General features: G+C 40.4%; 4 protein-coding genes across 4 annotated transcripts; all 4 read right to left on the bottom strand.

Moving 5' to 3' along the window:
* Window positions 1-1,180: 1,180 nt before the first annotated feature.
* LOC134608433 (hemoglobin subunit beta-3-like) lies at window positions 1,181-2,544 on the bottom strand. Its single transcript, XM_063451233.1, has 3 exons — window positions 2,416-2,544; window positions 1,727-1,949; window positions 1,181-1,309 (listed from the first exon to the last, which is right to left on the bottom strand). Exons 1-3 carry the CDS (start codon window positions 2,505-2,507, stop codon window positions 1,181-1,183), a joined length of 444 nt encoding a protein of 147 aa, XP_063307303.1. The 5' UTR covers window positions 2,508-2,544.
* A 14,494-nt stretch (window positions 2,545-17,038) lies between these two features.
* LOC134608427 (hemoglobin subunit beta-2-like) lies at window positions 17,039-18,290 on the bottom strand. Its single transcript, XM_063451228.1, has 2 exons — window positions 18,095-18,290; window positions 17,039-17,462 (listed from the first exon to the last, which is right to left on the bottom strand). Exons 1-2 carry the CDS (start codon window positions 18,184-18,186, stop codon window positions 17,054-17,056), a joined length of 501 nt encoding a protein of 166 aa, XP_063307298.1. The 5' UTR covers window positions 18,187-18,290; the 3' UTR covers window positions 17,039-17,053.
* A 20,627-nt stretch (window positions 18,291-38,917) lies between these two features.
* Window positions 38,918-41,806, bottom strand: LOC134608429 (hemoglobin subunit beta-2-like). The gene is made up of 3 exons (XM_063451230.1): window positions 41,646-41,806; window positions 40,143-40,365; window positions 38,918-39,115 (listed from the first exon to the last, which is right to left on the bottom strand). The coding sequence occupies exons 1-3, from the start codon at window positions 41,735-41,737 to the stop codon at window positions 38,984-38,986; spliced, it is 447 nt and encodes a 148-aa protein (XP_063307300.1). The 5' UTR covers window positions 41,738-41,806; the 3' UTR covers window positions 38,918-38,983.
* A 12,659-nt stretch (window positions 41,807-54,465) lies between these two features.
* LOC134607766 (hemoglobin subunit beta-3-like) lies at window positions 54,466-56,668 on the bottom strand. The gene is made up of 3 exons (XM_063450314.1): window positions 56,508-56,668; window positions 55,662-55,884; window positions 54,466-54,663 (listed from the first exon to the last, which is right to left on the bottom strand). The coding sequence occupies exons 1-3, from the start codon at window positions 56,597-56,599 to the stop codon at window positions 54,532-54,534; spliced, it is 447 nt and encodes a 148-aa protein (XP_063306384.1). The 5' UTR covers window positions 56,600-56,668; the 3' UTR covers window positions 54,466-54,531.
* Window positions 56,669-69,403: the final 12,735 nt, after the last annotated feature.

Here is a 69,403-nt window from a genome sequence, read left to right as displayed (position 1 = left end):
TTAACTTTCGTAAATGCTCTTTTATACCTTTTAAAAATTGTGCCGATACTCAAACTGCCATACTATTGTTATACTCTATTGTCAAATAAGCTTGCTTTGGCTGTTGTGGCTAAACAAGCATGATGTTCATGCGTGCACAACAAAAATAAAGAATTAAAAAAAAAAAAAAAAAACACAAGAGAAGCCAATTGTCCAATTAATTTTGGTTTCCTGAAATCCCAACACTGATTACAGTTTGTGAATCTGCTGATTGTCTTCTACATATAGTGTATTCGTTGTCCAAATAGTTATGACTTGCAATACATCTAGAATGTAGATAAGAAATGCTTGTGTATATGGGTGTTTTAATTGGTTTTCTTTAAATGGTTTTCTGGACATAAAAAATAACCTTCTCCTCCCTCCCTACCCCCTCCAAAAAAAAAAAGATTATATTGTACATATTTTGTAAAGCTGTAACTTGCCATAGACCTGTGATAGCCAATAGGCAGCTCTCAAGTAGGGTTTTTTTTTTTTGTTTTTTGTTTTTAAATAAAACTTGAAAGATATGCAGGATAAAACTTACCAAGAAAGGTTAAAGGATCTTAACATGTATAGCTTGGAGGAAAGACGAGACAGGGGGGATATGATAGAACCATTTAAATACATAAAGGGAATCAACACAGTAATGGAGGAGACTATATTTAAAAGGAGAAAAACTACCACAACAAGAGGACATAGTCTTAAATTAGAGGGGCAAAGGTTTAAAAATAATATTCAGAAGTATTACTTTACTGAGAGGGTAGTGGATGCAGGTAAGTGGTAGAGGTTAACACAGTGAGGGAGTTTAAGCATGCGGGGGATAGGCATAAGGTTATCCTAGACTTAAGATAAGGCCAGGGACTAATTAAAAGTATTTTGAAATATTGGGCAGACTAAATGGGCCGAAGGGTTCTTATCTGTCATCACATTCTATGTTTCTATGTTTCTATAATATTTAGCAAGATGAAGCAGAACATAATGAAAGCATTTCTACAAGAGTGAGACTGCTGCCATGTTGTGACCCAAATTGAGTGATCTATTAAATTGTACATAATTTGGAGTTTAAAAAAAATATCTGAGAAATAAGGGTTTTATTTGAAGGCATGTTTTATTAGATACATTTTATTTCTGATATGCAGGATAAGATTTGGCAAAAATCAGTTTAATGATAGCTGTGGCTGACACCATCCACCACAACTGCAAAGAATTTCTCGATGGCGGCTTGGATTGAAGGAGTGAAAGAAGATCCCAGTTTATTAGCCAGGACAATCACGAACACTTCACTGAAACGCTGCAAAAAGTACAATATAAAGAATTAACCGAGGATGGTATAGAGCTTGAATTCCACCATAATAAATATGTTTTTATCAAATAAGTAAACATTTCCATTACCTATGTTTTTCTATTGCAACCTTACAGAAAATATTTTATAACCAGCCATAAACTGATACAAACTTAATTAATAAAAATACCAATAATAATAATAATAATAATAAAAAAGAACAATAATTTGTGTAAGTATAAAAAATGTTAGATAGTCAATTAGTTGGACAAAATTTTAAATTTCTATGCATAACTACCTGAGTATTAAAAGTATTAAATTAAAGAGATAAAATAATTATAATTATACAATACATAAAAAAATGCATAAAAATAATAAATAAATTATAATAAATATGTAAAATACATAAAAATAATAAATACATACCCTGAAATTCTCTGGATCCACATACAGTTTGTTGGCATGGTCATCACTGAGGTCGTGTAGAGTGGCCTTAATGGTATCCAAGTGGTGGGCTGCATTGTTAATTGCTCCCAGGACCTTCTTGCCATGGGCTTGTACTTTGGAATTTCTAGCAATTGTGGATGCGTTGGACAGGTCTCCGAAAGAACTGAAATACCTCTGGGTCCAAGGGTTGACAAGGAGTAGTCTAATGAGAGAGAAAAAACTATTTTCAAATACAATAAATACATTTCTGACTAGGCAATAGATTTAGCATGTTTCTGTAAAGCACTCTTATTGTAATAAAACTGTATAACATATGTTAAAACACTTTAAAAACAAACAAAACACAAATTTCTCTAATGTAAAGTAGAGTACATGTCCAATTCTAAAAAAAACAGTAAAGGACTCATTTTAAGGAATTTTGCTTATTCAGTATCTATAAAAATATAGGATTCATCCAGAAATTAATTTCTTAGGTTAGGTATATTTAAACAATTAATCAAAAGACTAAACTGAAAACTGTAAATATTCAAAAAGCAAAATATTCAAATAATGTAAGTACCACCTCTAGTAATTAAATATAACCAACCTTGTATTTCTATTTTATGTAATATTTTTATACAGATATAAGACAGTGTTTCTTCAGTGAAAATAGTAACTAGCATTCTAACCTTCCAAGGGAATTTCCACCATCATGCTCAAGATCAACTTTGCCAAACACAGAGGCGATGGTGGTCTTCTCTTCGGATGTCCAGTGAACCATGGCGGCTATTAGAGAGATGAGTAGCTCAGGCTTCAGTGAGAAGTAAAAGACTCTGAAAAACAAGTATTTCTTCTCTGGTTTTTAAAGGAAATTGACCCATGTCCCACCAACCAAGGCAGACTTTGCCATCCCTTTTTCTTTTTGGTCCAGCTAACATTATTTGATGCTGATAAGAGGAGGAAGGAGATGACTGAGTTTGCTACTTTGTATCACACCATTTCCAATCCAATAAAGTCCATTGTTATTGCAAAAAAAAAGAAAAAAATATTTAATTCATTCATTTAAAAATAAATAAATAATAATAAAAAAATATATATGTATATATCTTTATCCACACTCACTCCCCATCCATCCCACTCATTCACTCATGATCACATCCCCTTTCATCCACTCATCCGCTATTCAATTGGTTTGGGCTTTCCCCTAATTTTTTTGGTAAAATCTGACAGATTAGTTGTGTATACACCATCTGTACACATTTCTGCATTTCCTCCTTGATCATTTTATTCTTATTTTACTTTGACCGAAATGCATGTTTCATATGCACTTATTTTTTTCAATATCGCGTCACTATGGCAACCAGACGCCTTCCTGAACTCTTAGTCGCGGTATGATGACGACACACACACGCACAGCACAGCGTTCACTTAGGGATCTGGGGTCACACTGAATAAGTGATTATATTATTACCATTTATGTCCTATATATACACAACTTATTCACTTGTACTCACATCTTGAAAAAGACCTCTTGGGTCGAAACGTTGATCATTTTGCATCACATGTAAAACTTGTTAAACAAATCCTCTGGAGTGCTCTCTTCAACATCTTGTGTATATATATATACACACACAGGTAGCGTGAAGATAGCACTCTCAGGACTCAATATATTTAAAGTAAAACCTAACTTTTAATGTCCACAGTTAAGAGATCGACGTTTCACTTTGCAACCCAAACTTTCATCAGGATCTGATCCATCCTGATGAAAGTTTGGGTTGCAAACTGAAACATCGATCTCTCAACTGTGGACATTAAAAGTTAAGTTTTACTTTAAATATATTGAGTCCTGAGAGTGCTATCTTCACGCTACCTGTACATTTTTACTGATAAGTATCGGGCAACGACACCAGTAAGTTGGAGTGCAAAACTATTTTTTCTTTTTATATTCATATACATATGTTCATTCTAATATGTATAAAATCATTGATTTTAATGAAAATACAAACACAACCAAAATAGGGAAAAATGTGAAAAGTGAATAAAAATGTGATAGCTACAATCCGCATACAATAAGGAAAATCATTACTCATTCATCACTACCTTTTCTAAATGCCATCACACTTTATTTTTTGGCATTACTGAATTGCAAAAATAGGAACATTTGTACGAATGAAATGTATAAAAATGTTACTTTGAATAGGTCTGCATCAAAGTGTATTTATATGTACATTGCAGTTGCTTGCACTCCTAGTTGTTTTAGATGATGCCCTGTGCTGGTCTTGGCAGAATGAATAGAAATTTACAGGAAAAAACGCACTGCTGGGACTTGAATATGCTGAATAAAACATAGGTTTAATTTAATCTGTAAAAAATGTCGACGTTTCAGATCCAAATTTGTTGCTTGTCCTGATGAAAGCTTCATGTTGGAGCTGAAACGTCAACATTTTTTATGGATTAAATAAAAGCTACGTTTTATTCAGCATATTTAATTCCCAGGAGTGCGTTTTTTCCCGGTAGATTTATTTATATATATAATGCCAAAATATCAGAGCATTGCAGTATGCAATGATACCTTTTTATTGGACAAACATAATATTTCGGACAAGCTTTCAAGAGTTTTCCCTTCTTCCTTCCTCAGGATAAGTCTTGAAAGGTTGTCTTTGAAATATTATGTTAGCCCAATAAAAAAAATATCATTGCACACTGCATTATTTTGGCATCTTGTCTACTGGACTAATACGGCTAATCCAATCTACAATATATATATATATAGTTACACAAAATCGAAATTATGGAAAAGGGTAAAAAAAAAAAAGAACAAAACAATCTAAACAATGAAAATAGAAAATATTTGAAAAAATATGAAAAAATAGTTTAAAATCTAATGTACAATGTGATAAATGGCAATAACTATATAGATGTATCTTAAGCCAAACTACAACCTAAACAAATCCAAACAAAAGAGATTTAAAAAAAAATGAAATAGGGCAATTTATTGGAAATATCTTCAAATAGTTTTTTGACTATTTTTGGATCAACTGCAGAAACAAATATGTAAAATTGATGGACTTAAGTTTTTTTGTTTTTGCCCAGATTACTGTGTTGTTATATAATCTTTATATGCCAAAGTGAATGCATTTCATTGATTTGCAGCCTCGTCTATACCCCCCACTTTTGCCCCAAAAACCCACTATTATTATTATTGCCATTTATATAGCGCCAACAGATTCCGTAGCGCTTTACAATATTATGAGAGGGGGATTTAACTATAAATAGGACAATTACAAGAAAACTTACGGGAACAATAGGTTGAAGAGGACCCTGCTCAAACGAGCTTACATTCTAAAGCCGCATCCTTCCACTGCAGCCCCTATTCCTCCACTACAGCCCCTATTCCTCCACTACAGCCAGTGGCGGAACTAATGTAACACAAGTGTGGCCATAAGGTAAGTCCTCAACTCCCAAAATGCCTTGACAGCTGGGGATCTACCATTTGCCCATATCTGTAGATTGTGAGCAGTATCTGTGCTTTTGAATGTGTGCTTTCCTGTGTTTGAATGCAGGAATGTATGTGTGTATAGTGTTGGTATTTAAATACAAGGGAGTATTTGTGTGTAGGGCTGGCAGTTGAATTATTATTTATTTATTTATAAAATATTTTACCAGGAAAGATACATTGAGATTTCTCTCGTTTTCAAGTATGTCCTGGGTTCACAAATCATTGCATTGTTACAGTTAGTGTACAATAAAATACAAAAACAATATTAATATACAATATATACAAAATTTAACATAGAACAGGTAGGAAATATATAATCAACCATGACAGGTGCATTGTGTTTTGAGGTATGTAGAGAGGGATCTCTTAAAGGACATTAAGCTTAGGGAAGATTTTAATTTGTGCGGGAGGTCGTTCCACAAATGCGGTGCTCTGTAGGAGAAGGAGGATCGGGCTGCTTTCTTTTTGTATTGAGGTAGACTAAGTAAAGTGTTGATACTGGATCGGAGGTTATAGGAAGTGGGAACAGCCGGGGAAAGCATTGTGTTCAGGTAGGGTGGGAGTTTCCCAGAAAAGCTCTTAAACACAAGGCTGGAAAGATGAAGGGTGCATCTGGATTCCAGCGACAGCCAGTTTAGTTCTTTTAGCATGTCACAATGGTGGGTCCTGTAATTATAGCACAAATCGGCAGAACGAGTTATACAATGTGTTGAGTTTATTAATGTGGGATTGCGATGCAGATGCATACTACGATCGAAACCAGTTTAGCGAATGATCACCAATACCTTTGAGTCTTTGAGTTGTGCAATAGAATGTCGTGGTCTACTGTGTCAAAGGCCTTAGCAAAATCAAGGAAAATAGCTCCAGTTAGGTCTCCTTGTTCCATGCCAGTTTGGATGTCATTGCAAACTTTTAAGAGGGCAGTTGTAGTCGAGTGATTCTGGCGAAAGCCCGATTGATCAGGGGTCAGATAGTTTGATTGTTGGTAATACTCACATAGTTGCGTATAGACACATTTTTCTAAGATTTTTGACAATACCGGGAGCAATGATATAGAGCGATAGTTAGAAACCAAAGTAGTGTCACCACTTTTATGGATAGGCACTACTCTCGCAGTCTTCCAAAGTTTGGGTATGTATCCAGACACCAAGGATTCGTCAATTAGAGTTGCGACGGGTTTAGCAATTGCCGGCGCATTGAGCTTCAACAGCATTGCTGGGATTTGGTCAGGTCCGGACTGGTTTTTCATTTTTAGATTATTAAGATGTTTTTCAATGACACTAACAGGTACAGGTCTAAAAATGAACTTGTCTATATTGGGCCTTTGCAAATTTAGTGAGACCTGATCCACATTTGTAGTTTCAGGATGTGTGCCATTTATTAGCTTAGCAATCAGGGCAGTAGAGCATCCGACAAAATAATTGTTAAAGGCATTTGCTACATCTAACGGAAGTTGCAGGGTTTGGTTATCCACTTTGACAGTGGAGGGTTGGGAGTGGATTGGGGGAGTTTGTAGTTTATTTATGACTTTCCAAAAGTTTCTAGGGTTTGAGATGTTATTGTTCAGATTTTCATAGAAATATTGGGCCTTGGCCAATTTTGTTTGTTTTGTGCATATATTTCGCCATTGTCTATACGCACAGTGATCATTCATAGAGCCAGTACGCTTAAACTTTGACCACAAAGAATCCCGAAACTAGTACATTTGTATGAGGTCAGCTGTGATCCAGTTCATATGTGCTCCTTTTACCCTCACCTTACGCAGCGGGGCATGCAGATTCCAAATTTGTAGGAGTTCAGATTGAAAGAATTCAACAGCACAGTCTAGATCTGGGATAATGTTTAATCTGTGCCATGGGAGGTTCTTGATGTCCTTTAGAAAGGATTCAAGATTAAATTTTTTGAAGGACCTAGTTATTTTAACCTTGGGAGAGGATTTAATAGCCTTTACTTTGCACACACAGTACACTAAACAGTGATCACTGAAAGTGTTTGGGAGAACACCAGCCTCCTGGACTCTATCAGGAGAAGTGGAGAGAATCCAATCTAGCAGGGTATGGTTAAGGCTTTTAATGTTTATGCGAGTTGGAGAGGATATTAATTGCGTTAGCTGCAAAGTCTTAAACAGCGTGCAAGAACTATTATTTTTAGGATTCAGCCAATCAATATGAATGCTGTGTGTTTGTGTGTAGTGGTGGCATCTGAATGCAGAGATGCATACATACACTGCCACATACATATACTGCCAGACACAGTGACACACATAAACACTGGCACACATACCGACACACGCACTGATATACAGATACACATAAACACTGACACAGACACACACTAAAATACAGATACACATAAAAACTGACACAGACACACACTGACATACAGATACACATATACACTGACACAGATATACACATAGTGACATACAGTTACATATAAATATTAACACAAACACACACACAGAGACATACAGATACAGATAAACTGACATACAGATACACTGACAGAGACACACTGGCAAACAGATACTCATAAATTGCAGTGCCCGTTATTCTCCCCCCAGTACTAACTCTGGCTTAATCCACTCGCTCCAACCACACTTTAGTAATGAATAATAACCCCGCACCAGTGGTGACAGCCAGCATAATTGTGCCCTATACAGCACTACTTTCCCAGGTAGGCTTCAGCTCCTCTTGCCTCCAGGGATTCAAGACTGCATCTTCAAGAGAATGATCCAGTGACTTGTAAGCTCTGCCTCCAAATAGTCTCCTTGTTTGTGGCCCGGCCGCGATCTTTCTGTGCAGCTGTGGGAGCAGGGTCTTCTACTGATGTCTGAAGAGCCCTCCGCATTGGCAGCACAGTCAGAGAAGCGGAACTACAATCCCTCTCACTCCAAAGATCAGCTGCAGTTCCCCCAAACTTTATTAGGCCTTGGTGCGGTCGCACTGGCTGCATCACTACTAGTTCCACTACTGACTGCAGCCCCGAACCCCCACTAGAGGCTCTGTCCCCCACTACAGCTCCTAACCCCCCCCAGTACAGCCCCTATCCCGCCTACATTGTAGACACTATCAGTGAGCTTCTTAGTAGTGTAATGTTTGTCAGTAAGATTGTCAGTGAAATTGTGTTAGCTAAATTTCACATCCATTTGAGTATGCACACTATATCACAATATAATTTTTTATTTTTTTTTACCAATCTGGTGGTAGGGGGGAGGGGCCTGTGATGTGATTGTGTCACTGGCTCCAGTCAAAAAGTGGCTGGCCCCGTCCAGAATGGATGCCCACATTACTGACAGGTCAGCCTGGTGTGAATACATGACAGGCTGCCTGCCAATCATCTTAGCAGGCCTACTGTTTCAGTGCTCCCTGCAGTGTCCTGGTGCCCTGTACATAGCACAAGCTCGTCTTATGATGTGCTTGATCTATGATTGAAGTGAATAACATTGATTGTTATTTTACAGCGCTACGGAATGTGATGGCGCTATATAAATAATAAAATAATAATAATAATAATAATGGTATGGTTACAATGGCACCTGTCAATTGAGTGGGATATATTAGGAAACAAGAATACAGTCAGTTCTTGAATTTCATGTGTTGGAAGCAGGAAAAATGGGCAAGTGAAAAGATCTGAGTGACTATGACAAGGGCCAAATATCAATGGCTAGATGATTTGGTGAGAGTATCTCCAAAACAGCAAGTCTTGTGGGGTGTTCCTGGTATGCAGTGGTTAGTGCCTACCAAACGTGGTGCAAGGAAGGATGTCAGTGACACGGGCACTCAAGTCAAGCCACAGTAGCTGGAAGGGAAGCTCTCAAAGGATAAAAGAAGCTGCTATACCTCGGTTGCTGCTAACACTGCAACAACCTATTACAAATAACAATAAACACTGTAAAGAGATAGACTCCAGTGTCTGCAAATAACAACAGGGCAAGTGGAATCTCAAAAGGTGAGTACCTCAGTTGCTGCAAGTGGAGCTACAACCTCCTACCATCCTATATTGGGCTACACGTCATCACCCTACCACTAGACTAACAACATGGTGCAGAATGTGCAAAATAGAAAAATTAGGAGACCAGCCCCTCACAAATTTTAAATGCTCTGTGACTTACTTACCAGTTGGTTCCCTACCATTCCTTATTTCTTTTTTCTATTGTTACCTATGGGATTATGCCTAATATAGTCTGGTCGTATCTACACTGACACCTTATTTTGCTTTCATTTAGTGTTTAGCAAAAGAATCTGTCTTCATGTCCAGTTTAGATTAGGTGAATGGGCTGGTGAACGTGCGCGTTTTTTACCTGGGGAAGAGATGCCAGCAGGATGCATTATGGGCAGAAGGAAGGCTGGCAGAGGCAGTATTATGCTCTGGGTATTGTTCTGCTAGGAGACCTTGGGTCCTGGCATTCATGTGTGATGATACTTTGACATGTACCATCTACCAAAAGATGGTTGCAGACAGGGGCGGACTGACCGGTCGGGCACTTCGGACATGGTCCAAGGGCCCGGCCGGGAGGGGGGCCCGCCATCAGGCGGCCGGGTGGCACACTCTGAGGGGGCTGGCCGCGTTCAGGGCCGGTCCTTTCAATGCTGCAGCCGCCTGAGCACTCTGTTAAGAGCCTCAGGCGGCTGCAGCTTCTTCTTATCCAATCCCCTGTAGCGTGGCCGAGCTGCTCTCCGGTCCGCAGTGCCCGCCCAGAGTGATGGGAAGGTACACACTCAGTGTGCACTTCCTGTCAGTCCGACCGGGTACAGGAAACAGAAACTCTGCGCGGAACAGGAGTTTCTGTTCCCTGTACCCGGCCGGAATGACAGGAAGTGCACACTGAGTGTGCACCTTCCTATCACTCTGGCCGGGCACCGTGGACCGGAGAGCAGCTCGGCCACGCTACAGGGGAGGGGGTAAGAAGAAGGGGAGGGGGTAAGAAGAAGGGGGGTAAGAAGAGGGGGGGTAAGAAGAGGGGGGGAGTAAAAAGAGGGGGCGGCTAAGAAGTAAGGGGGTAAGAAGAGGGGGAGGGGGGAGTAAGAAGAGGGGGAGGGGGGAGTAAGAAGAGGGGGTAAGAAGAGGGGGAGGGGGAGTAAGAAGAGAGGGAGGGGGGAGTAAGAAGGGGGTAAGAAGAGGGGGGAGTAAGAAGGGGAGGGGGAAGTAAAAAGAGGAAGGGGGAGTAAGAAGAGGCGGGAGGGGGGAGTAAGAAGAGGGGGGAGTAAAAAGAGGAAGGGGGAGTAAGAAGAGGGGGTTAAGAAGAGAAGAGGGGGGAGTAAGAAGAGGGGGGTAAGAAGAGGGGGGAGTAAGAAGAGGGGAGGGGGAGTAAAAAGAGGAAGGCGGAGTAAGAAGAGGGGGGAGTAAGAAGAGGGGGAGGGAGAGTAAGAAGAGGGGGAGGGGGGAGTAAGAAGAGGGGGGGAGTAAGAAGGGGGTAAGAAGAGGGGGGAGTAAGAAGAGGGGGGTAAGAAGAGGGGGAGGGGGGTAAGAAGGGGGGGAGGGGTGAGTAAGGGGGGGTTGAGAGGACCCGGGAGCTCAGCCTGCAGCTCCTCTGGGTCCTTCTTGAGCGAGCACAGAGCGTTGCCGCGGTTACCACGGCAACGTTATGGCTCTTGCAAGAGTAAACTCTAGCCCTGGAGCTACGGGCTAGAGTTCACTCTCAACACTGTGACCACCAGGGACAAATGTGTAGAACTTAGGTCATTTTTGAAATCTGAGAGAACCTCAGACATTCTCAGTGTGCCTCTTGTAGTGATTTTTGAAGCACTACATTTAATCTCCAGCAGGGAGTCTGAATTGAACGCCCAGTGTGTGCTTGTTCAAAAGTCTTAAAACCCCATTGAAAACTCTTATTTACAAGTTAACCTAGAGGTTGTGCATTGAGCTTATAATGCAAAGGTTGAGTGTTCAGCTCCTGCATGGCAAAATACATTCTGCTCATTCTGTGCACATTAGATTCAGGACTTGTGATTTCAATCTCTGCAATGTTAGTTTTTGTTCTGTTGATTGTGTTTCCATGAGCGTAAAATAGTTACCAAATTTAGATTATCTTAATATAATAAGTGAATATCCTTATTGAAACTTGGACAAACTACATTCATTTCACTTACTGAGTTTCTGTGGAGTGAGCATATAAGTTATTGTACGTGTTGGTTCATGTAATATTAAATAATAAAATATTCACTGCTTGTAATATCTCAAACATGATTTGAAGCCAGGTCAGCAGCATAAAATACCTTACAGTGGCTCTGCTAAGCCCCCCCCCCCCCTTTTTTTCCCCCTCCCAAAAAAAATAAATAAAAACATTTTATAAATATAAAATCTATATAAAATGCTCCTAAAGACTGTGTTAGAATTCCATTGAAATTCCAAAGTGGTCAAAAGATAGCAAACGTAATCGAGTTTTGTCAATTGCCATAGTCATCGTCAGCTTTAAGGTCTTTTATACTGCCGACCTTGGTTCAAATCATGTTATGGTTAAATAAAAACTTGTCTTTTTTTATTATGATAAAAAAAAACACAGTTTAAGATATGAAATGCAGTGAATATATATATATTTTTGACATGGCCTAACACATAAAATAGTAAACATTTTCACACTTATACACTTGGTGACACATTCTTCAAGTTCGAATATTGGCAAAAAGAGAAAATGAAGAAGGGAATTACACTGGTCAAAAAAATAAAGGGAACACAAAAATAACACATTCTAGATCTGAATGCATTAAATATTCTTCTGAAATACTTTCTTCTTTACATAGTTGAATGTGCTGACAACAAAATCACACAAAAATGTAGAAATGGAAATCAAATTTTTCAACCCATGGAGGTCTGGATTTGGAGTCACACTCAAAATTAAAGTGGAAAAACACACTACAGGCTGATCCAACTTTGATGTAATGTCCTTAAAACAAGTCAAAATGAGGCTCAGTAGTGTGTGTGGCCTCCACGTGCCTGTATGACCTCCCTACAATGCCTGTACATGCTCCTGATTAGGTGGCGGATGGTCTCCTGAGGGATCTCCTCCCAGACCTGGACTAAAACATCTGCCAACTCCTGGACAGTCTGTGGTGCAACGTGACGTTGGTGGATGGAACGAGACATGATGTCCCAGATGTGCTCAATTGAATTCAGGTATGAGGAACGGGCGGGCCAGTCCATAGCATCAATGCCTTCGTCTTGCAGGAACTGCTGCCACACTCCAGCCACATGAGGTCTAGCATTGTCTTGCATTAGGAGGAACCAAGGGCCAACCGCACCAGCATATGGTCTCACAAGGGGTCTGAGGATCTCATCTCGGTACCTAATAGCAGTCAGGCTACCTCTGGCGAGCACATGGAGGGCTGTGCGGCCCCCCAAAGAAATGCCACCCCACACCATTACTGACCCACTGCAAAACTGGTCATGCTGGAGGATGTTGAAGGCAGCAGAATGTTCTCCATGGCATCTCCAGACTCTGTCACGTCTGTCACATGTGCTCAGTGTGAACCTGCTTTCATCTGTGAAGAGCACAGGGCGCCAGTGGCGAATTTGCCAATCTTGGTGTTCTCTGGCAAATGCCTGTGGGCGTTGGGCCCTCATACCACCCTCATGGAGTCTGTTTCTGACCGTTTGAGCAGACACATGCACATTTGTGGCCTGCTTGAAGTCATTTTGCAGGGCTCAGGCAGTGCTCCTCCTGTTCCTCCTTGCACAAAGGTAGAAGTAGCGGTCCTTCTGCTGGGTTGTTGCCCTCCTACGGCCTCCTCCACATCTCCTGATGTACTGGCCTGTCTCCTGGTAGCGCCTCCATGCTCTGGACACTACACTGACAGACACAGCAAACCTTCTTACCACAGCTCGCAATGATGTGCCATCCTGGATGAGCTGCACTACCTGAGCCCCTTGTGTGAATTGTAGACTCCGTCTCATGCTACCACTAGAGTGAAAGCACCGCCAGCATTCAAAAGTGACCAAAACATCAGTCAGGAAGCATAGGAACTGAGAAGTGGTCTGTGGTCACCACCTGCAGAACCACTCCTTTATTGGGGGTGCCTTGCTAATTGCCTATAATTTCTACCTGTTGTCTATCCCATTTGCACAACAGCATGTGGAATTGATTGTCACTCAGTGTTGCTTCCTAAGTGGACAGTTTGATTTCACAGAAGTGTGATTGACTTGGAGTTACATTGTGTTGTTTAAGTGTTCCCTTTATTTTTTTGAGCAGTGTATAATGAGGAAAATGGATTTTGTGAAAAGAAGAAATGTGACTGACCAACACCAAAACTACAAGGGGAACATAATGTATGTCATAGAATAAGTAGTAAGCGACAGAGCAATGGAGGAAGGGCAGAAAAGGGACAGTAAAAAGATCTCCAAGTCTCCAAGACCTATGTAGTTAAACCTGATAATCGTCTGTGCATGAAACTTTTCAATGTTTCACCAATACTTACAGTACTTGTAATTATTAATCATTTGCCAGATTGCAGTTGACTGTCAAACCTTTCAATTTTAACAACAAACGCTTGCTTTATCCTCCCTCTTGCTTGGTCCATTCCCTACCCCCCCACTACCAGTAAATATACTCACTTATCTGTGTTTTTCTCTTTAGTCCTGCTCAGAGTCCTACAATCCAACAGACCACTGAACAGAAAAAAGATACACTTCATTTCAATAAGCATGAAAAAGTCCCATAAATGAAACTCAAAAGTATCTAGCATTGCGCATAATCTAGCATAATCACTATTTAATACATTGCTATCTCCTGCCAATGAAAATCACAGGACAAATACAAAACACACTATCATAGCAATGACAACTTCCCAGACATTTTTTACTGGAACGTTATGGTTGCTCTTACAGAAATCTAGATTGTGTGCTTTACCAGCGAGTGTGTTTTCTGTGTATGGTAGGAATCTTTGCAAGCAGACGTTATTAGGGGCTAGCAGGTGAAAAAAAATAATGACAAGGTTGAAAATACTAGTCAAAACTAAATACTGCCTGTTGTTGATGGCTACAGCTTGCCACTGCTATTTACCAACAAGGGCATCTATTTAATATTTTTGGAGAAGCATTTTAAATGATTGAATTTGTTGTGATATATTTTTTAAATGATTTAATATTTTGAAAAAATAAATAATATTTTGATAGTTTTTTTTATATAATAACATCTCTTTTTACGAATGACATATTTTTTTTGAGAATGTAATATTTTGGGGGAAAAAAACTAATTTTATAAGTATGTATAAAATTATTAAATAATTCAAAAAAAAATATTAAATTGAATCTAAGGTTGAAAACAAGCCCAATGTATGGTAAATCCAAGGTGATTATGTAATTGAATTTTCACTTTTCACAAAGATTATCTATCCTTTACCCTTTAAACTCTCAAAATTATATAAAATAACAAAATAATCTTGCCTATGTTTTTAAATCACCATTTTTCTGGCTGTCAGTATTATTTTCATTAGGATCAGAGCAGCATATTATTTAGATTTATAATTGTCTCGTAATGTATGGATTGTTTTTATAATAATATTTTCATTTTCTTTCCCCTTTCTTTTTTTCTGTACCATTTTCTCTAGTTTATTTCCCCCAGGAGATTTATTTCATTATAGTTTGAAAAATGTTCAATAAAAATAATTTGAGAAGAAATGAAATTATGTTGCTGATAACATACATTTATGAATGAAATTACTATTTAGAAGGGACCTATAATAACATAACTTTTCCCAAATCCTACTAATCACCTTCTAATTGAATAATTTCCTCTGTGTGAGATTAATTGGTGCATTTATCCCATAAACCTATAGCTTTTCTGACTGAATATATATGGTGCTAGTAACACACATAATCACAGATACACTCATAATCACATACATACACACACACACACACACAATCACAGACACACATAATTACAAACATACACACACAGTCATAGACACATTCATGTACAAACAATGTTTGATTTATTAAGAGGTCTACCCAGCTTCTCTACATCTGCCTTGGAGAGCTGGAGTGGATCCTCTCTCTGGTGGCCAGAGGGGCTGCTGGGGTCACTGCATTCTTCCTATACAGCTCTCATGTGCTCCCTGCAGGGGTGCTACATTACAGGCAGTGCAAGGGAGCTGAGCAGGAAGAGCCCAGTAAGTTCCTTCGCTGCTCGTACTCTCTCCCTACCTCCCTCCCAAGACCAGACATTAATATATTGGGGCATACTAGGCACCTGTCGTGTAGGTAGGCAGGTACCTATTCTGCCTAGTGAGAGTGGCTGCCTGTATAGTAAAGCCACAAGCAGCGGTCACGCCGTGAGCTCTTGCCACATAAGTGACCGAATGGAAGCACCGGCCTTAAATCTACCTGCCACTCTGTTAGTAATCCAAAACCCATATAGGAACACCTCTATAAAACGTATTTCACCTGCTATTTAGCTACCCTGGTCAGACAATTCATCCTTTCCTTCTATTAGTTCCAGAATAAAATGTATGGCCTTAACCCAAACATGCAACGGCCATAACTTATAATTTCTTTATTTCTGCTTCAATTAACTCCTAAATATGACAACCAAACAGTCCCAAAATTGATACATATTATATCATACACTTTTACTTAAGATGGTAATATTACATGATTTAGAGCAGGAATAGTTAACAGTTAGCGTCTGAGCTGAGCTATGTCTCCTGGGAACTTTACCAATGATATATCTAAACAGTTTCTGGCTGAACATTATGGGAGTGGAATTTCAATAGAAAGCCAAAGAGCCATTTGTTAGTTATCCCTTATTTAGATGTTTTCATAGAGAGTAAACATAGCTTTGACTTTACAAGAGTTAATCCCGAGAAACGTTTTACTTGAAATCACATTTTATTAGTTGTTTCATTGTGAACATGCAGGTTTAAGTGCGAGTACATTTAGTTGTGATATTCGTGGCTCAGACCATCCACAACAACTGCAAAGAATTTCTCAACAGCAGCCTGGACTGATGGACTGAAGGAGGATCCTAATTTTCCAGCCAGAACAATCACGAACACTTCACCAAAACGCTGCAAAAGAAAGAAAATTCATTAATATTCTTTCATTTTGAATTGAATTTCACTGAAATGTTAGTTTCAATAAGTAAAAATAATCAGACAACTGAACCTTAACTTCAAAATGTGTAAAATAAAACGGGATATAATAGCATAACATTTATAAAACAATATTTTAATTATATCACAGTGATAAAAATAATTTGGGTAAATAAGACCTACTTACAATGCTATATTCAGTTAATATTTAAGTGACAACTGTCATCAAATTTTCTCTTCTTTTAAAAGGTATACAAGTGTTCATTTTTAGTACATTAATTTTTATTTAATTTTTTATGTATAGTGATTTTTTTTAATAAACTTTTTTATCTGGCTGAGTAGAAATGTTTGCTCCCATTTTACTGTTATCTGACCAAATTCTGCTAAACCAAACTTACCTGCTGTGAACCAGCAGGTAATTAACACCGAGCAGAATTTGGTAGGACAATACTAAAATCTTATTCCCCCTGGCTTCTGGTCCAGACAAAAAAAAAAAAGCGATATTTTCTCAAAAACATCAATTCACATTTATAGAAAAAAATAACTTTCATTAAACGTAATAAACATTTTAAAAAAAGTGAAAATGTGATGACAGTTGTCCTTTAATAATTAAATTAGGAAATGCACAAGATTTTAATTAATTACACTAACCGTGTATCCCTAAATTAGTTTAAAAAATATCAAAGCTTGTGGGGCATAAATGAAATGAGAAAGTGCAACTCCTCACCCACTAGTGAACTACAACTCCCTATGATGCTTGAGGTTGGCCAGACAACATGGAAGCTGAAGTTTAGTATTTTACAAGAAATTCCTCAAATGTAAATTGGAGACATAGTGGAAACCCCTATTCATCTTAAATGTTATCCACTTTAAATGGGCCAGTGGGAGAGAATAACTGTTCATAACTACTAAAACATGTCTTATTTGAGAATGACCATAGTTATATAGAATATAATAATAAAAATAATAATAATAAATACATACTCTGAAGTTTTCTGGATCTACATACAGACGGTGGGCATGGCTGTCACTGAGGTCGCGGAGAGTGGCCTTAATGGTATCCAAGTGGTGGGCAGCGTTGTCCAGAGCTCCCAGGACCCTTTTGCCGTGGGCCTGTACCTTGGCATTTCCAGCAATTGCAGCTGCGTTGGACAGGTTTCCGAAAGAACTGAAATACCTCTGGGTCCAGGGGTAGACCAGGAGCAGCCTAATAAATGAGAAACACAATTTAAAAAATATGATAAATACATAAAATAAAATGAAATAATCTAGTTTGGGGAAGGGAAAGTCAGGGAAAATATTGGAAATTAAGTGGAAAAAACAGAAACATTGTTTCATTTTCTGTATGCTTTTTCTATGCTGACCGCCAGGTGCCAAGGGCACAGATTATAGCAATGACTAACAAGGAGTTAAGATGGAGGCACCCCGTTGCATTATAAAGAGGTGTAGATTTCTATATCTAATTTCATATTTTCACACCTCACAAATGCATAATTGTGAAATATAGGCATAAGTAGACATAACCAGGGTTATTTGATAAAATGAGAATTGAATTGTAAATCCACTTTAAATTCAATGAATAATTAAAATTGCTGGGAATTGAGGGTTCCTTTTAAGATCTTTAAAAAAAATCTAGTAAAATGCGAAACTAGAGAATGTCCCATAATATTCCTAGAGTACTACTTTGAAATCATGTTAAAGGTACATTTTATATAAGTCCACAAGAATATTAAAATTAAATGCTGAGATTAGTCAATTGTATTGTTTAATCAGCACATTATAGCAGGGATATTGACTAAACCGTGAGTGAGACATTTTAGGTTAAAATGTTTGAATTACCTTCCTAGAGCATCTCCACCATCATGCTCAAGATCAATTTTCTTCCATACGGCGTTGATAGTGGCCTTCTCTTCGGCTGTCCAGTGAACCATGGTGGCTGTTAGAGGGATGAGTAGCTGAGGCTTCAGATAGAAGAAGTGTAAGGTACTGAGAAACCACGATTTACCCCCAAGATTTTATAGAAAAATAAACAGAATGGAACGCCCATCGTAGTTTGCTTTGTCACACTTTTTTTTCCTGCATTTGACACGAGTCCTAACAGATAAGAGGAACAATATGACTGACATTGCTATTCAGAATAAATGTGATTCTTCCATTGGATCTAAATATGCTGATCTCATGAGTTTGTACAACGAGATGCACAGAAGCAGAAAGCAGATAAGAAAAAAGAACTCTGTTACAATAGATATTATAACATTTTCATTGGTGTGACCAAGTTCATTTTCTGGCTTTAGAGTATATATTTTAAAAACAGAATGGTATTCAGTGGCTGTTAAGAAACAAACTGAGTAAGAAATATTGGGTGATTCATGTAGAAGCAAAACTGCATTGATGAACAAAAATATTAACAAATGTTAGCAAAAATATATATATACTAATACTTGTTTGGCTCACTTTACAATCAACCCAAGACAACATCTTCCATTTTTTATGAACTAATTCCAATCACATATGTGTTGGTTTACAGCATTGGCAGATCTGGGTGGGGGTGCAGCAGGGTAAATGCTCCCCTACAAAGCGCCCCCATTAGCAGGAAGCTAATTGAAGGGTAACCTAATCCTGTTCCCAGGTGCCTTCATCCAAGTTATTAAAAATGCCCGGGTCACCATTTCTTTATATATGCTGCACATGCAGGCGAAAGGAGACATTTAATTGATTTGTTAGACAGGACAGAGGGCATAAGTGTCAGTGCCAAAGCAGAAGCGGCGTGCCTAGATGGATATAGGTATTTATCACTCTATGTGGTTTTTTTTTTTTATAATTTAGTACATCTGTATTTGAGTGGATGCCTGAATCCACCTTTTAGAATTTGTCACAAAATCCAGCGATGGTCCTTCTGAGCTTCGGCTCTGGGTCCTCCCTGGTTTAAAGGAAAAACATTTTTTTCAATGTTTTATTTTTTTATTAAGTATCCATATAAAACAGGGACACAATATGTAAGTATTAACACTTGCTATACAAAATTCCATCCGCAAAGCGTACATGTAACAATACACGACGACCAGATCATAAACCAGCATGCTTAATCGGTGTACCCTGTGGGCAAGATACAAATAGACAATAAACTTATACAAACATTGGACAGACAAGACAAAATGGTCAAAACTATTATATAACTTTTGTGTCAATGGGTGAGTCCCCATGGGGGAATCCTGGAGAAGGTACGGTATCCTGGGTGCAACCATGCGTCAGACTATTACAAGCATGGAATACCAGAAGAGAACGAACAATCGTAGTCAGAATTTTTTATTGTTATTTAAGATAAAAAATGACATGTATTAGAGCCTCTATAAGAGCTATTCAGTAATGTTTTTATTACAAAATAATACCTCACATTTTAAAATACCATCGCTGCTCAGCCACTTCTGTTCCTGAGCTCATGTCCAAAACTCATTGTTCTGAGTGAAATTTTTTTTTTTAAATTCTCTTGAGGTTGTTGGGTGGGAGTAGAGCTGAAGTGTGTTGCCCGGTAAAGCACTGCATTATTTTTTTTTTACTTGCAGGGATTTAGCCTGCTACCGTGGTTCTTCTAACTTCAAATAATTAAAATTAAAATGGTCATTTTCAATATCCCCCTTTTAAGGGTTGTTAGTTGTAGTGTACCGCTGGAGTGCTTCCGCCAGTAAAGCACTGCCATATTTTGTTACATATTTTGCAAGGACCTAATAAAAGTGCTTTGCCTACTACCTGCCTTTGTCGCTGGGCCACAGCTGTACTGAGGCTCTCAACCATAGGCTGCTGCTGCCAGTGTCACTGTTCTCAGTGAACCTCCATTTTGCTAGTCTGCCACCTCTGCCCCTGGGTGGGCTCATGTCCAAATGCTGCTGTAGCTATTCTGAGTGAAAAGTTGAAATGTGCCACTTTAGGGTTTGTGGGGACTGGACTTGGCGCAGCAGTAACATTAACAGTCTCACACTAGGATCAATAACTTAGACTATTTACTTCCCACTCAGAGTTGGTGTAATTAAGTAGCACTGGCCATGGTTAGACACAACAGTAGCTGAACTAGGGAACCTCTCATATTTTTAAAATGACTACCCAACTGTCTGCTTGTGCTACCTCTTCCCTGGACTTAGATCCAAAGGCTGCTGCTGCTGCCGCTGTTCTTCTGACTTCAAATTTTCCCCTTTGAGTTTTTCAGAGTAGAGCTGCAGTGCAACATTAAGGTTAAACCATTTGAGAACAGTTTAACTCCTTGAGGTAAGAGTACACCCGAGAGCCTCCTGCCACCATAACAACTTAAATTATATGAAGTTGTTATGGTGCCTAAAAGGGCTCCGTTTGACAGACAGTAATACACAGACAAGCATATACAGATTCAGGCCTAGGCTTACACAAAGACACAGACATACAGAGACACATAGAGTTAGGTACACACAGACAAACAGGCACACTATAAAATGTTTTTTTTTTATTCTCCCAACCTGAAAGCAGGGCCAGCGGTTACTAGCCTCTCCTTCTACACCCTGTTCCAAATTATTATGCAAATTATATTTTTCTCATTTACCTAAATAATCGATGTAAATAACAGTCAGCATAATTCTCATGTTATCAACTATTAAGAGTACAATTCAAATTTTATTGAACAAACCTCCTAATGATAACAGTATTTTTTTAAAACATAAAAAACTTACAATGCACTGTTCCAAATTATTACGCACAGTAAGTTTCAACACTTTCAACACTTTATAGGTTGTAGCTTCACAAGTCTTGCATCCATTGAACTTGTGAGTTTTTGGACAGTTTCTGCTTGAATTTGTTTGCAATATGTCAGAATAGCCTCCCAGAGCTGTTGTTTGGATGTAAACTGCTTCTCACCCACATAGATCTTTTGCTTGAGGATGCTCCAAAGGTTCTCAATAGGATTGAGGTCAGGGGAGGATGGAGGCCACACCATGACTTTCTCTCCTTTTATCCCCATAGCAGCCATTGATGCAGAGGTATTCTTTGCAGCATGAGATGGTGCATTGTCATGCATGAAGATGATTTTATTACGGAAAGTATAGTTCTTCCTTCTGTACCAGGGAAGAAAGTGGTCAGTCAGAAACTTCACATACTTTGAAGAGGTCATCTTTACACCTTCGGGGACCCTAAAGGGGCCGACCAGCTCTCTTCCCATGATTCCGGCCCAAAACATGACACCACCACCGCTATACTGATGTCGCAGCCTTGTTGGAACAGGGTGGCCGTCCACCAACCATCCACTACTCCATCCATCTGGACCATCCAGGGTTGCACGGCACTGATCAGTGAACAGGACTATTTGAAAATTAGTCTTCATGTATTTTTCTGCCCAATGCAGCCATTTCTGCTTGTGAGCATTGGTTAGTGGTGGCCGAATCGAAGGTATATGCACAGTTGCAAGACTCTGGAGGACTCTACACCTTGATGTCCGTGGGGCTCCAGAGGCACCAGCAGCTTCAAATATCTGTTTGCTGTTATGTAATGGTATTTTAGCAGCTGCTCTCTTGATCCGATGCATGGATCTGGCAGAAATCTTCCTCAATGTGCCTTTACCTGCACGAACCCGTCTGTGCTCTGAACCAGCCACAAATCTCTTAATAGTGCTATGATCACGCTTAAGTTTTCGTGAAATATCTAATGTTTTCATACCTCGTCCAAGGCATTGAACTATTTCACTCTTTTCGGCAGCAGAGAGATCCTTTTTCTTCCCCATATTGCATGAAAATGGTGCTCTGCTTAATAATGTGGAACACCCTCCTTTAGTAGTTTTTCCTTAAATTGGGCTCACTTGGCAATCTAATTATAACAGTTGTTCGAGATTGTTTTCAGTGAACAAAAGAGCCCTGAGACACAATGCCATCCATGAGTTAAACTGTAAAACAAAATATTTAATCTTTGTGACACTTAAATAGAATTTGCATAATAATTTGGAACAGGGTGTATGTCACATACAGAGTGAGGGAAAGGAGACAGCAAGCTGCCGGGTCCAGTATTGCAGCACCCATCTTCTGTGCTACTTCGACTTGCTCAGTCACCTCGTTAACACTCGGCCGGAACACTGTGCATTTCCATGTTTTAGTGCCTGGCTTCTGCTCCAAAGGACTGGGCAGGGGAGCAACCAGGACAGCATGTCAATGCTCCTGGTACCGGCATCCTCCCCAACACATGACTGTCAGCAACTTAGTTATTTGGGTTGTTGCTGAATCAGCAATATAATAACAGTAATGGGGCCCCCAGGCTGCCAAGGACCACCATTAATAGGCAGGGGGTAGTGTATTGCATTGGGGGGAAGGCAGTGTATTAAATTGGTAGGAGGGGGGCAGTTTATTAAATTGTGGGGAGGGAGGACAGTGTATTGAATAGGAAGGAGGGAGAACAGTGTATTACATTGTGGGGAGGGAGTTGAATAAAATGTACCCCACAACAAACCATTTATGTTGGAGATGCAGCATAGCTACAGGTACTTTTAAACATATTTGGTGGGAGTGCAACAAATTGAACAGCTTGTGGTCTAATATCCAAGGGTCTGTGTCCGTAGATCTCAACCTTGAGTTGAGGCGCTCTCCAGGGGTCGTCCTGCTTCATCTAAACTGGCCGGCAATAGCGTATGAGTTGAAAATTATTCTTATTCATCTTTTTTTAGCTGGCAAAATTGTGATTGCGAGAAGCTGGAAAAATTATAGGGACGTCCCTTGGGATCAAGTTAGAGCCCAGCTTAAGTTCCAGATTAAGATGGAACTGATGTTGAATAAATAAAATTCAAGTAAAAAAGTAATTGTCTGGACGAAGTGCTGGGACCAGATTAACAAATAGAGTTTTCAGCAAATAAAATGTCTGTCCAAATTAACTTCCTTACAAATTTAAAGGGAAACATTGTTAGATTGTCTTTCTTTGGATAATATGAAATATACAGTCTTACTCGATATGTATTTTCTCCTCTCTCCTTTGCTGCATTGTCTTTTATATGTAGATATGCAAGTTAAATGTATTGTCTTGTTTTTGGTTGGTGAAATGTGTAAAGAAAGTTTCCATGGATATATTTTTCAAATGGAAGTAATGTTTCCTACCATGTGTATGTGGTTTATGTATTGTATTGTCTTTTAGTAAGAAAGAAAAATCTTTTCAATAAAAACTATTTAAAAAAATAAATTGTGGGGAGGGAGGATAGTGTATTGAATTGGGAGGAGGGAGGGCAGAGTATTAAATTGTGGGGAGGAGGAAGTGCATTAAATTGGGAGGAGTGAGGCAGAGGGACACAAACACTCTCACTAAAAAACACACACACTAACACTCAATTTTGCTTTAGTATTTGCTTTTTTTGGTTTATTTCTTCCCTGGGGTCGAGTGGGGCTGGCAGGGCAATGCAGGTGCTCTGGCAGGTGCACAGTTCAAGCGGGGGCCTAGGGAGCTCTGACCCTCCTGCTCAGCTCCCTCGCGTGCCTCTTAGTGATGCCCAGAGCCTGAGTGACTTCATATTCCGGTTCCGGCATCACTGCAGTGCGCGCGAGGGAGCTGAACAGGGAAGAGCTAAGGGGAGAGGGCTCCCTTGCGCCCACCTCCCAAATCAGGGGATGCCTGCATTGGGGGGGAGGGGCTTAAGGTGGCCAGCTGGCCAGCTCCTGGGCCACCCAGGACAAGAGGCTGACATGGCATCTGCTGGGGCTTTGGGGGCGGCTTTTTTTGCCGCCCCCCTGAAAGTGACGCCCAAGGCAAATGCCTTGTCAGCCCTGCGGTAAATACACCGTTGCCTGAGACTAATCACGAACGGGCTGTGCCTATACGCTGTCTCCAGCATGTGTTTTATAAAGACGGAAATAAAGCTGATGCTGATTTAACACAGTTGACCGGTTGAGGAATCTGATCCCTCCAGAGTTGTTTAGTGAGAGTGGCACATGAACCACTCTTTCTTTGTGAGTTGCCATTTACGAGATTTTCATTCCATTTACTGCATATAGTTTGTGCACATATGGTCTGCACTATATTGTGTTATTTTTTTTTAAGGTTATATCCAGAAAATTGGTTTGAGGGGGGCTGGATACCATTATCCTTTTATATTCATATGTTAGCTATATACACCAGTTGCCAAAGATGATAGTGAAGCCCTGGAAAACAGTATGCATCTCTTAAGCATGCACAATTTTTTGTGAATGTTCCACCATGCTGCGCAGGTCATACCGACAGAAGTTGCAGAGATATTTGAAGTCACAGCCTGCAACTCAGAAAGTTTTTATCTGTCAAACCCGTATTTTGGATGTTCTGCACTAGTAGGACCATTAAAACTGAGATTTGTGGATTTTATGTGCACTACAAGACCGTATCTCCAGAAGGATATTGATACTTTGGAGAGAGGTCAGAGAATGGTTACTAAACTGGTTCATGGAATGCAGGATAAAACTTACCAGGAAAGGTTAAAGGATCTTAACATGTATAGCTTGGAGGAAAGACGAGACGGGGGTCTGATAGAAACATTTAAATACATTAAGGGAATCAACACAGTAAAGGAGGAGACTATATTTAAAAGAAGAAAAACTACCACAACAAGAGGACATAGTCTTAAATTAGAGGGGCAAAGGTTTAAAAATAATATCAGGAAGTATTACTTTACTGAGAGGGTAGTGGATGCATGGAATAGCCTTCCAGCTGAAGTGGTAGAGGTTAACACAGTGAAGGAGTTTAAGCATGCGTGGGATAGGCATAAAGCTATCCTAGCTATAAGATAAGGCCAGTGACTAATAAGAGTATTTAGAAAATTGGGCAGACTAGATGGGCCGAATGGTTCTTATCTGCCATCACATTCTATGTTTCTATTTTTCTATTTCCCTGCATTTGCCCCATCACATAAATTTGCCAGGCATCCACTTTCCAAGGTGCAAAATCATGCAGTGCACACTCCCTTGCTATTCCCCCATCCCTGGCAATATGTAAGCCAGTGGGAGGGGTGAATAGATTAGTTTTGTAGCCCCCTTTGCACACACTTGATAAGCAGTCCCTATCTACTCACACTGCAAATAGCTCTTATCCAGGAATTCACTTCACCAAAAATAGTCCCTATCCAAACACACACTCCAATTATCCCAATCCCCACAAATAGCCATTAGCAAACAAACACACACACACTGATACCGGAGAAACTGACTGAAGCCAAGCACAGAGAGATGGACACAGGTTTCTTCAGGAAGGAAGAGATCTTTATTCGATTCACCGACCGGGACTCAGAGGGACTAATGTCACCAAAAACAGCTCAAATCTGAGTCCCGATCGTACAGTGTAGGCACCTTATATAGACATATAGCTCCTCCTATAATCAGTTCCACCCACACGTACTCTTACCCAATCAACAGAATAAAGACTAAATTCCTGTTTGACCACATGGCTTGCCCAGCACAATGGAGGAGGGGAATACTCGTATATCCTGTATTCCTGCACATGCTCCGTACACTACTGATTGTATCGTTGCCACGTGCAACCAACCGATACATCAGCATATGCACGTGCACAGACCACGTGGCAATCTCGGCCTACTAAATTTATTTTTACAGAGATTCCACCACATTCCCCCCTTTGATGCTTCTGATATTTCATAATTACAGATGCATCACAATCGGGGTTTGCTTACACCTCAAGTTGCCATAAACCAGACTAGACTTTGCGACTCTCTAGAGATACGAACCCCTCAGCATTCCTCTTCCTGTACATGTTCTCCTTTAAAGCCTCGTACCTGCAAACAGCCATTATCTGTGCAGCGGCCTTTCTCTCTGCTATATTCTCTATAATGCTCTGCACAGACCTAACTACCAAAGGAATCAAACACGGCAGGAGGAGGCACAGCATCAAGATTAGCATGACTCCACCTACCAGTGCCTTAAGTCCTCCAAGCTGCTCGTTCCAATTACCAAACCAACTACTCAGATTATACCCTTTCCATACTTTCGTAGGCACATGTGCTAGTTTAACCATATGGCTAGTAAGCTCAGCTATTGCTTGCCCTTCGTCATCTATTTGAAGACAACAATTGCTTAGATTAAACTTCCCACAAACACCTCCCTCTACTGCCAATAGGTAATCCAAGGCTAATCTATTCTGGTAGACGGCTGTCGTCATCCTAGTGTTATGCTTTGCTAGGAGATTAAGCGCCTGTGATGTTTCATTGGTAATTATCTCAACCACTGCCTGTAATCTTATGATACGGTTGAGCATGTATATTGGGGTTTTGTATCCATAAGTACCATCCTCTGCCCACGTAGCTGGCCCATAATAATCTATAATGCGCTGGGGAGGCCACTCATTATCTTCCCAGGTACCTATCTCTAGGGGTCCCCTTTTCTTTCTATGATTTACATCATACACTTTAACTCCCAAAGTCTCTCCTGTTTCAATTGGCAACAAGAAGAAGGATGGTCTGAGCATACCTAATACACATGCCCTTCCCAGTCCTGTGGTAACTCCGAATAGGCTTTCTTACCACAGATCCAGTACAAATTTGCTGGGGCTTTCCAACTAGATGTAACAGATAGGTCAAACCACACATCCTTTAAACTGGTATAACTTGCAAACGTATTAGGTGGTTCTGAGACATTTGAAGCTGACCACCAAGTTGTATTTTTTGTACTTTCATTATAAGCTTTTTGCCCTAGACAAGTCAATTCTCCTACAGATGTATTAAACATTATTAATTTCCTTGCTATGCAAACATAACCTATAATGGAGGTCTTTAATCGCCACTCAGATTTACCTCTAACACTCACTTGATAATCAGTTTGAGAAGATATTAACTGTTCAACTGTCTCAGAACCGGAATACATTACCTCCTTTGCTTCCCATGGCCATTGGTCTCCCATATTAGTACCTCCACAGACATAGCAGTTGGTTACATTAAGACTACCAGCAATGCTCTCGGCTAGATCTATAAATAAGTTTTTCGCATTATGGGGGATCTTATTTTCCACACTCATCTCCTCATAGAAGGAATGAAAGACCTGATGAGTCTGGGTTGCCACAGTATCGGTCTCTATTCCTATAAATAATATTGTCCCAGGATCCAAACCTGTTCCATATATCTGGAACCCAAATAAGTTCCCAAACCTATCTATAAATCGTTCTGGGTCATTGATAAGTATATGGACTGGGTTACACTCCCTAGACTTACAATATGGCTTGGTAGGCAACTTAGTAACGATCATATCCTTATCTACTGTCTGTCCCCAGGTTGCCCACCCCACACAGGACCAATACGGACAATACAGTGGGACCTCGGTTTACGAATTTAATGCGTTCTCCGGGATGTTTCGTATTGTGAAAAATTCGTAAACCGAAACACTGTTTCCCATAGGAATGCATTGAAAACCAATGAATTCGTTCCGGAGGTGAGAAAAAAGTCAAATAAAGTATTTCATCTGTTCAAAACTCTTTATAAAGTGCACTTTAACCCCTTAAGGACACATGACATGTGTGACATGTCAAGATTCCCTTTTATTCCAGAAGTTTGGTCCTTAAGGGGTTAAAGGCATAAATACTGTACAGGGACATGATTAATCAAACAATAACATTTCAAACATCCAACTTTATGTTTTAAAACATCACACATCAACACACAGTAAAAGGCATGCAAACAACTAAGCTCAGCTCCCTACCTTTCCACTTCTTGAGATGCACCAAAAAGGCTCCAAAACCTGCTGCAAATGGCTCCAAAAGGCTCCAAAACTTGCTGCAAAGTGCTCAAAAAGGCTCCACAACTTGCTGCAAGTGGCTTCAAAAGCCTCCACAACTTGCTGAACAAGGCTCCAAAAGGCTCCACAAGGCAACACAACTTGCTGCAAATGGCTCCAAAACCTCTCCAACACCTCCACACTACACACTCATGTGCTACCCACACTTCAGTATGCAGGGGGCGGAGCTATAAACTGGGACACTTGTTTCGTATTGTGAAAAAAATACGTAAACCGAGGCATTTTTTTAAATGAATTTTTATACGTAAACCGAATTTTTCGTTTACCGAGGCATTCGTTAACCGAGGTTCCACTGTAATTGTATTCTTTATTTGGGCATTTTGGATCTACATACTTATACTTACTACTGGGGCAAATATACTTATCATTAGACACATACGTTCTTTCCCATTTAAGATCACCACATACATTCCATGGTTTTCTACCACCTGATATCGCCTTACATGCATCAAATAGCAAAACACCTGGAGAATGTACGGTTTCTAGTATGGTCTTATTTATCAGGGTACCCTGTGAGTCTCCATTCCGAATAGTCAACCAAATTGTACGGGGTTGATACTCAGGGCTAAAACACTTAGGTTCTCCTGCTCCTAAATGGCATACACTATAATCTATGTCTAAGTATCTACACTTAGATACATGTCCTTTACACTCCTACTGTGAATGCCAAATAAGGGTCTGGGAAATGTGATTGCCTGTTTTCGTAGTCTTAATGCAAACCTCGCAGCCTGGTGTGTCGGTACCTCTACCTTCCTGGATAATTAAAAACACACATAAATACATTATGAAACACATCCCTCCTGACATCTTCTTTCTAACTATTCGACCGTGCGATGGCACCTCAGCTTCCGGGAATGTGAGGGCTGCAGGGAATGGAGTCCTTCTGATCCTCACTTTCCTTCACAGAGATCCCTTCAAGACACTCTGACTATGTAACGTAGGCAGGTGGTCAGGCTTTATTATGGACGTCAAAACACCTACTTGCTGATCTCTATAGTTACTCTAGATGTCCCAATATCTCCTCGTCACTCCGACTGAGTTGCACGCTTCAACCGGATCTTGCAGGGATTCTCAGGATCTGGTGTAGCTTGCCAAGAATCTGCTGCTGCTGGTTTAACCCTGGAGTCACTTCGGTCACCTTTATAGCTGTTGGGGTAGACAAAAGAACAACATAAGGACCCCTCCACTTTGGTCCCAACGGTACACTGTTCTACTCCTTTATCCAAACTTGGTCTCCTGGATGATAAGAATGGACAGGTGGATAAATATTCACAGGTAACCTATCTTGTACCCATTTCTGTACCTCCTCCATAGTTTTACCCAACTCTACAACCTGCTGCCGGGTAATTCCTTCTCCCAACTGACTCAAATCCCCCCTTAAGTTACTAAGTACGGAAGGTGAACGCCCATACATAATTTCAAAAGGCGAGAGACCCATCCTTCTAGTAGATGTGCTACGAATGCGCAACAGAGCTATTGGCAAAAGAACATTCCACTTGAGTTGGGTTTCTTGACACATTTTTGCCAATTGGCTCTTAATAGTTTTGTTCATCCTTTCCACTTTCCCAGAACTCTGAGGCCTATATGCCGTAGCATATGAGTCACTTAATACCAAGCATATGAGTCAGTTGAGTCACTTAATACCAAGCATATGAGTCAGTTGTTGTAGGCACTGGTGAACAAAGGCTGGACCATTATCTGATCCTATAGAACATGGTAATCCATATCGAGGTATTATTTCCCGCAACAGAAATCATACGACTTCTCCTGCTTTCTCTGTACAAGTGGGACATGCTTCGACCCATACTGAGTAGGTGCACACAGCTACAAGTAGGTAACGATGTCCGCCGGATTTAGGCATTACCGTGTAGTCTATTTCGAGATCGGACATAGGGAGCCCTCCCATGTACTGGACTCCCGGTGGTTTCACTGGACCTTGCCTTGCGTTGTTTTTGGCACATAACACACATCTTCGTACAATGACTTGAGTCAAGTTGGACAATCTTGGTATGTAGAAATGCTTCCTAAGAGATTCTTCCATACTATCTCTCCCGGAATGTGTCCCATTGTGATAGTTCTGGACAATTTCTACAGCTAGCGATGCTGGAATAACTATCCTTCCATCTTCTAACTGATACCAATTATTCTTCAAGTATTTTCCAGCTTCAGTCTTTAACCACTCTTCTTCTTGAGCTGTATAAACTGGAGTCCACTGAGACAGAGGGGTCGGTATGAGAGCAGCTATACACTCCACATATTCCTGTTGTCCCGATTCAGTGGCACGCTTGGCTGCATTATCTGCCATCCGATTTCCTTTCACCACATCACCATCACCTTTCAGGTGCGCTCGACAATGTATGATACCAACTTCCTTCGGTTCCCATACGGCTTCCAATAGTTGTAATATTTCAGCTGCGTACTTGATTTCTTTACCCTCTGAGTTCAGTAGTCCTCTTTCTTTATACAAGGCTCCATGGGCATGAGTGGTTAAAAACGCATACTTTGAGTCCATATAGATGTTTACCCTCAATCCTTCAGCTAATTGTAACGCTCGTGTAAGTGCGATTAATCCTGCCTTCTGTGCCGATGTTCCTTTTGACAATGGCCGAGCTTCTATCACCTTGTCTATGGTTGTCACTGAGTATCCTGCATAGCGAATCCCTTCTTTCACGTAGCTACTGCCGTCCGTATAGTACTGAACATCGGGGTTCTGGATGGGAAAATCACGAAGGTCTGGTCTGCTTGAGAACACTTCATCCATCACCTCCAGGCAATCATGTTGACTCTCAGTAGGTTGTGGCAAAAGGGTAGCTGGATTCAAGGTATTGACAGTTTCAAGATGCACTCTCGGGTTCTCACATAACATGGCTTGATACTTGGTCATACGGCTATTGCTAAACCAATGATTGCCTTTATAGTCTAGCAACGTCTGTACTGCGTGCGGGACTCGCACGTAGAGTTCCTGACCCAGAGTGAGCTTGTCAGCTTCAGCTACCAGCAGGGCGGCGGCAGCTACAGCTCTTAGACAAGGTGGAAGACCACTGGCCACTGCATCCAGTTGTTTGGACATATATGCAACAGGTCGTTGCCATGATCCCAAGTACTCTGTCAGTACTCCCACAGCCATCCTTCTTTACTCGTGTACATATAAGTAGAATGGACGTGTATGATCAGGTAGACCTAATGCTGGGGCACTCATCAATGCCTTCTTAACATCCTCAAATGCCTTCTGCTGTTCGATAGTCCACAGGAAGGGATCGTGTTCTGTGCCTTTTATAGCTGCAAAGGGGTTTCGCCAATATCGCATAACTGGGAATCCATATCCTGTAGAAGCCTGCTGCCCCCAAGAACTCTCGCACTTGTCTTCTATTCTTGGGTGTTGGTATTTGGCTTCTTTTCTCTCTGGCCCCATTATCCTTTGACCTTCAGAGATATGGAATCCCAGATACTTGACAGTTGGCTGACACAACTGAGCTTTCTTCCTGGACACCTTGTATCCTGCCTTCCAAAGAATGTGCAGTAAATCATATGTTGCTTGCTGACATATCTCCTGGGATGGACTTGAAGTCTAGTAAGTCCTGACTTAATGCTGATCCAAATAGGGTAGGTGAATTTTCAAACCCTTGGGGCAATCTTGTCCAAGTCATCTGTCCAAGTCATCTGGCGTTTCGAGCCCGTTACAGCATTTTCCCATTGGAATGCAAAGATACACTGGCTTTCTGTAGCAATTCGTAGGCAAAAGAAGGCATCTTTAAGGTCCAAAACTGTAAAGTAAGTAGCCCCGCCCTGAATTAAGGCAAGCAGGTTATATGGATTGGGCACAACTGGATGTATACTTACTACCGCATCATTGACTGCTCTCAAGTCCTGCACAGGGCGATACTCATCTGTCCCAGGCTTTTGAACAGGCAACAATGGGGTGTTCCAGGGGGAAGTACAGAATTTTAGGATACCATACCTTATGAACTTATCCAAATAAGACTGTATGTTCTTCTTTGCCTTTTGGGGAATATGGTATTGTCTTAGGCTCACTGGATAAACCCCAAGTTTTAGTTCAATCCGTATAGGTGGGGTATTGCGAGCAAGTCCTGGTGGGTTACTCTCTGCCCACACTCCTGGTATATTAAACAAGGATTCATCACTCTTAGGGTTTTGGTTGGTCAACACTGTATAAACTCGCCACTCTTCTTCCTTCGGTATTGATAATGTCATTATACCTGAGGGTCCATTAACCCCTTAAGGACACATGACGTGTGTGGCATGTCATGATTCCCTTTTATTCCAGAAGTTTGGTCCTTAAGGGGTTAAACTTCAAGGATATTGTTCCGTTAGGCAGTAATACCTATCCCCATGAACGCTTCCTCTATTATTCCCACCATTTCCTCCAGGGCCTCCTCTTCCTCTTGCTCTGCCTCTATAATTATTACTATATCCTGCCCTTGTTCAATCTCTCTCATATTGTTCCCTCTGTGGACACTTACTTCTCCAATGCCCTTCTTCCCTACAGTATGCGCATTGGTTCCTACTTAAAGGCTCGCTATTCCACTTATTCTCGCTTTTCTCAGTTCCCCTATACACTTCCTTTTCCCTTCTATCTACACCCGCGATAGCTACTGCTAACATGTCTGCTTTCCTTCTCATCTTTCGTTCTTCTTCCTTTTTCGTCTCTGTCTCCCTATTCATATAAACCTTATTTGCTATCTCCATTAGTTGAGTTATAGACATCCCTACAAACCCTTCTAACTTTTGTAATTTTCTCTTTATATCTCCATAAGCCTGGCTGACAAAGGCAGAGTTAACCATCCGGGAATTCTCAGGAGCCTCTGGATTAAAGGGGGTATACAACCGGTATGCCTCCAATAATCGATCATAAAAGGCACTGGGCGACTCATCACATTTCTGCAATACCTCAGCCGTCTTTGACATATTGATCGCCCTTTTCCCTCCGGCTTTCATGCCAGCAATAATGGCGTCCCTATAAGCTCTTAAATGGGCCATATCTGCGCCATTAACATTTCAATTCGGATCTGCGTTTGGATAATCGGCTGCGGCCCATGCTGCCGGGTTGGCCTGATTTTGAGTACGGGCCACTTCTTCAAGCTCTTTAATTGCCGCCTGATTTATCCGAGTTCTTTCCTCGTTATTGAACAATGTCATAAGTAATTGCTGGCAATCAGCCCAAGTGGGATTATGTGTCTGGATTATAGAGGTAATCAAATCTGTCATGGCTTGAGGTTTATCTGTGTAGGAGGAGTTATGGGTCTTCCAGTTGAATAAATCAGTAGTGGTAAAGGGAACATAGACAAATACGGGATCAGAATGTTGTAACTGGCCCTCACCGTTAATATGTGTCGGGCATTTTTATAATGTCGGGGTTGGAGGGTACCGGTCAGTTGTCGGGTTAGTATGGGGCTTCGTTGAGGAAGGTCAGTTATGGGTTCTGGTCGAGGGGTAGTAAGATGAGTGGAAGGGATCGCTTTTTCTTTACTGAAGGGAAGATCAGTAAGTAGAATATTCCGGGCCGGGATGGGAGGAGCCTGACCAGGAACCAGAAATGACGCCAAATCTGGATAGGTGGGGTTAATAGGGGTAGGTACCGGAAGGGGAGGGTTTAAAACAAGTGGGCTAGACTCTGAGCTAGAGGAGGGGGTAGGTGGAGACAATGGAGCAAGGGTAGTGGTATTACTAGCAGCACCTCCTCTTCCTCTTCCTGTAGAGGAGGAGTAAGGGGGCGGCATGGGGATCTCTGACTCAGGGGGCGTGTCCAGAATGGGCGTAATCATGGCCTTGGTGGACAAACGAGTCCTAGCCAACATGAGGCGAGATTGCTCCTCGTGGCATACCCTGATCCATTTTGGCAAGACATTTACGGCCCGCTTCCAACAATCGATATACGGAAACTGGCCGTAAAGTTCAGGCCTACCCGATACAGCAACGTGTACGCGCTGCACCAGATTAGGATCAAGACTACCACGTGGAGGCCATGCAGCCACCAAGGCAGGCCATTCCCTACTACATAAAGTAGTCAGGCGTGTTGGGGACATCTTTACTCCAAAATCATATACATTGTATCCCTTGTTAGTTCTTTAGCATGCATTCTAAGGGATCAATGATCTTTGAATCCAACGCACCCATACTTAGCAACGGAGCGTTGTCTCCAACAGAAGCAAAACAAACACACTTCCAACAGTCACACTCGTTCCCCTTGGCAACAGCACTACGTGGTACAGTTACTAGGCCAAACGCACACAACAAAACATACAGGGAATTCCCGTACACACACAGCTGTTACACCAGTCACTAAATAACTATTACTGTACCTTTTGGCGAAACTATACAATCACCCACATTATAATTCTCAATATTTAAATTACCCGTCTATAACACACCCTAGTAACATCATCTTTATAAACAGTAGTTATAGTACGACAGTTATTAGTGGTTATTTACAGTATCAGTAATTATAATACATGGTTATGGTACCGTGCTCTATGAGACCATTACACACTATTCACACTCTCGCTAGACGGCAGAGCTCACGCTATCTAGCAAGATATACACTCTACTACAATAATTTTAACACATTTAAAGTTTCCCAACTAATCTATTGGCCAGTAGCTCGAGGGACTACCTAAATGAATTTACATCCGTTTTGGTTAGCCGTCGCTGCCCAAGCACCACATATAGCGAACTAGAGGGCGGAATTTACACAGAACCCTCTTAGTCTATCTACTCTATCAATAGTCTAGTGGGTTCCAAATTTACACGCCTTCCCACTTAGCCAAGATAGGTTGAGATCTAGCGGACAGAATATACAACAGACTCCGCTTAGTCTCCCGGTCCCTCCGACCTAGCGAACGAAATATACACCCTAGATACGCTAGTCTAGACAAGACACCGGTGTCCGGCTTGGGCTATTTACACAGGACCCAGCCTGACTCCAAACCAAGATTAAACGGGCTGACTACCGGACGTTTAATTAGGAGCGGTGCGCCTTTGCTCCTTCCCTCTACTGAGGGGGCCAATTCCATACACAATACAAACCCCTTATGGGCCTACCGAACAATTGGTATCCAATACCCCTAGTGGGTCCACCGACTAAAACAATAGTCATCTTACCTCTTCGTTCCTAAACCTGAGTTCACACTCATCGACGGGGGGCACCCCAGCACTTACTACGTAGAGGCCGATGATCTCCTGGACAACAGACCAGTGGCGCCGAGACTAAAGGAGGTCCACGCAAAAGTTCAGGGGTGCAGCCGTAGGGAGCGTGGGCAAAGATAGACCGTCTCACGCCTCTGCTCTCAGCTACCGTTGAACTATGAGATTCCCAGCCAATGCACCAAATGATACCGGAGAAACTGACGGAAGCCAAGCACAGAGAGATGGACACAGGTTTCTTCAGGAAGGAAGAGATCTTTATTCGATTCACCGACCGGGACTCAGAGGGATTAATGTCACCAAAAACAGCTCAAATCTGAGCCCCGATCGTACAGTGTAGGCACCTTATATAGACATATAGCTCCTCCTATAATCAGTTCCACCCACACGTACTCTTACCCAATCAACAGAATAAAGACTAAATTCCTGTTTGCCCAGCACAATGGAGGAGGGGAATACTCGTATATCCTGTATTCCTGCACATGCTCCGTACACTACTGATTGTATCGTTGCCACATGCAACCAACCGACCGATACATCAGCATATGCACGTGCACATACCACGTGGCAATCTCGGCCTACTAAATTTATTTTTACCGAGATTCCACCACAACACTACAACACAAACAGCCTCTTTCACACACTGCACTGCTAATAGCCCCTATCCAATGCTCTACAAACACACAATGCTCTACAAACAGCACCTATTAGCACACACTATACACCACTAATGCTACCCGAGCACTTACAATACACCACAAGCAGCCCCTATCCACACATACAATACACAAAGTTCCTATCCACACCCACAATACACTGCAAACAGCTTCCTCCACACACACACATACTATACTAAAGAAATTCTTCCCATCACATGCAACACCACAAGCAGCTAACCGTGGTATCCATAGGGGCATATGCAGCGCCCAATCAAACAATTGTTATAATAATAAAAAAATAAAAAAAATATTGCCAATGGTAACAAAGTGAATTACTGACATTGCTTCCCTTTGGGAAATACAGTTGCAAGAAAAAGTATGTGAACCAACACCTCCAATCTCATCTCATTGATTGGACTCCAGTTGTCTGACATCTCACTCCAATTAGCTCTTGGAGATGTCATCAGTCGCGTTGCTAGGGGGGGGCCAGAGGGGGCCATGGCCCCCCTACATCATGCTGTGCCCCCCCTTGGGCCCCCCCAAATGCCAGCAACTTGCTGGCTATGTGTCTAAATTCTATTCCCTCGGGTTGTCACAGTCTTAGTTACAAATGACTAAGTAGGCACACACAGTTGAAAATCAAAGTGTAGTATGTGGAGAGAAAAATCCCTTAGAGTGGGTTTAATGTTAATATTCCCCCACGTTGTTTAACTTCCCCAATGCCTCAGTCTTCAAAGCAGATTAGTAAATAAAACAGCAAGCCTACCTGTTGCTGGGGGTCAGCCATCTTCTGGCCTTTGCAGCAGCAGCAGCCCATGCAGCCCAAACCTTTCAATATTAACAACAAACGCTTGCTTTATCCTCCCTCTTGCTTGGTCCATTCCCTATCCCCACTACCAGTAAATATACTCACTTATCTGTGTTTTTCTCTTTAGTCCTACCATACAATAGACCACTTAACAGAAAAAAGATACACTTCATTTCAATAAGCATGAAAAAGTCCCATAAATGAAACTCAAAATCACTATTTTATACATTGCTATCTCCTGCCAATGAAAATCACAGGACAAATACAAAACACACTATCATAGCAATGACAACTTCCCAGACATTTTTTACTGGAACGTTGTGGTTGCTCTTACAGAAATCTAGATTGTGTGCTTTACCAGCGAGTGTGTTTTCTGTGTATGGTAGGAATCTTTGCAAGCAGACGTTATTAGGGGCTAGCAGGTGAAAAAAAATAATGACAAGGTTGAAAATAGTAGCCAAAACTAAATACTGCATGTTATTGATGGCTACAGCTTGCCACTGCTATTTACCAACAAGGGCATCTATTAAATATTTTTGGAGAAGCATTTTAAATGATTGAATTTTTTGTGATATATTTTTAAATGATTTAATATTTTGAAAAAAATAATAATATTTTGATAGTTTTTTATATAATAACATCTCTTTTTACGATGACATATTTTTTTTGAGAATGTAATATTTTGGGGGGGGAAACAAATTTTATAAGTTTGTATAAAATTATTAAATCATTCCAAAAAAATATTAAATTGAATCTAAGATTGAAAAGAAGGCTAATTTATGGTAAATCCAAAGTGAATTATGTAATTGAATTTTAAATTTTCACAAAGATTATCTATCCTTTACCCTTTAAACTCTCAAAATTATATAAAATAACAAAACAATCTTGCCTATATTTTTAAATCACCATTTTTCTGGCGGTCAGTATCCTTTTCATTAGGATCAGAGCAGCATATTATTTAGATTTATAATTGTTTCGTAATGTATGGATTGTTTTTATAATAATATTTTCATTTTTTCCCCCTTTCTTTTTTCTGTACCATTTTCTCTAGTTTATTTCCCCCAGGAGATTTATTTCATTATAGTTTGAAAAATGTTCAATAACAATAATTTGAAAATAAATGAAATTATGTTGCTGATAACATACATTTATGAATGAAATTACTATTTAGAAGGGACATATAATAACATAACTTTTCCCAAATCCTACTAATCACCTTCTAATTGAATAATTTCCTCTGTGTGAGATTAATTGGTGCCTTTATCCCATAAACCTACAGCTTTTCTGACTGAATATATATGGTGCTAGTCACACACATAATCACAGATACACTCATAATCACAGACATACACACACACACACACACAATCACATACACACATAATTACAAACATACACACACAGTCATAGACACATTCATGTACAAACAATGTTTTATTTATTTAGAGGTCTACCAAGCTTCCTTACATGTGCCTTGGAGAGCTGGAGTGGATCCTCTCTCTGGTGGCCAGTGGGGCTGCTGGGATCACTGCATTCTTCCTATACAGCTCTCATGTGCTCCCTGCAGTGGTGCTACATTACAGGCCATTACAGGTTCCGTCGCTGCCCGTACTCTCTCCCTACCCCCCAAAACCAGACATTGATATATTGGGGCATACTAGGCACCTGTTGTGTAGGTAGGCAGGTACCTATTCTGCCTAGTGAGAGTGGCTGCCTGTATAGTAAAGCCACAAGCAGCGGTCACGCCGTGAGCTCTTGCTACATAAGTGACCGAATGGAAGCACCGGCCCTGAATCTACCTGCCACTCTATTAGTAATCCAAAACCCATATAGGAACACCTCTATAAAACGTATTTCACCTGCTATTTAGCTACCCTGGTCAGACAATTCATCCTTTCCTTCTATTAGTTCCAGAATAAAATGTATGGCCTTAACCCAAACATGCAAAGGCCATAACTTACAATTTCTTTATGTCTGCTTCAATTAACTCCTAAATATGACAACCAAACAGTCCCAAAATTGATACATATTATATCATACACTTTTACTTAAGATGGTAATATTACATGATTTAGAGCAGGAATAGTTAACAGTTAGCGTTTGAGCTGAGCTATGTCTCCTGGGAACTTTACCAATGATATATCTAAACAGTTTCTGGCTGAACATTATGGGAGTGGAATTTCAATAGAAAGCCGAAGAGCCATTTGTTAGTTATCCCTTATTTAGATGTTTTCATAGAGAGTAAACATAGCTTTGACTTTATAAAAGTTATTCCAAAGAAACGTTTTACTTGAAATCACATTTTATTAGTTGTTTCATTGTGAACATGCAGGTTTAAGTGCGAGTACATTTAGTTGTGATATTCGTGGCTCAGACCATCCACAACAACTGCAAAGAATTTCTCAACAGCAGCCTGGACTGATGGACTGAAGGAGGATCCTAATTTTCCAGCCAGAACAATCACGAACACTTCACCAAAACGCTGCAAAAGAAAGAAAATTCATTAATATTCTTTCATTTCAAATTGAATTTCACTGGAATGTTAGTTTCAATAAGTAAAAATAATCAGGCAACTGAACCTTAACTTCAAAATGTGTTTGTTTTTTTAAAGGGTAAATAATAGCATAACATTCATAAAAAACATATTTTTTAATTGCATCATCACAGTGATAAAAATAATTTGGGTAAATAAGACCTAGTAACAATGCTATCTTAAGTTAATATTTAAGTGACAACTGTCATTAAATTTTCTCTTCTTTTAAAAGTTATACAAGTGTTCATTTTTAGTACATTCATTTTTATTTTATTTTTTTATGTATATTGATTTTTTTTTAATAAACTTTTTTTAATAAACTTTTTTTTTAATAAACTAGAAATGTTTGCTCCCATTTTACTGTTATCTGACCAACTGCTGCTCTACCAAACTTACCTGCTGTGATCCAGCAGGTAATTAACACCGAGCAGAATTTGGTAGGATAATACTAAAATCTTATTCCCCCTGGCTTCTTGTCCAGACAAAAAAAAAAAGCGATATTTTCTCAAAAACATCAATTCACATATATAGAAAAAAAATAACTTTCATTAAATGTAATAAACATTTTTAAAAAAGTGAAAATGTGATGACAGTTGTCCTTTAATAATAAAATTAGGAAATGCACAAGATTTTAATTAATTACACTAACCGTGTATCCCTAAATTAGTTTAAAAAATATCAAAGCTTGTGGGGCATAAATGAAATGAGAAAGTGCAACTCCTCACCCACTAGTGAACTACAACTCCATATGATGCTTGAGGTTGGCCAGACAACATGGAAGCTGAAGTTTAGTATTTTACAAGAAATTCCTCAAATGTAAATTGGAGACATAGTGGAAACCACTATTCATTCTAAATGTTATCCACTTTAATTGGGCCAGTGGGAGAGAATATCTGTTCATAACTACTAAAATATGTCTTATTTGAGAATGACCATAGTTATATAGAATATAATAATAATAATATTAAATACATACCCTGAAGTTTTCTGGATCCACATACAGACGGTGGGCATGGCTGTCACTGAGGTCGCGGAGAGTGGCCTTAATGGTATCCAAGTGGTGGGCGGCGTTGTCCAGAGCTCCCAGGACCTTCTTGCCGTGGGCCTGTACCTTGGCATTTCCAGCAATTGCAGCTGCGTTGGACAGGTTTCCGAAAGAACTGAAATACCTCTGGGTCCAGGGGTAGACCAGGAGCAGCCTAGTAAATGAGAAACACAATTTAATAAATATGATAAATACATAAAATAAAATAATACACAAGATCCAGCGCACTCTCCTATCTACTAAACAGCAACTTCAATGTTGACAGATTGTATTAGTTTTTAAAAGGTTTTGTTTAAAAACACCTTATCTAGGCAAAAAATAATGGGGATTTAGTTACATTATATGATCATACATTGCATAGGCCTGCCACAACGTCAATGTACCCCATCTTTGGCAGGTCCTACTCTCACAGTCTAATGTCTGCTCTTATGAGATTAACCCACTTACTTGGGAAAAAAAATCCATCTGAGGCTCTCTGCAGTACAAGACTAAATAGGGACCTGAGATGAGGCACCTGTGACAGGGAGGGGTGCAAAACCAAGGAGTTGGCTAGACTCCCAAATATATATATATGGAACATGGGGGGTGGTTGCACTCACCTGAACATGCTTAAATGGGGTGCTGCTGGGGGCCATATTATACAATAAACAATACACAAGAGCCTCAGATGGAATTTTTTTCCCAAGTAAGTGGGTTAATCTCATAAGAGCAGACATTAGACTGTGAGAGTAGGACCTGCCAAAGATGGGGTACATTGACGTTCTGGCAGGCTTATGCAATGTATGATCATATAATGTAACTAAATCCCCATTATTTTTTGCCTAGATAAGGTGTTTTTAAACAAAACCTTTTAAAAACTAATAAGATAAAATAATCTAGTTTGGGGAAGGGAAAGTCAGGGAAAATATTGCAAATAAAGTGGAAAAAACAGAAACATTGTTTCATTTTCTGTATGCTTTTTCTATGCTGACCGCCAGGTGCCAAGGGCACAGATTATAGCAATTACTAACAAGGAGCTAAGATGGAGGCACCCAGTTGCAGTATAAAGATGTGTAATTTCATATTTCATATTTTCACACCTCACTAATACATAATTGTAAAATATAGGAATAAGTAGACATAACCAGGGTTATTTGATAAAATGAGAATTGAATTTTAAATCCACTTTAAATTCAGTGAATAATTAAAATTGCTGGGAATTGAGGGTTCCTTTTAAGATCTTTAAAAAAAATCTAGTAAAATGCTAGACAATGTCCCATAATATTCCTAGAGTACTACTTTGAAATCATGTTAAAGGTATATTTTATATAAGTCCACAAGAATATTAAAATTAAATGCTGAGATTAGTCAATTGTATTGTTTAATCAGCACATTATAGCAGGGATATTGACTAAACCGTGAGTGAGACATTTTAGGTTAAAATGTTTGAATTACCTTCCTAGAGCATCTCCACCATCATGCTCAAGATCAATTTTCTTCCATACGGCGTTGATAGTGGCCTTCTCTTCGGCTGTCCAGTGAACCATGGTGGCTGTTAGAGGGATGAGTAGCTGAGGCTTCAGATAGAAGAAGTGTAAGGTACTGAGAAACCACGATTTACCCCCAAGATTTTATAGTAAAATAAAAAGAATGGAACGCCCATCGTAGTTTGTTTTGTCACACTTTTTTTTTTCCTGCATTTGACACGAGTCCTAACAGATAAGAGGAACAATATGACTGACATTGCTATTCAGAATCAATTTGATTCTTCCATTGGATCTAAATACGCTGATCTCATGAGTTTGTACAACGAGATGCACAGAAGCAGAAAGCAGATAAGAAAATAGAACTCTGTTACAATAGATATTATAACATTTTCATTGGTGTGACCAAGTTCATTTTCTGGCTTTAGAGTATATATTTTAAAAACAGAATGGTATTCAGTGGCTGTTAAGAAACAAACTGAGTAAGAAATATTGGGTGATTCATGTAGAAGCAAAACTGCATCGATGAACAAAAATATTAACAAATGTTAACAAAAATATATATATACTAATACTTGTTTGGCTCACTTTACAATCAACCCAAGACAACATCTTCCATTTTTTATGAACTAATTTCAATCACATATGTGTTGGTTTACAGCATTGGCAGATCTGGGTGGGGGTGCAGCAGGGTAAATGCTCCCCTACAAAGCTCCCCCATTAGCAGGAAGCTAATTGAAGGGTAACCTTATCTCTGTCCCCAGATGCCTGCATCCAAGTTATTAAAAATGCCCAGGTCACCATTTCTTTATATATGCTGCACATGCAGGCGAAAGGAGACATTTAATTGATTTGTTAGACAGGACAGAGGGCATCAGTGTCAGTGCCAAAGCAGAAGCGGCGTGCCTAGATGGATATAGGTATTTATCACTCTATGTGTTTTTTTTTTTATATAAATTAGTACATCTGTATTTGTGTGGATGTCTGAATCCACCTTTTAGAATTTGTCACAAAATCCAGCAATGCTCCTTCTGAGCTTCAGCTCTGGGTCCTCCCTGGTTTAAAGGAAAATTGTCATCATCATTTTTTTTTTTCAATGTTTTATTTTTTTATTAAGTATCCATATAAAAACAGGGACACAATATGTAATTATTAACACTTGCTATACAAAATTCCATCCGCAAAGCGTACATGTAACAATACACGACAACCAGATCATAAACCAGCATGTCCAAATGTTGCTGTAGCTATTCTGAGTGAAAAGTTGAAATGTGCCACTTTAGGGTTTGTGGGGACTGGACTTGGCACAGCAGTAACATTAACAGTCTCACACTAGGATCAATAATTTAGACTATTTACTTCCCACTCAGAGTTGGTGTAATTAAGTAGCACTGGCCATGGTTAGACACAACAGTAGCTGAACTAGGGAACCTCTCATATTTTTAAAGTGACTACCCAACTGTCTGCTTGTGCTACCTCTTCCCTGGACTTAGGTCCAAAGGCTGCTGCTGCTGCCACTGTTCTTCTGACTTAAAATTTTCCCCTTTGAGTTTTTCAGAGTAGAGCTGCAGTGCAACGTTAGGGTTAAACCATTTGAGAACAGTTTAACTCCTTGAGGTAAGAGTACACCCGAGAGCCTCCTGCCACCATAACAACTTAAATTATATTAAGTTGTTATGGTGCCTAAAAAGGCTCCGTTTGACAGACAGTAATACACAGACAAGCATATACAGATTCAGGCCTAGGCTTACACAAAGACAGAGACATACAGAGACACATAGAGTTAGGTACACACAGACAAACAGGCACACTATAAAATGTTTTTTTTATTCTCTCAACCTGAAAGCAGGGCCAGCGGTTACTAGCCTCTCCTTCTACACCCTGTTCCAAATTATTATGCAAATTATATTTTTCTCATTTACCTAAATAATCGATGTAAATAACAGTCAGCATAATTCTCATGTTATCAACTATTAAGAGTACAATTCAAATGTTATTGAACAAACCTCCTAATGATAACAGTATTTTTTTAAACATAAAAAACTTACAATGGACTGTTCCAAATTATTACGCACAGTAAGTTTCAAAACACTTTATAGGTTGAAAAGAACTGAAAATTGTCATTTGTTGTATTTGCAGCATATTTACTGAAATCAAAACCTATTTCAATCAAACTTATAACAACATTTTAACTTTTTAAACAATTTAACAGGTCACGTTACATTTTAACATAGGACCCCTTATTTGATAGCAGCTTCACAAGTCTTGCATCCATTGAACTTGTGAGTTTTTGGACAGTTTCTGCTTGAATTTGTTTGCAAGATGCCAGAATAGCCTCCCAGAGCTGTTGTTTGGATGTAAACTGCTTCTCACCCTCATAGATCTTTTGCTTGAGGATGCTCCAAAGGTTCTCAATAGGATTGAGGTCAGGGGAGGATGGAGGCCACACCATGACTTTCTCTCCTTTTATCCCCATAGCAGCCATTGATGCAGAGGTATTCTTTGCAGCATGAGATGGTGCATTGTCATGCATGAAGATGATTTTATTACGGAAAGTATAGTTCTTCCTTCTGTACCAGGGAAGAAAGTGGTCAGTCAGAAACTTCACATACTTATAAGAGGTCATCTTTACACTCTTTGATGTCCGTGGGGCTCCAGAGGCACCAGCAGCTTCAAATATCTGTTTGCTGCTATGTAATGGTATTTTAGCAGCTGCTCTCTTGATGTGATGCATGGATCTGGCAGAAATCTTCCTCAATGTGCCTTTACCTGCACGAATCAGCCACAAATCTCTTAATAGTGCTATGATCACGCTTAAGTTTTCGTGAAATATCTAATGTTTTCATACCTCGTCCAAGGCATTGAACTATTTCACTCTTTTCGGCAGCAGAGAGATCCTTTTTCTTCCCCATATTGTATGAAAATGGTGCTCTGCTTAATAATGTGGAACACCCTCCTTTAGTAGTTTTTCCTTAAATTGGGCTCACTTGGCAATCTAATTATAACAGTTGTCCGAGATTGTTTTCAGTGAACAAAAGAGCCCTGAGACACAATGCCATCCATGAGTTAAACTGTAAAACAAAATATTTAATCTTTGTGACACTTAAATAGAATTTGCATAATAATTTGGAACAGGATGTATGTCACATACAGAGAGAGGGAAAGGAGACAGCAAGCCGCCGGGTCCAGTATTGCAGCACCCATCTTCTGTGCTACTTCGACTTGCTCAGTCACCTCGTTAACACTCGGCCGGCACACTGTGCATTCCCATGTTTTAGTGCCTGGCTTCTGCTCCAAAGGACTGGGCAGGGGAGCAACCAGGACAGCATGTCAATGCTCCTGGTACCGGCATCCTCCCCAACACACGACTGTCAGTAACTTAATTATTTAGTATGTTGCCTAATCAGCAATATAATAACAGTAATGGGGCCCCCAGGCTGCCAAGGACCACCATTAATAGGCGGGGGGTAGTGTATTGAATTGGGGAGAAGGCAGTGTATTAAATTGGTAGGAGGGGGGCAGTTTATTCAATTGTGGGGAGGGAGGACAGTGTATTGAATAGGGAGGAGGGAGGACAGTGTATTAAATTGTGGGGAGGGAATTGAATAAAACGTACCCCACAACAAACCATTTATGTTGGAGATGCGGCATAGCTACAGGTATTCCTAAGCATATTTGGTGGGAGTGCAACAAATTGAACAACTTGTGGTCTAATATCCAAGGGTCTGTGTCCGTAGATCTGAACCTTGAGTTGAGGCTCTCTCCAGGGGTCGTCCTGCTTCATCTAAACTGGCCGGCAAAGGCGTATGAGTTGAAAATTATTCTTATTTATCTTTTTTTAGCTGCCAAAATTGTGATTGCAAGAAGCTGGAAAAATTATAGGGATGTCCCTTGGGATCAAGTTAGAGCCCAGCTTAAGTTCCAGATTAAGATGGAACTGATGTTGAATAAACAAAATTCAAGTAAAAATGTAATTGTCTGGACGAAGTGCTGGGAGCGGATTAACAAATAGAGTTTTCGGCGGAGCTAGCAGCGCATCTCCTGGAGCTCCGGCTCGCACAAAGCTAAACTATACCCTATATGAGGGAATCGGGTCTTATAGAACCCACATACTGCACTACTAACAACAGGCAGACTATGGGCCGAAAAAATAAAAAAGTGAAGGTGGATAAAGGCTCCCTCGGAAGGGATATTGGAGACATGCTGCGGAACGCGCAACAGGCCGCATGGCCCAAAATGGTGCCGACAGATGACTTCTCCTCATACTCCTCGGAGGACTACACCGCAGAGCTAATGGAAGGAACCTCCTTCAGACCTGAACCGGACCGCAACAAAAAGCTAACCGGGGACCCGGTCACCGCGGACCAAATAAAAATAATGCTGGCGGAGCTACGCAAGGACCTGGCGGCGGACATGGCCTACTTTAAAGAGGCCGTAGAAGGAGCCGCGGCTCAAATTGTCCAACTTGAAGCCCGCTCGAGTACACAGGACTCCAGACTCACAAAGCTTGAACAAACAGTGCTGGACCTAGAATCAAAACACCACTACTGACCGGCTGGATGCCTTAGAGGACCTGAGAAGAAGATATAACGTTAAAATCAGGGGAATACCGGACACGGTCACTCTTCCGGAACTACCCCATTATATTAGACGCTTCCTCAGGACCTTATTACCCCTTAAACAGGTTAAATCCATAAAGCTGGATGGACTCTTCCGCATTCCGAAGCCAGCACGGGCTCCGGTAAACGCAACAGCGGATTTAATACTAAGCTTCCAGTCACTGACGGATAAAACTTCCCTCCTGACCGCTACAAAGGGGAAAACTCCCTTGCTGTTTGAGGGCGCAGAACTAAAACTCTTCCTGGACCTCACCAAGAGTACACTTACCTGGAGGAAATCATTATAGCCGCTTCTACAGCACCTCCGGATTAGAGAGACCCCCTACCGCTGGGGAACACCGCGAGCAGTGTCCTTCACTCATGACAGGACCACCCACAAGGCCCAAAGCTATGAAGAATTAGAATCCATCCTGGCGGCAGCAGGAATCATACAAACAGCACCAATACACAGAGCAGGACTGTCCAGGCTGAACCCTGCGACTATTCCGGAATTCATTCCGAGGGAGTCTCGGAGAACACCGTCTGCCAAGGGCACAACCTGAAACGCGATAGGGCACCCGACTCGGGAGAACAACCTGCTCCGTTGCCCATGATGAACATAGCCAACACACCTTGGGACTGCTATACCCTACACTGAAACTGATGTTACTGTTTTACTAGTTTTTTCTTTTTACCTTTCTTTTGCAAATCAGAATGACTGCCTATATCACTCAACTTACTCTCCTACATGACGATGACCTCCCCCCGAAGGGGCTCTACTGACAGCTATACGGTACTACCATACACAATATGACAACCGCACGCACAAGACACAAGGAATACTTATGCAAAGATAGGGGCCTCCACGTTACGAGACCAACGCTAGATTGTCACTTACCTCGCACACTTATTATACATACAACCTCCCCCCATGCCATTATACAGACGGCCTTACTTCAATGCTCACACACCCGCCTGACAGGTAGGGGGAGACACCCTAGGTGACTTATACTCACGAGGAACATAGCCGAGACCACACACCCACATAGGGTAAAAGTGTAGACCGTCACGACTGCTTAACTAAATATAATTATAAAATGTGTACTGTCTAATGATGCTACCTATGTTTTTGATTGTTGACATTTCAGCGGATGAGAGCTGTTGTGGCATTGTCTGCTACCTTGTTTAATATGTGCACAAAAAATAAAGAATTTAAAAAAACAAAAAATAAAAAACAAATAGAGTTTTCAGCAAATAAAATGTCTGTCCAAATTAACTTCCTTACAAATTTAAAGGGAAACATTGTTAGATTGTCTATGCTTTGGATAATATGAGATATACAGTCTTACTCGATATGTATTTTCTCCTCTCTCCTTTGCTGCATTGTCTTGTATATGTAAATGTATTGTCTTGTTTTTGGTTGGTGAAATGTGTAAAGAAAGTTTCCATGGATATATTTTTCAAATGGAAGTAATGTTTCCTACCATGTGTATGTGGTTGTTGTATTGTATTGTCTTTTAGTAAGAAAGAAAAATCTTTTCAATAAAAACTATTTAAAAAAAATAATTGTGAGGAGGGAGGATAGTGTATTGAATAGGGAGGAGGGAGGGCAGAGTATTAAATTGTGGGGAGGGGGAAGTGCATTAAATTGGGAGGAGTGAGGCAGAGGGACACAAACACTCTCACTAAAAAACACACACACTAACACACAATTTTGCTTTATTATTTGCTTTTTTTGGTTGATTTCTTCCCTGGGGTCCAGTGGGGCTGGCAGGGCAATGCAGGTGATCTGGCAGGTGCACAGTTCAAGCGGGTGGCTAGGGAGCTCTGACCCTCCTGCTCAGCTCCCTCGCGTGCCTCTTAGTGATGCCCAGAGCCTGAGTGACTTCATATTCCGGCTCCGGCATCACTGCAGTGCGCGCGAGGGAGCTGAACAGGGAAGTGCTCAGGGGAGAGGGCTCCCCTGCGCCCACCTCCCAAATCAGGGGATGCCTGCATTGGGGGGGAGGAGATTAAGGTGGCCAGCTGGCCAGCTCCTGGGCCACCCAGGACAAGAGGTTGACATGGCATCTACTGGGCCTTTAGGGGGGGGGGCGGCTTTTTTTGCCGCCCCCCTGAAAGTGATGCCCAAGGCAAATGCCTTGTTAGCCCTGCGGTAAATACACAGTTGCCTGAGACTAATCACGAACGGGCTGTGCATATACGCTGTCTCCAGCATGTGTTTTATAAAGACGGAAATAAAGCTGATGCTGATGTAACACAGTTGACCGGTTGAGGAATCTGATCCCTCCAGAGTTGTTTAGTGAGAGTGGCACATGAACCACTCTTTCTTTGTGAGTTGCCATTTACGAGATTTTCATTCCATTTACTGCATATGGTTTGTGCACATATGGTCTGCACTATAGTGTGTTATTTTTTTTTAAGGTTATATCCAGAAAATTGGTTTGAGGGGGGCTGGATACCATTATCCTTTTATATTCGTATGCTAGATATATACACCAGTTGCCAAAGATGATAGTGAAGCCCTGGAAAACAGTATGCATCTCTTAAGCATGCACAATTTTTTGTGAATGTTCCACCATGCTGCGCAGGTCATACCGACAGAAGTTGCAGAGATATTTGAAGTCACAGCCTGCAACTCCGATAGTCTTTATCTGTCAAACCCGTATTTTGGATGTTCTGCACTAGTAGGACCATGAACACTGAGATCTGTGGTTTTTATGTGCACTATAAGACCATATCTCCAGAAGGATATTGATTGAAGTATAGATTGGAGGAAAGACGAGACGGGGGGATATGATAGAAACATTTAAATACATAAAGGGAATCAACTCAATAAAGGAGGAGACTATATTTAAAAGAAGAAAAACTACCACAATAAGAGGACATAGTCTTAAATTAGAGGGACAAAGATTTATCAGGAAGTATTACTTTACTGAGAGGGTAGTGGATACATGGAATAGCCTTCCAGCTGAAGTGGTAGAGGTTAACACAGTGAAGGAGTTTAAGCATGCGTGGGATAGGCATAAGGCTATCCTAACTATAAGATAAGGCCAGGGACTAATGAAAGTAATTAGAAAATTGGGCAGACTAGATGGGCCGAATGGTTCCTATTGCCATCACATTCTATGTTTCTATTTTTCTATTTCCCTGCATTTGCCCCCATCACATAAATTTGCCAGGCATCCACTTTCCAAGGTGCAAAATCATGCAGTGCACACTCCCTTGCTATTCCCCCATCCCTGGCAATATGTAAGCCAGTGGGAGGGGTGAATAGATTAGTTTTGTAGCCCCCTTTGCACACACTTGATAAGCAGTCCCTATCTACTCACACTGCAAAGAGCTCTTATCCAGGCATTCACTTCACCAAAAAGAGTCCCTATCCAAACACACACTCCAATTATCCCAATCCACACAACTATTCCACAAATAGCCATTAGCGAACAAACACACACACACACACTACAACAGAAACAGCCTCTTTCACACACTGCACTGCTAATAGCCCCTATCAAAACACACAATGCTCTACAAACAGCACCTATTAGCACACACAAAACACCACTAATGCTAGCCGAGCACATACAATACACCACAAGCAGCCCCTATCCACACATACAATACACAAAGTTCCTATCCACACCCACAATACACTGCAAACAGCTTCCTCCACACACACACATACTATACTAAGGAAATTCTTCCCATCACATGCAACACCACAAGCAGCTAACTGTGGTATCCATAGGGGCATATGCAGCGCCCAATCAAACAATTGTTATAATAATAAAAAAATAATAAAAATATTGCCAATGGTAACAAAGTGAATTACTGACATTGCTTCCCTTTGGGAAATACAGTTGCAAGAAAAAGTATGTGAACCAACAGCTCCAATCTCATCTCATTGATTGGACTCCAGTTGGCTGAAATCTCACTCCAATTAGCTCTTGGAGATGTCATTAGTCTAGGGGTTCACATACTTTTTCCACCTGCACTGTGAATGTTTACATGGTGTGTTCAATAAAAACATGGCAACATTTCATTCTTTGTGTGTTATTAGTTTAAGCAGACTGTGATTGTCTATTGTTGTGACTTAGATGATGATCAGATCACATTTTATGACCAATTTGTGCAGAAATCCATATCATTCCAAAGGGTTCACATACTTTTTCTTGCAACTGTAGTTAAATTGCATATTTCCATTATAAATGGTAAACATATACCACAGAATTCTGAAGTATTATACTTTCCACTCCCGTTCTTCCACGGGAGCAGCACAAACTCGCTCATTGGTTTGAGCTGAAACGTAGACATTTTTAGCATGATATAAATAAAAGCTATGTTTTATATATAAAGTGTATTAAGTCCATGGAGTGCAATCCACCGTTGTTTTGTTATTTTTCTGCCAGATCTGCACCGGGCATTAGTTTACATTTTTTCCTGGAGTGCAAGCTACCAAGTACTCTATACACACACACAAACATACGTACAAACCTACAAATAAATACATGTGCATAGATACATGCACACATCATACATGCGTTAAAAAAAGTAATCATTAAAAAAATTTAAATAAACATGCACGGAATTTACTAGACCAGTGTTTGAATGAATAGATACCAATACTTACAGTACACCAATACTTACCAATACTTACAGTACATGTAATTATTAATCATTTGCCAGATCGCAGTTGACTGTCAAACCTTTCAATATTAACAACAAACGCTTGCTTTATCCTCCCTCTTGCTTGGTCCATTCCCTATCCCCACTACCAGTAAATATACTCACTTATCTGTGTTTTTCTCTTTAGTCCTGCTCAGAGTCCTACCATACAACAGACCACTTAACAGAAAAAAGATACACTTCATTTCAATAAGCATGAAAAAGTCCTATAAATGAAACTCAAAAGTATCTAGCATTGCGCATAATCACTATTTTATACATTGCTATCTCCTGCCAATGAAAATCACAGGACAAATACAAAACACACTATCATAGCAATCACAACTTCCCAGCCATTTTTACTGGAATGTTGTGGTTGCTATTACAGAAATCTAGATTGTGTGCTTTACCAGCGAGTGTGTTTTCTGTGTATGGTAGGAATCTTTGCAAGCAGACGTTATTAGGGGCTAGCAGGTGAAAAAAAATACTGACAAGGTTGAAAATAGTAGCCAAAACTAAATACTGCCTGTTATTGATGGCTACAGCTTGCCACTGCTATTTACCAACAAGGGCATCTATTAAATATTTTTGGAGAAGCATTTTAAATTATTTAATTTTTTGTGATATATTTTTAAATGATTTCATATTTTGACAAAATATTTTAATATTTTGATAGTTTTTGATATATTAACATCTCTTTTTATAAATGACATATTTTTTGATAATTTAAAATTTTGGGGCAAAAACTCATTTTAAAAGTTTGCATAAAATTATTAAATCATTCCAAAAAAAATATTAAATCGAGTCTAAGGTTGAAAAGAAGGCTAATTTATGGTAAATCCAAGGTGAATTATGTAATTGAATTTTAACATTTCAAAAAGATTATCTATCCTTTATCCTTTAAACTCTCAAAATTATATAAAATAACAAAACAATCTTGCCTATGTTTTTAAATCACAATTTTTCCGTCTGTCAGTATAATTTTCATTAGGATCAGAGCAGCATATTATTTAGATTTCTAACTGTCTCGTAATGTATTGATTGTTTTTATAATAATATGTTCTACGGCTTCATAACCATACTGTCTGTATGTTTATTATCTCATATTACATATATCTACATTGTTGTGGATAGAGGAAAACATTTTCATTTTTTTCCCCTTTTTTTCTGTACCCTTTTCTCTAGTTTATTATCCCCAGGAGATTTATAATTTATTATAATTTGAAAAATATTCAATGACAATAATTTGAAAATAAATGAAACTATGTTGCTGATAACATGCATTTATGAATAAAGTTACTATTTAAAACAGACCTATAATAACATTACCTTTTCTAAATCCTACTAATCACCTTCTAATAATTTCATCTGTGTGAGATTAATTGGTGTGTTTATCCCATAAACCTATAGCTTTTCTGACTGAATACATATGGTGCTAGTCAGACACATAATCACAGATACACTCATAATCACAGACATACACACAGACACACACACGCACAGTCAAAGACACACACAATCACAGACATACACACAAAATCATTGACACACATAATTACAAACATACACACACACAGTCATAGACACATTCATGAACACACACTGTTTTTTTTTTATTTAGAGGTCTACCCAGCTTCCCTACATGTGCCTTGGAGAGCTGGAGTGGATCCTCTCTCTGGTGGCCAGAGGGGCTGCTGGGATCACTGCATTCTTCCTATACAGCTCTCATGTGCTCCCTGCAGTGGTGCTACATTACAGGCCGTGCAAGGGAGCTGAGCAGGAAGAGCTCAGTAGGTTCCGTCGCTGCCCGTACTCTCTCCATACCCTCCACCCAAGACCAGACATTGATATATTTGGGCATAGGCACCTATCATGTGGGTAGGCAGGTATCTATTCTGCTGAGTGAGAGTGGCTTCCTGTATAGTAAAGCCACAAACGGCGTTCATGCCCTGAGCTCTTGCTACCGAATGGAAGCACCGGCCTTAAATCTACCTGCCACTCTGTTAGTAATCCCAGCCCCATATAGGAACACCTCTTTAAAAATAATTTAATTCACCTGCTATTTAGCTACCCTGCTTAGACAATTCATCCTTTCCTTCTATTAGTTCCAGAATAAAATTGATGGCCTTAACCCAAACATGCAACGGCCATTACTTACAATTTCTTTTTATGTCTGTATCAATTAACTCCTAAATATAAATACAAAAAGAGAAGTCCTGCGCTTAAGCAGCAAGGACTACAACACACATCAGCCCCAATATATAGTAAAAACCAAAGAAAAGAAAAACGTTACCTGCGCTTTCTCCTTAATCCCTATGTATATTTAGACAAATGGAGGTCATTTAGTTGCTCCAATGGCCATTGGAGGGAATGCCCGCCTGCCAACGTCAAGGCAGACCCCCTAAGCGGGTCCTAACACTGACCCTTCAGCCTGCTTCCTTGAGCTTCTGGCAAAGATATCTCTAATGAGACAGAAAGGGGTATTTTTTATATACACCCCTATACTTATTAACCCTTAATAGGGAACACATGGGATGGGTAGCAGCATTGTAACCAGGCTGTGTGATACAAAGTAAATACAAATACAAAAAGAGAAGTCCTGCGCTTAAGCAGCAAGGACTACAACACACATCAGCCCCAATATATAGTAAAAACCAAAGAAAAGAAAAACGTTACCTGCGCTTTCTCCTTAATCCCTATGTATATTTAGACAAATGGAGGTCATTTAGTTGCTCCAATGGCCATTGGAGGGAATGCCCGCCTGCCAACGTCAAGGCAGACCCCCCTAAGCGGGTCCTAACACTGACCCTTCAGCCTGCTTCCTTGAGCTTCTGGCAAAGATATCTCTAATGAGACAGAAAGGGGTATTTTTTATATACACCCCTATACTTATTAACCCTTAATAGGGAACACATGGGATGGGTAGCAGCATTGTAACCAGGCTGTGTGATACAAAGTAAATACAAATACAAAAAGAGAAGTCCTGCGCTTAAGCAGCAAGGACTACAATACACATCAGCCCCAATATATAGTAAAAACCAAAGAAAAGAAAAACGTTACCTGCGCTTTCTCCTTAATCCCTATGTATATTTAGACAAATGGAGGTCATTTAGTTGCTCCAATGGCCATTGGAGGGAATGCCCGCCTGCCAACGTCAAGGCAGACCCCGCTAAGCGGGTCCTAACACTGACCCTTCAGCCTGCTTCCTTGAGCTTCTGGCAAAGATATCTCTAATGAGACAGAAACTCCTAAATATGACAACCAAACAGTCCCAAAATTGATACATACTATATCATAAACTTTTACTTAAGATGGTAATATTACATGATTTAGAGCAGGAATAGTTAACAGTTAGCGTTTGAGCTGAGCTATGTCTCCTGGGAACTTTACCAATGATATATCTAAACAGTTTCTGGCTGAACATTATGGGAGTGGGATTTCAATAGAAAGCCAAAGAGTCCCTTATTTAGATGTTTTCATAGAGAGTAAACATAGCTTTGACTTTATAAAAGTTACTCCAAAGAAACGTTTTACTTGAAATCACATTTTATTAGTTGTTTCATTGTGAACATGCCGTTTTAAGTGCGAGTACATTTAGTTGTGATATTCGTGGCTAAGACCATCCACAACAACTGCAAAGAATTTCTCAACAGCAGCCTGGACTGATGGACTGAAGGAGGATCCTAATTTTCCAGCCAGAACAATCACGAACACTTCACCAAAACGCTGCAAAAGAAAGAAAATTCATTAATATTCTTTCATTTTTAATTGAATTTCACTGAAATGTTAGTTTCAATAAGTAAAAAATAATCAGGCAACTGAACCTTAACTTCAAAATGTGTATATAAAAAAAAACGGGATATAATAGCATAACATTTATAAAAAATATTTTAATTATATCACAGTGATAAAAATCATTTGGGTAAACAAGACCTACTAACAATGCTATCTTCAGTTAATATTTAAGTGACAACTGTGACAACAAATTTTCTCTTCTTTTAAAAGTTATACAAGTGTTCATTTTTAGTACATTAATTTTTTATTTTTTTATGTATATTGATTTTTTATTTTAAATAAGCTTTTTTATTTGGCTGAGTAGAAATGTTTGCTCAAATTCTACTGTTATCTGACCAAATGCTGCTCAACTAAACTTACCTGCTGTGAAACAGCAGGTAATTAACACCAAGCAGAATTTGGTAGGATAATACTAAAATCTTATTCACCCTGGCTGCTCGTCCAGACAAAAAAAAGCAATATTTTCTCAAAAACATTAATACACATATATAAAAAAATAACTTAAGTTTCATTGAATGTAATATACATTTCAAAAAAGTGAAAATGTGATGACAGTTGTCCTTTAATATTTAAATTAGGAAATGCATTGGATCCCTAAATTAGTTTTTAAAAAATTATGAAGGCTTGTGAGGCCCACTAATGAACTACAACTCCCTATGATGCTTGAGGTTGGCCAGACAACATGGAAGCTGAAGTTTTAGAATTTTACAAGAAATTCATCAAATGTAAATTGGAGACATAGTGGAGACAACTATTCATCTTAATTGTGGAGGCTAATTTAAAAAAAAATATATAATGTTATCCACTTTAATTGTGCCAGTGGGAGAGAATATCTGTTCATAACTAACAAAGTATGTCTTATTTAAGATGACCATGGTTATATAGAATTAATAATAATAATAATAATAATAATAATAATAAATACATACCCTGAAGTTTTCTGGATCCACATACAGACGGTGGGCATGGCTGTCACTGAGGTCGTGGAGAGTGGCTTTAATGGTATCCAAGTGGTGAGCAGCGTTGTCCAGAGCTCCCAGGACCCTCTTGCCGTGGGCCTGTACCTTGGCATTTCCAGCAATTGCAGCTGCGTTGGACAGGCTTCCGAAAGAACTGAAATACCTCTGGGTCCAGGGGTAGACCAGGAGCAGCCTATTAAGTGAGAAACACAATTTAAAAATATGATAAATACATAAAATAAAAAGAAATAATCTAGTTTAGGGAAGGGAAAGTCAGGGAAAACATTGCAAATGAAGTGGAAAAAATAGAAACATTGTTTCATTTTCTGTATGCTTTTTCTATGCTGACCGCCAGGTGCCAAGGGCACAGATTATAGCAATGACTAACAAGGAGCTAAGATGGAGGCACCCAGTTGCAGTATAAAGAGGTGTAGATTTCTATATCTAATTTCATATTTTCACACCTCACAAATGCATAATTGTAAAATATAGGCATAAGTAGACATAACTAGGGTTATTTGATAAAATGAGAATTGAATTTTAAATCCACATTAAATTCCCTGAATAATTAAAATTGCTGGGAATTGAGGGTTCCTTTTAAAATCTTTTAAAAAAAATCTAGTAAAATGCTAAACTAGAGAATGTCCCTCAGAGTACTACTTTGAAATCATGTTAAAGGTATATTTTATATAAGTTCACAAGAATATTACGATTACATGCTGAGATTAGTCAATTGTATTGTTTAATCAGCACATTATAGCAGGGATATTGACTAAACCGTGAGTGAGACATTTTAGGTTAAAATGTTTGAATTACCTTCCTAGAGCATCTCCACCATCATGCTCAAGATCAATTTTCTTCCATACGGCGTTGATAGTGGCCTTCTCTTCGGCTGTCCAGTGAACCATGGTGGCTGTTAGAGGGATGAGTAGCTGAGGCTTCAGATAGAAGAAGTGTAAGGTACTGAGAAACCACGATTTACCCCCAAGATTTTATAGTAAAATAAACAGACTGGAACGCCTATCGTAGTTTGCTTTGTCATACTTTTTTTTTTCCTGCTTTTGACACGAGTCCTAACAGATAAGAGGAACAATATGACTGACATTGCTATTCAGAATCAATTTGATTCTTCCATTGGATCTAAATACGCTGATCTCATGAGTTTGTACAACGAGATGCACAGAAGCAGAAAGCAGATAAGAAAATAGAACTCAGTTATAATAGATATTATAAAATTTTCATTGGTGTGACCAAGTTCATTTTCTGGCTTTAGAGTATATATTTTAAAAACAGAATGGTATTCAGTGGCTGTTAAGAAACAAATTGAGTAAGAAATATTGGGTGATTCATGTAGAAGCAAAACTGCATCGATGAACAAAAATATTAACAAATGTTAACAAAAATATATATATACTAATACTTGTTTGGCTCACTTTACAATCAACCCAAGACAACATCTTCCATTTTTTATGAACTAATTTCAATCACATATGTGTTGGTTTACAGCATTGGCAGATCTGGGTGGGGGTGCAGCAGGGTAAATGCTCCCCTACAAAGCTCCCCCATTAGCAGGAAGCTAATTGAAGGGTAACCTAATCTCTGTCCCCAGGTGCCTTCATCCAAGTTATTAAAAATGCCAGGGTCACCATTTCTTTATATATGCTGCACATGCAGGCGAAAGGAGACATTCAATTGATTTGTTAGACAGGACAGAGGGCATAGTGTCAGTGCCAAAGCAGAAGCGGCGTGCCTAGATGGATATAGGTATTTATCACTCTATGTGTCTTTTTTTATAAATTAGTACATCTGTATTTGTGTGGATGTCTGAATCCACCTTTTAGAATTTGTCATAAAATCCAGCGATGGTCCTTCTGAGCTTCGGCTCTGGGTCCTCCCTGGTTTAAAGGAAAATTGTCATCATTTTTTATTTTTTTAAATGTTTTATTTTTTTTATTAAGTATCCATATAAAAACAGGGACACAATATGTAATTATTAACACTTGCTATACAAAATTCCATCCGCAAAGCGTACATGTAACAATACACGACGACCAGATCATAAACCAGCATACTTAATCGGTGTACCCTGTGGGCAAGATACAAATAGACAATAAACTTATACAAACATTGGACAGACAAGACAAAACAAAATGGTCAAAACTATTTTTTATATAACTTTTGTGTCAATAGGTGAGTCCCCATGGGGGAATCCTGGAGAAGGTACGGTATCCTGGGTGCAACCATGCGTCAGACTATTACAAGCATGGAATACCAGAAGAGAACGAACAATCATAGTCAGAATTTTTTATTGTTATTTAAGATAAACAATTACATGTATTAGAGCCTCTATATGAATTTTCCTAACACACACATATTCAGTGCACTTCCTTGGTTTAACCTTGCTCCATGGGGGAAGCCATCTTTAATTTGTCTGTGGTCAGAATCACAGCTTATCTATGACCATACAGGTCATTTGTGTGCATTGACAAACCTTGAAACTATGCACAAAGCACAAGGCAAGTTGTAGTGTACCGCTGCAGTGCTTCACCCAGTAAAGCACTGCCATATTATGTTACATATTTTGCAGGGACCTAATAAAAGCCTACTACATGCCTTTGTCGCTGGGCCACAGCTGTACTGAGGCTCTCATTCATAGGCTGCTGCTGCCTCCGTTTTGCTAGTCTGCCACCTCTGCCCCTGGGTGGGCTCATGTCCAAATGTTGCTGTAGCTATTCTGAGTGAAAAATTTAAATATGCCACTTTAGGGTTTGTGGGGACTGAACTTGGCGCAGCAGTAACATTAACAGTCTCACACTAGGATCATTAATTTAGACTATTTACTTCCCACTCGGAGTTGGTGTAATTAAGTAGCACTGGCCATGGTTAGACACAACAGTAGCTGAACTAGGGAACCTCTCATATTTTTAAAGTGACTACCCAACTGTCTGCTTCTGCTACCTCTTCCCTGGACTTAGGTCCAAAGGCTGCTGCTGCTGCCACTGTTCTTCTGACTTAAAATTTTCCCCTTTGAGTTTTTCAGAGTAGAGCTGCAGTGCAACATTAGGGTTAAACCATTTGAGAACAGTTTAACTCCTTGAGGTAAGAGTACACCCGAGAGCCTCCTGCCACCATAACAACTTAAATTATATGAAGTTGTTATGGTGCCTAAAAAGGCTCCGTTTGACAGACAGTAATACACAGACAAGCATATACAGATTCAGGCCTAGGCTTACACAAAGACACAGACATACAGAGACACATAGAGTTAGGTACACACAGACAAACAGGCACACTATAAAATGTTTTGTTTTTTTTCGTTCTCCCAACCTGAAAGCAGGACCAGCGGCTACTAGCCTCTCCTTCTATGTCACATACAGAGTGAGGGAAAGGAGACAGCAAGCCGCCGGGCCCGGTATTGCATTTTCTGTGCTACTCCGCTGCTCAGTCACCTCGTTAACACTCGGCCGGCACGCTGTGTGTTTCCATGTTTTAGTACGTGGCTTCTGCTCCAAAGGACTGGGCAGGGGAGCAACCAGGACATCATGTCAATGCTCCTGGTACCGGCATCCTCCCCAACACACGACTGTCAGCAACTTTGTTAATTAGGTTGTTGCCGAATCAGCAATATAATAACAGTAATGGGGCCCCCTGGCTGCCAAGGGCCACAATTAATAGGCGGGGGCAGTGCATTGAATTGGGGGGAAGGCAGTGTATTAAATTGGTAGGAGGGGGCAGTGCGCGCGAGGGAGCTGAGCAGGGAAGAGCTCAGGGGAGAGCACTCCCTTGCCCCCACCTCCCACATCAGTGGATGCCTGAATCAGGGGGAGGGGCTTAAGGTGGCTGCTGGCCAGCTCCTGGTCCCCCAGGACAAGAGGCTGACATGGCATCTGACGGGGGGATTTGGAGGCGGCTTTTTTTGCCTTGTCAGCCTCGCAGTAAATACACCGCTGCCTGAGACTAATCACGAATGGGCTGTGCATATATGCTGCTTCTAGCATGTGTTTTATAAAGACGGAAATAAAGCTGATGCTGATTTAACACAGTTGACCGGTTAATCCATGAGGAGTCTAATCCCTCCAGAGCTGTTTAGTGAGAGTGGCACATGAACCACTCATTCTTTGTGAGTTGCCATTTACAAGATTTGCTACATATAGTTTGTGCACATATGGTCTGCACTATATTGTGTTATTTTTTTTTAAGGTTATATCCAGAAAATTGGTTTGAGGGGGGCTGGATATCATTATCCTTTTATACAGTTGCAAGAAAAAGTATGTGAACCCTTTGGAATGATATGGATTTCTGCACAAATTGGTCATAAAATGTGATCTGATCATCATCTAAGTCACAACAATAGACAATCACAGTCTGCTTAAACTAATAACACACAAAGAATGAAATGTTGCCATGTTTTTATTGAACACACCATGTAAACATTCACAGTGCAGGTGGAAAAAGTATGTGAACCCCTAGACTAATTACATCTCTAAGAGCTAATTGGAGTGAGATGTCAGCCAACTGGAGTCCAATCAATGAGATGAGATTGGAGGTGTTGGTTACAGTTGCCCTGCCCTATAAAAAAACACACACCAGTTCTGGGTTTGCTTTACACTAGAAGCATTAAAACCATAAATAGCACGACCTAAAAGTACAAAGGCAGGGTATAATCAGTCTTCTTCAAGTGCTTCTTTTCTTCTTGTGTATGAAGATAAGTACTTAAAACAAAGCACAGAAAAAAGCATAGTGTATAACTGTATATATTCCAAGAAATGCTTTATTGTGTACACTTACAAAATCAAGAAGTTAAAAAGGCCCATCAATATATACATCCACTGTCTGCTACCAGGTACAGATGAAACCGCCAGGATAAAAAGACAAAACTGAATAAAAAGAGTCCACAGTAAAATAATTTTCAAAAGTGAAATAAAGCTTGCCACCCTACGCGTTTCGTCTGAAAGACTTTGTCAGATTGTTGCCACAAGCCCCTGACGAAGTCTTTCAGACGAAACGCGTAGGGTGGCAAGCTTTATTTCACTTTTGAAAATGATTTTAAATATTATACAGTTATACACTATGCTTGTTTTCTGTGCTTTGTTTTAAGTACTTATCTTCATACACAAGAAGAAAAGAAGCACTTGAAGAAGACTGATTACACCCTGCCTTTTTACTTCTATGTTTGTGAGTGTTTTATAGTTCCCCTTTTTTTATGCTTTTTAGCCTTTTTTTTTTTTGTCTGCACTATTGTCTCCCTTTGTACTTTTAGGTCATGCTATTTATGGTTTTATGTATAAGATATTGAAGACATTGAGGAGTCTTCGCACTTCCTATTTTTGGGTATTTATATAAATTTTATATTTTACCTTTGTAATAGCCACAGAGGTTTTTTTTGCATTTTGTAGTGCAAATCACTTTTTTTCTGCTTGTACACTAGAAGCATTGCCTGATGTGAATGATGCCTCGCACAAAAGAGCTCTCAGAAGACCTACGATTAAGAATTGTTGACTTGCATGAAGCTGGAAAGGGTTATAAAAGTATCTCCAAAAGCCTTGCTGTTCATCAGTCCTCGATAAGACAAATTGTCTATAAATGGAGAAAGTTCAGCACTGCTGCTACTCTCCCTAGGAGTGGCCATCCTGTAAGATGACTGCAAGAGCACAGCGCAGACTGCTCAATGAGGTGAAGAAGAATCCTAGAGTGTCAGCTAAAGACTTACAAAAGTCATGTGCAAATGCTAACATCCCTGTTAGCGAATCTACAATACGTAAAACACTAAACAAGAATGGATTTCATGGGAGGATACCACAGAGGAAGCCACTGCTGTCCAAACAAAACATTGCTGCACGTTTACAGTTTGCACAAGAGCACCTGGATGTTCCACAGCAGTACTGGCAAAATATTCTGTGGAAAGATGAAACCAAAGTTGAGTTGTTTGGAAGAAACACACAACACTATGTGTGGCGAAAAAGAGGCACAGCACACCAACATCAAAACCTCATCCCAACTGTGAAGTATGGTGGTGGGGGCATCATGGTTTGGGGCTGCTTTGCTGCGTCAGGGCCTGGCCGGATTGCTATCATCGAAGGAAAAATGAATTCCCAAGTTTATCAAGACATTTTGCAGGAGAGCTTAAGGCCATCTGTCTACCAGCTGAAGCTCAACAGAAGATGTGTGTTGCAACAGGACAATGACCCAAAGCATTGAAGTAAATCAACAACAGAATGGCTTAAATAGAAGAAAATACACCTTCTGAAGTGGCCCAGTCAGAGTCCTGACCTCAACCCGATTGAGATGCTGTGGCATGACCTCAAGAAAGCGAATCACACCAGACATCCCAAGAATATTGCTGAACTGAAACAGTTCTGTAAAGAGGAATGGTCAAGACTTACTCCTGACCGTTGTGCACGTCTGATCTGCAACTACCGGAAATGTTTGGTTGAAGTTATTGCTGCAAAAGGAGGTTCAACCAGTTATTAAATCCAAGGGTTCACATACTTTTTCCACCTGCACTGTGAATGTTTACATGGTGTTTTCAATAAAAACATGGCAACATTTCATTCCTTGTGTGTTGTTAGTTTAAGCAGACTGTGATTGTCTATTGTTGTGACTTAGATGATGATCAGATCACATTTTATGACCAATTTGTGCAGAAATCCATATCATTCCAAAGGGTTCACATACTTTTTCTTGCAACTGTATTTGTATGTTAGCTACATACACCAGTTGCCAAAGGTGGTAGTGGAGCCCTGGAAAACAGTTTGCATCTCTTAAGCATGCACACCATGCTGCGCAGGTCATACTGACAAGTTGCAGAGATATTTGGAGAGAGGTCAGAGAAGGGCTACTAAACTGGTTCATGGATTGCAGGATAAAACTTACAAGGAAAGGTTATGTATAGCTTGGAGGCAAGACAGGGGAGATATGATAGAAACATTTAAATGCATAAAGAGAATCAACACAGTAAAGGAGGAGACTATATTTAAAAGAAGAAAAACTACCACAACGGGGCAACGGTTTAAAAATAATATCAGGAAGTATTACTTTACTGAGAGGGTAGCGGATGCATGGAATAGCCTTCCAGCTGAAGTGGTAGAAGTTAACACAGTAAAGGAGTTTAAGTATGTGTGGGATAGGCATAAGGCTATCCTAACTATAAGATAAGGCCAGGGACTAATGAAAGCATTTAGAAAATTGGGCAGACTAGATGGGCCGAATGGTTCTTATCTGCCGTCACATTCTATGTTTCTATTTTTCTATTTCCCTGCATTTGCCCCCAGGCCATACATTTTCCAGGCATCCACTAACCAAGGTGCAAAATCATCCAGTGCACACTCCCTTGCTATTTCCCTATCCCTGGCAATATGTAAGCCAGTGGGAGGGGTGAATAGATTAGTTTTGCATGCCCCCTTCGCACACACTTGATAAGCAGTCCCTATCTACTCACACTGCAAATAGCTCTTATCCAGACATTCACTTCACCAAAAAGAGTCCCTATCCAAACACACACTCCAATTATCCCAATCCACACTACTATTCCACAAATAGCAATTAGCAAACAAACACACACACACACACTACAACAAAAACAACCTCTTTCACACACTGCACTGTTAATAGCCCCTATCCAAACACACAATGCTCTACAAACAGCACCTATTAGCACACACAATACACCACTAATGCTAGCCGAGCACATACAATACACCACAAACAGCCCCTATCCACACATGCAATACACTGCAAACAGTTTCCTCCACACACACATACTATACTAAAGTAACTCTTCCCATTACAACAACACAAGTAGCTAACATTGGTATCCATAGGGGCATATGCAGCGCCCCATCAAACAATTGTTATAATAATAAAATTTAAAAAACTATTGCCAATGGTAACAAAGTGAATTACTGAGACTGCTTCCCTTTGGGAAATAGTTAGATTGCATATTTCCATTATAAATGGTAAACATATACCACAGAACACGGAAGTATTATACTTTACACTCCCGTTCTTCCACGGGAGCAGCACAAACTCGCTCATTGATAATAAATGATAGATGTCTGTTGAGGACAACTGGGTCATTTTAGAATTCTGAGAGAACCTCAGACATTCTCAGTGTGCCTCTTGCTGTGATATTTGAAGCACTACATTTAATCTCCAGCAGGGAGTCTGAATTGAAAGCCCAGTATGTGCTTGTTCAAAAGTCTAAAACCCCCATTGAAAGCTCTTAAAGGACCACTAAAGTGCCAGGTGAACATACTTGTTTTCCTGGCACTATAGTGCCCTGAGGGTGCCCCCACCCTCAGGGTCCCCCTCCCGCCGGGCTCTATGGTGTGGAAGGGGTTAAACTTACCTCTTTCTCCAGCGCCGGACGGGGGACTCTCCTCCTCCTCTCCTCCTCCTCGGCTTAATTGCGCATGCGCGGCAGGAGCCGCGCACGCATTCAACCAGTCCATAGGAAAGCATTCTCAATGCTTTACTATGGACGCTGGCGTCTTCTCACTGTGAAAATCACAGTGAGAAGCGCGGATGCGCCTCTAGCGGCTGTCAATGAGACAGCCACTAGAGGCTGGATTAACCCAATTATAAACATAGCAGTTTCTGTGACACTGCTATGTTTATAGAAAAAAGGGTTAATCCAAGCTGGACCTGCCACCCAGACCACTTCATTAAGCTGAAGTGGTCTGGGTGCCTATAGTGGTCCTTTAATTACAAGTTAACCTAGAGGTTGTGCACTGAGCTTATAATGCAAAGGTTGTGAGTTCAGCTCCTGCATGGCAAAATAAATTGTGCTCATTCTGTGCACAATAGATTCAGGGCTTGTGATTTCAATCTCTGCATCATTATTTTTTGTTCTGTTTATTGTGTTTCCATGAGCGTAAAGTAGTTACCAAATTTATTAATATAAAAGGTGAATATCCTTACTGAAATCTGGACAAACTACATTCATTTCACTCTTCCAATAAAAAAAACATTTTATAAATATAAAATCTATAAAAAAAAATGCTCCTGAAGACTGTGTTAGAATTCCATTGAAATTCCAAAGTGGTCAAAAATAGCAAACGTAATCGAGTTTTGTCAATTGCCATAGTCATCGTCAGCTTTAAGGTCTTTTATACTGCCGACCTTGGTTCAAATCATGTTATGGTTAAATACAAACTTGTCTTTATTATGATTAAAAAAACAAACACAGGTTAGGATATGCCATACAGTGAATGTATATATTTTTTTACATTGCTTAACACATAAAATAGTAAACATTTTCACACTTACACACTTGGTTCCAATATTGGCAAAAAAAAGAAGAAGGGAACTATAATGAGGAAAATGGATTTTGCAGAAAGAAGAAATGTGAATGACCAACACCAAAACTACAAGGGGAACATAATGTATGTCATAGAATAAGTAGAAAGCTAACGACAGAGCAATGGAGGAAGGGCAGAAAAGGGACAACAGTAAAAAGAAGATAGATAGATGGATGGATGGATGGATGGATGATAGATAGATAGATAGATAGATAGATAGATAGATAGATAGATAGATAGATAGATAGATAGATATATAGATAGATAGATCGACCACTTAATAGAAAAAACAAAGACTTCATTTCAATAAGCACGAAAAAGTCCCATAAATGAAACTCAAAAGTATCTAGCATTGCGCATAATCACTATTTAATACATTGCTATCTCCTGCCAATGAAAATCACAGGACAAATACAAAATACACTACCATAGCAATCACAACTTCCCAGCCATTTTTACTGGAATGTTGTGGTTGCTATTGCAGAAATCTAGATTGTGTGCTTTACCAGCGAGTGTGTTTTCTGTGTATGGTAAGAATCTTTGCAAGCAGACGTTATTAGGGGCTAGCAGGTGAAAAAAATACTGACAAGGTTGAAAATAGTAGCCAAAATTAAATACTGCCTGTTGTTAATGGCTACAGCTTGCCACTGCCATTTACCAACAAATGCATTTATTAAATATTTTTGGAGAAACATTTTAAATTATTGAATTTTTTGTGATATATTTTTAAATGATTTCATATTTTGAAAAATATTTTAATATTTTGATAGTTTTTGATATATTAACATCTCTTTTTATAAATGACATAATTTTTTGAGAATTAAATATTTTTGGGGAAAAAACTAATTTTATAAGTTTGTATAAAATTATTAAATCATTCCAAAAAAATATTAAATCGAGTCTAATGTTGAAAATAAGCCCAATGTATAGTAAATCCAAGGTGGATTATGTAATTGAATTTTAAGATTTCAAAAAGATTATCTATCCTCTAGCCTTTAAACTCTCAAAATTATATAAAATAACAAAACAGTCTTGCCTATGTTTTTAAATCACAATTTTATCACATGACAGGAGGCTTCGTATTTTGCATAATCTTTCTTTACTAACTCCATAGCAGCAAAGAAAAGAGTGACATAACTTTTAACCAATCACAATATAGAATAGGGTATAAGAGGTGTGACCTGTGACATCATTTCCTCTTTCTTTGCTGCTCCATCACAAGCTAAGTACTATATTTTGTGTCTCTATACTTGACATATTTTATTCATGCATTTGTACTATTACTGTACCTTTTAATATTTACACTGTTACTTCTCATACCCTATCTGTATACCATGGGACCCTGACTGGCTCCCTAGGTGTCTTTCACGGCTTAACCGCCGTCTATATTTTCCCTCCATGTCCCTATTTCTGCCAACGGCTTTTCTGTGCGCTCGCGCACATCATTTTCGGTAGTTTTCTACCGAACGCGTTGTTCGGTAGTTTTTGCGCATTCGCCTGTTTTATGCGAATGCCGTGGTTCTTCTATGCGATCGCTCATTGACTTTAGTTTCTTTCTACCGAACGCTTCGTTCGGTAGTTTGACGCGTTCGCCTGTTTAAGGCATTCACATCCTTTTTACAGTTCACACGTTCGCCAGTTTAACTATACGAACGGTAAACTTTCAGTTTTGCCGCCCAAACTAGGGGAGGTACTATCCTCCCCACACTAAGGCTGTCAGTCCGGCGGCCATCTTAAAGGGATAAACTGTGCCTGATTTTTCTGCTCCAGCAATCCTGCAAGCTATTGAATATCTTGGATCTTTTTCATTCAGTGGGACCAGGTTAGTGCCTTACTTTAGGGGTTGGTTTAGCCACTTGGTCTACACCTTATTCTGGCCAGGGTGAGCCCCCATTTTATGCTGCTAAACGGACCTGTTTAGGCAGGATTCCTATTACCTGGGTGAGCCCCAGTAAACAGCCCTCTCTTCTTTACGACCTACCGGTCTCTAAACTCAGGTTATTTAGTCCTGATACTATACCACCCCGGTCCCCAGGCCTCTCCACCTTTTGTGCCTAAGTGCCCTCACGCAATTAATCGGGTGAGCCCCGAATTCTCATTACTTATAATGGAGGAATCACAAACCTCAGACCTCCAGGCCATGATAACAGCAGCCGTGGCTGCAGCTATGGAACAAGCCGCTTCCAAGTCGCTCCAGACAGACTCTGAAGTCCCCAAGCCCATCTCTAAACGGGTTCATTATAAAGCGGACTCCGAGGACTCCGACTCCTCCAGGGAGTGTTCACAACGGCGAAAGCGCCATTGGAAGGGCAATGTAACCCCACACAAGGCTAAAGGGAAAGCCCCTGCTGATCGCAGGAAAGCCACGGTTCGTGCAACCCACGAGCTCACACAACTTTCCTCAGGTGAGGAAGATGTAGAACCCACTCAGGCACTAGCTGTGCTGGATGAATGGCAGGCGGCAGCCTCCGACCAAGGGGACTCAGACAGGGATTCCACGGCCAACTCTGACCCTTACTGTATAAGGGAACAAGGTCTGGGTGAGCCCCAGGACTCCATGGCAACACCCATGGATAACCCACAGGAGGGCATGGAGATTTTCCTCGATAATTCGGGACTCCAAATGTTTGACCCACGAAACATCCGGCACCCCCGTTCGGAAGAATGGTCACCACCTGAGCATCTGGCAAGGTTTATGCACTTCTGGCTCAGAAAATCGTTGGACAAGGAAGTTAGAAACCGGATGAGATCCGAATGCCCTCGGCCTAGTCTCCCAGACAAAATAACGCACACCCCCGAATTTGACCCGCTCATGACTACATTCATGTCCCGAGGGGGTCGGGATCCGCGCAAAGGCATAGAGCGCGGTTTCAAAGGAGCGCAAGACAAACTGCTAGATGCCATTGGGCCACTAGCCAGAATAATGGATATGGCGGATGAAGCCTATGAGAAGGCTGATACTTTTACCCCAGATACGGTGCGTGAATGGGCACGAGATACCCGGGAATGGGCACAAAGGTGTTTCTGTTTCCTAGGGAACACCAACGTAGCGCTCTCTTCGGAGAGGCGCCGAGCAGCACTTTACCGTATCAACGAAAAACTGGTCGAACTGGGGGACAAGGAATTAGGACCCTTAGTACAGGGTAAATTATTTGGAGAGGCCTTCCTTTAGGAATTAAATAAAAGGGTCAACATATTCACGTCCCTTAACAAGGCACAATCTTCGATGCGGAAAGTCTTCCGCGGCTCTCATACCCATGGTGTTTTTGGAAGGGCTGGACGGCAGAGGGGCCGTGCCGCCAGCCGTTTTTGGCCATCTGGCCCCCGTACAACAAGGACTCAACAAATGTACTACCCGGATTCATCTACCCGACATAGATTCCACCAATTCCGGGGATCTGATCGTGGCCGAGGCAGCCGAGGACGCTCACGGGCAAGATTCTCCAACGGTAAGTCGGAATCTTCCTCTGTCTCTAACCTCCTGTCATATCGCAGGTCGTGTTTCTCTTTTTTTCCAGAACTGGAAAGAACTATCTTCAGACGCATGGATACTCCAGACGGTGCAGGGCTATCGAATAGAGTTCGACTCGAACCCGCTCCAGCGGGCCCCTCCACGCCCGAATCAGACTACACGGGCAGATGCCCGCCTCATAGACGCGGAACTCCGAGAACTTCGCTCCAAGGGTGCCATCCAACCGGCTCCGGATGCCACCGGTTTCTACAGCAATATCTTCCTGGTCAGGAAGAAAACTGGCAAATTTCGCCCTGTCATCAATCTCAGGGAGCTCAATTCTCACGTGGTATACCGTCATTTCAAAATGGAAGGTATACATCTCCTCCGGGACTTGCTTCGACGCGACGACTGGTTCACTCGTCTGGACCTCAAAGACGCGTACCTTACCATTCCGGTACACCGAAGCAACCATCCCTACCTCCGCTTTTTCTGGCACGGGATTCCCTGGCAGTTCACCTGTCTTTGGCCTCAGTTCGGCCCCGTGGTGCTTTACCAAGATTATGAAGCCAGTAGTCAGATCCCAAGGCATAAGATGCATCATCTATCTTGACGACATCCTGATCTTCGACGAGGATGCAGAGACTCTTCGGAGACACACGGAAAACACACTACACCTTTTGGACTCTCTGGGCTTCGTCGTAAACCGTCCCAAGTCCGCATTGACCCCGGCTCAATCAGTCCAATTCCTCGGATTCGTAATAGACTCCACATCATGCACTCTCCATCTCCCGACTACCAAAATTACAGCAATCCGCAGGGAGATCCGAAAAGTTCTTCGTCGGACTACCATACCTCTACGATTACTGGCACGGATTGTGGGCCTTCTCTCCGCATCCATCCAGGCCATTTTTCCCGGACCCCTGCACTACAGGGCCATGCAGCGCCTTAAGGCAAGTTTC

The sequence above is a fragment of the Pelobates fuscus genome, chromosome 4, assembly GCF_036172605.1.
Source record: "Pelobates fuscus isolate aPelFus1 chromosome 4, aPelFus1.pri, whole genome shotgun sequence".
Classification (NCBI taxonomy): domain Eukaryota; kingdom Metazoa; phylum Chordata; class Amphibia; order Anura; family Pelobatidae; genus Pelobates; species Pelobates fuscus.
The sequence above is the reverse complement of the archived record's forward strand: the minus strand, read 5'-3'. Positions and strand labels throughout refer to the sequence as shown.

Excerpts from the sequence above, each read along its gene's own strand:
- LOC134608433 (XM_063451233.1), bottom strand. The coding sequence starts at position 2,507 with ATGGTTCACTGGACATCCGAAGAGAAGACCACCATCGCCTCTGTGTTT. Across the intron at positions 1,950-2,415 it reads GGTGGAAATTCCCTTGGAAG|ACTACTCCTTGTCAACCCTT; the intron begins GTTAGAATGCTA and ends CTCTCTCATTAG. Across the intron at positions 1,310-1,726 it reads TGGATCCAGAGAATTTCAGG|CGTTTCAGTGAAGTGTTCGT; the intron begins GTATGTATTTAT and ends TACTTTTTGCAG.
- LOC134607766 (XM_063450314.1), bottom strand. The coding sequence starts at position 56,599 with ATGGTTCACTGGACAGCCGAAGAGAAGGCCACTATCAACGCCGTATGG. Across the intron at positions 55,885-56,507 it reads GGTGGAGATGCTCTAGGAAG|GCTGCTCCTGGTCTACCCCT; the intron begins GTAATTCAAACA and ends CTCACTTAATAG. Across the intron at positions 54,664-55,661 it reads TGGATCCAGAAAACTTCAGG|CGTTTTGGTGAAGTGTTCGT; the intron begins GTATGTATTTAT and ends TTTCTTTTGCAG.
- LOC134608427 (XM_063451228.1), bottom strand. The coding sequence starts at position 18,186 with ATGGTTCACTGGACAGCCGAAGAGAAGGCCACTATCAACGCCGTATGG. Across the intron at positions 17,463-18,094 it reads GGTGGAGATGCTCTAGGAAG|GCTGCTCCTGGTCTACCCCT; the intron begins GTAATTCAAACA and ends CTCATTTATTAG.
- LOC134608429 (XM_063451230.1), bottom strand. The coding sequence starts at position 41,737 with ATGGTTCACTGGACAGCCGAAGAGAAGGCCACTATCAACGCCGTATGG. Across the intron at positions 40,366-41,645 it reads GGTGGAGATGCTCTAGGAAG|GCTGCTCCTGGTCTACCCCT; the intron begins GTAATTCAAACA and ends CTCATTTACTAG. Across the intron at positions 39,116-40,142 it reads TGGATCCAGAAAACTTCAGG|CGTTTTGGTGAAGTGTTCGT; the intron begins GTATGTATTTAA and ends TTTCTTTTGCAG.